At 50.9% G+C, this 53,250-nt stretch overlaps 2 protein-coding genes across 5 annotated transcripts; one reads left to right on the top strand and one right to left on the bottom strand.

The window, feature by feature from the left end:
• The first annotated feature begins 15,633 nt into the window (after nucleotides 1-15,633).
• On the top strand, nucleotides 15,634-38,131 carry Foxn1 (forkhead box N1). 3 transcript variants are annotated; one of them, XM_090351664.1, is made up of 9 exons: nucleotides 15,634-15,678; nucleotides 23,350-23,481; nucleotides 24,069-24,530; nucleotides 26,712-26,825; nucleotides 28,541-28,671; nucleotides 30,556-30,652; nucleotides 35,575-35,782; nucleotides 35,900-36,391; nucleotides 37,809-38,131. In XM_090351664.1, exons 1-9 carry the CDS (start codon nucleotides 15,634-15,636, stop codon nucleotides 38,129-38,131), a joined length of 2,004 nt encoding a protein of 667 aa, XP_090207790.1. The 3 variants fall into 3 exon arrangements, with proteins under 3 accessions (XP_090207790.1, XP_090207792.1, XP_090207791.1); XM_090351666.1 differs by lacking the exon at nucleotides 15,634-15,678 and having other exon boundaries at nucleotides 23,359-23,481; nucleotides 24,072-24,530; XM_090351665.1 differs by lacking the exon at nucleotides 15,634-15,678 and having other exon boundaries at nucleotides 23,359-23,481; nucleotides 26,715-26,825.
• A 7,879-nt stretch (nucleotides 38,132-46,010) lies between these two features.
• Unc119 (unc-119 lipid binding chaperone) lies at nucleotides 46,011-51,812 on the bottom strand. 2 transcript variants are annotated; one of them, XM_090351662.1, is made up of 5 exons: nucleotides 51,546-51,812; nucleotides 48,285-48,398; nucleotides 47,737-47,839; nucleotides 47,406-47,578; nucleotides 46,011-46,679 (listed from the first exon to the last, which is right to left on the bottom strand). In XM_090351662.1, the coding sequence occupies exons 1-5, from the start codon at nucleotides 51,763-51,765 to the stop codon at nucleotides 46,567-46,569; spliced, it is 723 nt and encodes a 240-aa protein (XP_090207788.1). In that variant the 5' UTR covers nucleotides 51,766-51,812; the 3' UTR covers nucleotides 46,011-46,566. The 2 variants fall into 2 exon arrangements, with proteins under 2 accessions (XP_090207788.1, XP_090207789.1); XM_090351663.1 differs by lacking the exon at nucleotides 51,546-51,812 and adding an exon at nucleotides 49,149-49,243.
• Between the last annotated feature and the right edge of the window lie 1,438 nt (nucleotides 51,813-53,250).

Below are 53,250 nucleotides of genomic sequence, written 5' to 3'. Positions count from 1 at the left end.
CCTCAATGATTCTGTCTCCTTACCCCACCTTTGTCTCTCCTCTGCCACTGCACCCTCGCAAGCATCAGAATTTGTATTTATTGGGCAGAGTTGAGGATGGGGTGAGGACGAATGCTCCTATATCCAGTCTTCCATTCTGGATTCAATGTCCTTTCCTAGCTGGAAGTTCACCTTTGTGTCTATCCTAAGTCTTAGTGCAGATGGTAACGTGTAAACCTTGAGTTCATCGAAATGGAGCTTTCCTAGGGTCTCATCCAGCTCCTCTCAGCTTCAGAGAGAGGAAAAGCAAGAAATACATACCACTGGCCTTGTGCTCCAAGGATGATGGGGGTAGTGGGGGGGTGGTGAGCTAGGAAGAGAGAAAATCAGAAGGGGTTTTATACTGAATCCCCTATACTGGGTTATTGTTTAGAACATGGCTGTCCTCAGGGGACAGGGGATCCTGATGGGACATGCCAGGCATCTAGGGGACTGAGGAGTGGCCCTGCCTCCTCTCCATCCACCCCCCACCCCAGGCAGGCTGGCATTCCTCACACATGATAAATCACACAGTTTATATCTCAGTCCCACCCACACCCATACTAGGACCCCCAGGCTCCAGGGGAAAGCCCTCCAATGGGGAGGAGACCCACCCCAAGGGGCCATTCTCCCCTCACCCCCAGTGGCACAATGGGTCAGACGCTAGAGGCAGCTCCAGTCCCACGTGTGAGGACCCTCTCTGACTGCAGCGCCTGCAGCCCACCCTGGCTGGGGAAAAGGCTACTCAGGATTCACACGCCTCACCCACTCTTCTCAGTGCAACAGCCCCTCACTTAGGCCTGCTCTGACCCCTCAGGTGCAGACTGAAGTCCCAGCACATAAGGACGGGGCTGGCCCCGCCTGCTTTGGCACCAGCCCACCTGAGGGTCCGGAGGCTTGGCTGGGCTGGTGCCCTCGTGGATTTTGGAGGCTGACCTCCACCAGGTGCTCCAAAAACACCATCCTCAGTAGGCAGGAGTGCGGCCAGGCAGCAGGCAGCACCTGCCAGCCTAATCACCGTCATTAGCTGGGCAATAAAGTGGCACGGAGTGGGCCAGCCTTTGAAGGAAGGGCCATCTGCCTGGTCAGGCCTGTACAGGCAGCCAAGCAGCTCGGCCCCTGCGCTCACTTCAGGCGGGGCAGGTGGATGAGACGAGCGCTGTGAAGGTAGGGTACTCACTCCCCCACCGTGGCTGGTCGGCAGTCTAGGAGGGTAGTAAGGGCCTTTGAGAATCTCGGGCCTGCCAAGCTCACCATGGCTGGAGAAAATCAGCGAGGTTAGAAAACAACTTGAGAGTTTCTGATGAAGTGGCATTCCCAGTTTCTACATGAGGCCTGGAGCAGTGCCTGACGTATGAATGAGTGAGTGAATGCATGAATGAAACCAATTAATCAATCAATGAAAATTATCAGAAGCACAAGACACGCATATCCAGCTGCCCTCAAAGACCCAGGTGGGCACCAATGGTTCATACCTGTAAGCCTAGCTACTCAGGAGGCAGATTTCTCTTTTTCTTTCTTTTTTTTTAATTGTCGGGGTAATATATAGGGGGGTTACAGTTACATTGGCCAGATAGGTACATTACTTCTCTTTTTCTTTTCTTGTAACCCCTCTTTTATAGATGGGCTACAATTATATCAGGAGGCTGAGTTCTGAGGACTGAGGTTTGAGGCCAGCCCAGGTAGGAAAACCCATGAGATTATCATCTCCAATTAACCACCAAGAAAAGCCAGAATTGAAGCTGTAGTTCAAATGGTAGAGCTCTAGCCTTGCATGGAAATGCTAAAGAACAGTGCCTAGATCCCTGAGTTCAAGCCCCAGTACCAACACACATACACACAACTGTGCAAAGTGCCTTGGGGGAGTGCTATGTGACCTTGACCAAGTGTCTTGGCCTCTCTGGGCCAAGATCACTTTGGCTCATCAAATAGGCCCAGATTTCTGTGTGTTTTCCTCTGCCCCTAAGTCCCCAGGAGTTTCCCTTTTCTAATCATCCCTTCCTTCCAGCCAGACCAGAGAAACCACTCTCCAGCCTAGCAGAAGACCAGCTGCAGTAGCAGAGCTGTCAATCAAGTCTCTGGTTTACCTGGACCTGGAGCAGGTTACAGACTTTGCCCCAGGACAAGGCCCCTTTGCGGGGCGGGGGGGGGGGGGGCTCAGCCCCACATTCTGTCTTCCCAGCATCTCAGAAGGAGGCAAGGCTGGGCAGGGCTAGGACAGGTGGAGCCTCAGCCGATCCATTAGTCATGGTTGGTCAAAGCCATGAAGTTTTACAAGGGGCAGGGTGAGCCCCTGACCTCAGGGGCTGAAGTGGGGCAGAGTAGGAAAGAAGGGAGGGAGGGAGGGAGGGAGGGAGGGAAGGGGATGAGCAGTCCTATTGGAAAGTATATGATAAGCACAGGAAAGATTTCCTAAGGAGAGGGAGACCCCTGGATATGTGTCCAGAGGCACAAATTCCTGGATCCCCACAGACCCTCCCTCTCACATATGTATATAAAAGCAAGGACACTGAAGGACTTGCCTCTCCCCTCTCGGCCCAGTCTTTTATGTAGCTCAAGATGGAACATGAAGGATTGACCCATGCTATTTTCCCAGGTGCATACAGACATCAGGCAAACCACCAGATAGGTGCAGACTGCCTGATGCAAGCAGGGTAATCCACCTAAGCCTGGCTTGTAAACATTCCATTGTGGGCCCAACCAAAAAGCTCCCTATCCCCCTAGACCTAATAGCTTCTTCTCCTTGCTCAGACCCTATATAATCTTGACCACAAACCTACCCCCTCACATAGCCTCCATATCTGTGGAAAGACTGTGCCCCTCCCCCACTGGCAACAGTCCTAGCCTGTTGAGTTAATCCAGTCTATTCCTTTTCTGTTCCCCTCCATTTTTCCTAACCAACACCAATATGCACACATAGCTAGACATATTCACATAAAAAAGGTTATTAGTTAACCCAAGGATCACACTGGATGGCCCCCCCACACACACACTCACAGACATTTGTACATCCGGGGTTCCTGGATGCCCCAACATGCAATGGCACACCCAATGTTCTCACAAGCACACAGAAGTGTACACACTTACATACAGCTTCTGGCCTGGACACAGTAGCAGCACACTACAGTTTCATGCACACACTATGTTTTGTGTACGTGGAAATGCAATTAACAGTCAGGCACTGGTGGCTCGTGTCTGTAATCCTAGCTACTCAGGAGGCTGAGATCTAAGGGTCCCATCAGGGCAGACAAATCTGAGACTCTTATCTCCAAATAAACAGCAAAAAGCTGAAATTGGAGGTGTGACTAAAGTGGTAGAGCACCCAGCCTTCGGAAAAAAAAAAAAAACACCTAAAAACAGCACCCAAGACCTCAGTCCTGATGAGAAGGAGGAGGAGGAGAAGGGAGAGAGAGAAGGAAGGAAGGAAGGAAGGAAGGAAGGAAGGAAGGAAGGAAGGAAGGAAGCCAGGTGCCTATAATCCTGCTACTCAGGAGGCTGAGAGACTAATGTTTTGAAGCCAGCCCAGGCAGAAAAGTTCATGAGACTTATCTCCAAGTAATCACAGAAAAGGCCAGAAATGAAGCTACAGTTCCAAGTGGTAGAGCCCTAGCCTTGAACAAAAGAAGCTCGGGGACAGTGCCCAGGTCCCAGGACCTGTGAAAGAAGAAAAAAAAAAAAGATAGGGGGGAGAAGCACACACTTGCATACTCAAACACAGGTACAAGTGGACTGTACACACCCATCCCACTGGTCTCCCTGCAGCTCTCCAACCCCAGAAGGAGGGGTTGAGCCCAGGAGGGCAGCCCTTTCCACCCAGCAGGCCTCTACCTATGTTCCTCCCGGCCCAGTCCCTCCCCACCAAGCCTGGAAACTCCCTGGACTTCCCAGGGGGTCAGCCAACCAGAACATGCCTGCAGACCTCTCAGACCAACAAACCTGCTGCAGATCTGGCCAGGAACTTCTCTGTTATCCAGAGGCAAGGAGCTGCCTATCCTCCTCCAGGAAGCCTGCCCTGCTAACCCCAGACTGCTCCAACTGCCTTTGGCATTCACAAACTACAAAGGAAAGGAAGGAAGGGAGGGAGGGAAGGAAGTTTTCAACATCACTAAAAATCAAGGAAATACTCTGAGTATGAAGGCACATGCCTTCATCCCACTAACAGGAGTTCTAGGTGGGCCCTGCCCCTCCCCCTGCATATGTCTTTGGGGAAGAGATGCTAGGCTGGAGCCCAGCTCAGCCCTCCCCCTGCCCCCAATCTATGGACCTGAAAGGAAGGTGCTGAAGCATAGGGGACCAAACTGCTACCTAGAAGGCCTTTCCAGGGGAGCACAGACAACACTGCACAGGCGAAGTACCAGGAGGGAACAGAAGGGCTGCTAGGACAAGAGGAGCTAATGGTTCTATTGGAGATGGAGAAGCAAGAATAAAACCCCCTACAGTCCCAGCTCTGTTGAAATTTCCAGGGCTCCTACTGGGACTGCTAGTAAAGAGGAAACCAAGTTCTCAACGGAATCAGGGAGCCTGAGCTCACACGCATCCCCTGGGTGAGGAGAGGGTTCTTCCCCAAAGAGGAAGATTCGTTTCTCACTGGTCAGATGCACAGTCTCTCAGTAGAAAGGGGACAAACAACAGCTCCTATGCAGCCCTTCAGGGCATCTCTGGTTTCTTAACTCATCAATTTATCCTGGAGGTCAAAGTTCTCCGGCTAGGGGGATTTCAGGCATGCACCTCTATACTCAGCAAGTATTTCCTTGATCCTTAATGAAATTGAAAACTATTCCTTTTTTTCCTTTCTTCCTTGGTATGTAGTCTGCCTGTTAACTGCTTATTCATTTCCTTTGTTGATTTTTTCTGAGGGACTGTTTTTTTTTTATTTATTTTTACTTTTATTTATTTAGGTCGGTTGTGGGACTTGAACTTGGCCTGGACGCTATCTCTGAGCTCTTCAGCTCAAGGCTACCGCACTACCCCTTGAGCCACAGTGCCACTTCTGGTGATTAATTGGAGATGACTCTCACAGTTTTTAGTTCCCGGGCTGGCTTTGAACCTCGATCCTCAGATCTCAGCCTCCTGAGCAGCTAGGATGACAGGGGTGAGCCACCGAGCCAGGCTGTCTTTTATTTTTATTTTTTGAGGTTGTCTATTCAGAAGAGTGTGTATCTGTTATGGATACTGTTCCTTTGTTGGATGTTGCAACAGATTCTCCAAGGTGGTGTTTTGTCTTCTGTTTCTGTTCTATATTGCAGGAAATACATTCTGAATATTTGTTCCTTTTTTTTTTTTTGGTCATGGGCTTGAACTTGGAGACTAGGCATTGTCCATGAGGTTCTTGGCTCCAGGCTATTACCCTATAACTTTGAGTTCCATTCCTGGTTTTCAAGTGGTTAGCTGGAGATAAGAGTATCAGAACTTTTGCCAAGCGGTTCAAAGCCAGTCCCTACACTAAAGATCCAGAGATTCTTATTTCCAATTCATCACTAGAAAAGGGGAAGTGGGGGTGTTGCTCAAGGCATAGGGCAGTAGCCTTGAGCTGAAGAGCTCATGGACAGAGCCCAGGCCCAGAGTTCAATTCCCATGACCACCCCCCACACACACACAAAGAGTATCAGGACTTTTCTGTCTGGGCTGGCTTTGAACTGCAGTCTTCAGATCTCAGCCTCCTGAGTAGCTAGGATTACAGGCCTGAGCCACAGGCATCCAGCACTTTTGTAGCGTTTTTGTAATGGATCATTTTTCTTTCTTTTTTTTTTTTATTTTTCTTTTGTTAGTTGTAGGGCTTGAACTCTGGGCCTGGATGCTTTGAGCTCTTTAGCTCAAAGCTACCACCCTACCCCTTGAGCCATAGCCCAAGTTATGGTCTTCTGGTGGTTAATTGGAGAGGATAATCTCACAGATTTTTAGTGCTCAGGCTGGCTTTGAACCTTGATCCTCTAATCTTAGCCTCCTGAGTAGCTAGGATAACAGGAGTGAGCCACCACCTGGCTGTGACTTGGATCTTTAGTCTATCTGTGTGTGTGTGTGTGTGTGTGTGTGTGTGCACGCGTGTGTGTGTGTGTATTGGTACTAGGGCCTGACCTACAAGATTTTGAACACTTGTTCTACTTTCTTTATCATGGCTATAGAGCTTTCTCACTTGAGTCATACCTCTAGTCTGGTATTTTGTTGGTCAACTGGAGGAGTCTCATAACCTTTCTTGCCCACCTGCCCAGGCTGGCTTTGAACCTGGATCTTCATGGTCTCATCCTCCTGAGGATTTACAGATATGACCCTTTTTTTTTGCCTTTTTTTTTTTTGCCAGTCCTGGGCTTGAGCTCAGGGCCTGAGCACTGTCCTTGGACTTTCTCAAGGCTAGAGCTCTACCACTTGAGCCTCAGCACCACTTCCAGCTTTTTTTTTTCTATGTATGTGGTACCAAGGAATCGAACCCAGGTCTTTGTGCATGCTAGCCAAGCACTCTACCGATGGGCCAAACTCCTGGTCCCTCACTGATTCCTTTTTTGATCGATGGTTCTCATCCAACCTGGCTGACTTCAAACTCAAAATCCTCCTGCCTCATTGTCTTCGGTGGTGACATTTCAGGCATGAACCACCATGCCTAGCCGCTGTTTTCAAACTGGCTGCTGGTTTCAGTTATTTAGAAATGATGTTGGTTGGCTGGTAATGTGGCTTAGTGCTTGCCTACCATGTATGCATGAAGCCCTGCATTCAATTCCTCAGTACCACATAAACAGAAAAAGTCAAAAGTCATGCTGTGGTTCAAGTGGTAGAGTGCTCGATAGCCTTGAGCAAAAGAAGCTCAGCGATAGTGCCTAGGCCCTGAGTCCAAGCCCTAGGACTGGCAAGGGGCGGGGTGGGGGGGGGGAGAGAATGAAGGAAGGAAGGAAGGAAGGAAGGAAGGAAAATAAAGAAGTGGTATTGATTTTATACCCTAATCTTCATTCTGCTACTCACTTAATTCTCATGTTAATTCTAAGTCTTTCACTCAGTTCTCTTAGAATTCTTTTCCTTCTTCTTCTTTTAATTCTATTTTTATAATACTGAGTATTCAACTGAAGTCTTCATATTTGAGAGCTAGGAGCTCTACCACTTGAGCCATGCCTCCAGGCCCCACCCCTCACTTTTATCTTATTGCACTGGTTAGAACCTTCAGAATAATATTATGATGGATTTTCAATAACAACTTTCTTGGTTTGAGTGGGTACTGAGTCAGGCACGGGTGGATCATGCCTGAAATCCTAGCTTCTCAGGAGGCCAAGGTCTGAAGAGGCTAAGTAGAAGAGTCTTTGACATTTATCTCCAAGTTACCATCAAAAAGCCAGAAGTGGAGGTATGGCTCAAATAGTAGAGTGTCACTCACAGAGTGAGGCCCTGAGTTTAAGTTCTAGTATACACACACACACATACACACACACACACACACACACACACACACACACACACACACACACACTGGATGGAGCTAGAAGATAGGGGTACCGGCAAGGGAGAGGAAGGAGGTAGGGACAGAGATGGGAGTAGAACCTGGAGATGTGCAGTTGGGATGGCCTACTCCAGGCGAGATCAGCAGGCAATTCCCACTGTGGAGTTGGTGGCGACGGGATTGGGAAGGCAGCAAGAACCAGGCTACAGACACTTGCAGTTCTATTTCCATTCTTTCCGCCATAAAGAGAAGCTATGGATCATAACACTGAACTGGGGAGCCCTCATCTCTACCCTCAGACACACGGACAGGATTCCTGACCCAGGGTGAGCACATGTGTACAAACACATGCTTATAAACCCAGGTGACACAGACACAAGCCTGGGACAGGGAGTAGATCCTCAGACACTGGAGAAGAGAAGTCACCCGTGTTGGTGGGGCTCTCAGAGGGACTGTGAATCGATGGGCAGTTCCCAGCAAGGCTGTACCAGTGGGGAGTCCTCGAGGGGTTCCTGTCACCATCTGTCCACTCCAGGCCACAAAGAACTCTGTCCACTGCTCTCTAGAACCCCCTTGTTGATTTCCATGTACATACATGTGGCCACCCCGCTCTCCTGACACACATGTGCATGTCCCAACAGGCCTGTGCCCCACCCATGAAGGCTGACATTCTGGGGTGCAGGTGGGGGCCACAAGATAACCCCCTCCTCGGCATGCCACAGACCGTGCCCGCTGGCAGGGATGGGGGGGCCTGAACTAGTGCAGGAGGTGGGAGGGGTTGGGGGGAGCCGGGGCGTGGCCAGGGCGGGCACAGGAGCGGGTACCTGTCAAACAAGAGCAAAGAAGCAAACTGGCTTCTTAGTCACCTTTCTCTTCTCCCCATTTCAGCAGCAGAGCCCCTCGGGGCAAGGGGAAGCTGATATCATAATTATTGGCTCACCCAGCCGCTGCCTCCCCTCACCTGATGTCAGCACAGACCCAGGACAGCCAGGCTGACGGACTGACAGACGGACAAAGCTCCTGCCCCCACCCCCTCCCCAAAGGCAGGCCCCCACGCCGACCTGCTTCACTGAGCAGGTAAGAGGAGACCCAACCTAAGTCAGCCGTGGAGGCCAGCAGGGCTGGGCCAGGACCTGGGGAGGGGGCTCCCCTTTTTAATGGGCCTCAGGAAAGGACGGGGAGCCTCTGGAGTCATCCCTCACTTCTCACTGCAACTCAAAGGAAGCTCAGGATTGGGGTGAGTGCCTAGAGCCTAAGGGCCCTCCGTCCCCCATGCCCCTTCCTCTCATATGCATCTGTTCTTGCAGTGGGGTGGGTCTTTATCATGGGGGGCTGGCTTTTGTGTGTTGATGTGGGTGTTTTACTCTGGGCTAGGAGGGAATGAAGTCCTGGAGAATTAGAGCTGAAAGACAGGCAGACAGACTCTGGGCAGAATGGCTGTTTCAAGAGGAAAGAGGAGAGCCCAGTTCTGGGGGCCAGAGGAGCCCCAAGGCCACACACGGGAATCACTTCATTTCTCTGGGCAGCCAGGGCAGGGGTGTGGATGGCTGCTGCCTGTGGGGAAGCCTGGCTTGCAAGAGGGAGCCATGCACCTGGTGGAGAGCAGAAGACAGGTGGCAAACAGGTGCTATGGCCAGGGGCGGATGCTGAGCTGGGGAGACCATGGCCCCAAGGGATGGGGAGCAGTTCTCTTCCTCAAGACCCCTGAAGCCAACAGGCCTAGTAGAACACCTGGGTCAGGCAGGGAGCCCATGGAGCCCTAGACCCTAGAATTGGAGAGAGAGGTGTCTGTGGACACTCTCTCCAGGTCCCGCCGCTCTACCTGAGCGAGTGGGGGTGGCTAGCATTCCCCTGGGAGAACTCCTGGCTCTCCCTTCATATTTGCCTTTCCTAAGGCACCTAGAGGTGTGCGGAGTTTGTTTGAATATGTCTGGTGTCAGGGCAGCACTGGCCAGCCAGAAAGGACCAGATAGGGGGGATCTGTCCCCTGGGGAAGTCAATTCATCCCGCCCATCCCTGGCCTCTGCATCAGTCACCTCCCCCTCCCCCTCAAAATCAGGGCTGCTCACTCCTCATTTTCCTAATTCCCTGCTAGGAGGAAATGTGTTCGGTCCTTCCCAGAGTCTCTCTGAAGTCCCTACTGCTGCAGGGTCCCATGCTAACTACCCCATATCCTTCTCATTTCCCCATTGGTGAACCTCAGCTGCTCTGGGCTGCTGTGATATTAGTATGGAGAAGACAGCATGGCACTGTAGTCTGGCTCCCACTGATCTCTACCAGGACCTCCCTTCCATCTTGGTCACTTCCTGATCTAACAGGATATAGGATCCAGTAGGACATCCCCAGTGGAGGGGAATGGGGTAACACTCTGCCCTGACCCCTTTCTCTAGGGGTCCTGTGCGAAGCTTAGGGTGTGCAAGGCAGGAACAGAACTGGGGTGGTCTTTGAGGGGGTGGGGAGGACAGGGACTGCCAGGGTTGGGGATTCTCCAGAGCTAAGGTGTCACAGGGAGAGGCACATGTCCTCCCCGCCCCACCCTGCCCTACCTGCCCCGTGCAGCCTCTGCCGAGCTCAGCTCTCAGCTCCGGGGCCTGCCGAGGCACGCTGTACCCCCAGGCCCCGGCGCCTTCGCTCGCCTCCCAGAGCCAGGAACCTGTTCGCCCAGGAATGCCAGGGAGTTCTTGGAGGACTTTATTTCCCAGGGGCTCAGGGAGCCCCAGGATCCTCTAGATCAGAGAGTTCTGAAAAAGAAGAGAGAGAGAGAGAGAGAGGTCTTGGGACTCTTCCTAGATCCCTACCTTTGTCTCATCCACACACTGACCCCATATTTCCAAACAGCCTTTGCCTCTCATCTGGAGAAGGAAGAAGGCTGGATGGGGGGAGGGGGAGACACACCCCTCCCCCCTCACCAAGCATAAGTTTTTTTGTCTTGTGCCATCCTCTGTCTCAAGGAAACTCCTTTACCCCCACCCTGGAAAGTCCCATCTGCCCTCTAAGAAAGTAACAATGCTCTAGCCCTTGGACTCTCCATCTTTACCAGCCAGTTTATCAGTCCATCCTGATATCTTACCTCCCTCCTACTGGCTTGAGTTGAGCCTGGTCTTCATGGACCACTAGAAGCCATGGCCTATGCCTGAATCAGGTTGTTGTAAGTCACACTGAAACCTTCGGGGAACTTGTGAACCAGCACCTACTGCCTTCTGTCATCTATAACAGCATTATATTCTACTAAGATTGGGGGACACTTTTGCTTTCCCCTGGCCATCCCCCCTCCCATAACAAAGGGATGGAGGAGACAGGCCTATAGGTCTGTGGCCATCTCTGCTGTGGCCTGGTTGGCTTTCTCAGTGGGAGAGACAGGTGAGTGTCAGGGAGATGGCTCTGCATCTTGAGTGGATCTTAGCCTTTGCAACTACAAGAGGTGATTTCCTGAACAGAAAGACAGCCACTGACCTGGGACGGATGGGGTGGGGTTGGGCTGGCAACATGCCTGGGGACAAAGAAGGACAAGGTGACCTCTGAGAGTGCATCTCAGGAGCACCAATCAGATGGGGCCTGAATAAACTGGTTCTTTCCAGTGTGCTCATCTCCATCCTCCTTCCTCATCTCAGTGTCTACCTCTGATTGACGCTTCTACCTCAGCCTCTCTTGTCTCCTTCCCAGCCCATTCTAGCCCTCTTCTCCAGCCCATTCTTCCTTCCTTTTTTCTTGCTTTCCCTCCTTGCTTCCTCCCTTCTTCTTTTCCTTCCCTCTTTCCTCCCTCCCTCCCTCCCTCCCTCCCTCTTTCTTTCTACATAATCTCATTATGTCACTCTGGCTGATCTCGAACTTGCAGTTCTCCCTTACTCAGCTTCCTAGTGCTGTAATTACAGACATGTACCAACACACGTGGCTCCATCTTAGGCAGCCCAGGCTGGCTTCAAACTCTTGGCCTCACGTGATCCTCCTCCTTCAGCCATCTGAGTGGCTGTGATTATAGGTATAGACCTCATCCCCCTCCCTCACTGGTTTCTTTTTTTTAGTACTGGAGATTACATTCAGGGCCTCTTGCTTATAGGTAGGTGCTCTACCACTTAAGCCACTCCCCCAACCCCTCATTCCCATTTTTAATCTCAACTCAGCTCCCTTCCTTTCCACCTCCTCATCTCTATCCCCACTTTACTTCCATCTATGCACCTTCCTCTCCCTCCCACCTCAGCTCCTTCTTCCTTCCAACCCCATTTCCCATCTAGACACTCCCGCCTTCTCAAAATAGACCTCCACGGACACCACAGAGCTCCTAGAAGTCGAGTAGCCCTCACTGTCGTCCCTGCCAGGTTCTCATCTCTTCTCCACGGTCTCTGAATATTGATGAAAAGCCTAGAACTTCCCCTGGGAGGAATGGATTGGATATGGATCCTCCTTGGAGAAACCCTCAGCTTCCCATCTCATTTGAGTCCTTACAAGCTAGATTTTGGCCAAAGAGTAAAAATGAGCTAAGTCTGATGTCCAGACAAACTGAAGGAGTGTGGCAAGGGGAATCAGGGAGAAGAAGAGAGACTGAGAGAGCCAGAGAAGCTGCAGTCCCAGCCTGTCTTGGATGAGAGGAGGGGTCAAGGAGCACAACTGGTCTGATCAGGCCTAGCCATGCCAGGGCAGAAGGATGGACTGGGAGCTAAGCAAGGAGGCCTGCTGGGTTGTTTAGGAATGACTGCCACTGTCATAAGCATCCCCCAGTCTCTACCCCGCCTGTGGCTTTTGCTTAGTCAGCTCAGATTAATGGGGCCTGGGAGAGAATTAGCTGAATCGTGATCTCTCAGAGAACTAGACTGGAGAGCCTGCTGTGAGTCACAGAGTAAAGGAAACTTGTGCTCTCAACAGGCCACTCTGGAAGTTCTAGGAGTGGGCACCCTGGAAGTGTTCCCCCACTTCTCCCCTTCCTGCCACCTAGAACCCACTGGAAGGCTGTGTCTTCACCACTTACCCCAACCTTACAGGAAGATGCAATCGGCAGCTCCCAACTCTGTCCATCCACCTTCAAGGCTCCTCCAGCCTAAATACAGCCAGCCTGGGCACCAACACACACACACACACACACACACACACACACACACACGGAATGGGGTGTGTCCTTGGAACCGGATCACCCAGAGACAATTGGAAGTCACACCTACACTTGTGAATTCCATAGCCATGGCCCAGACTGCACGAGTCCATCAGGCACAGAGGACATAGGATGCATACAGGGATCTCTCTCTCTCTCTCTCTCTCTCTCTCTCTCTCTCTCTCTCTCTCTCTCTCTCTCTCTCTCTCTCTCCTTCCCTCCCTGCCTCCCTCCTCACCCCTTCTCTCTCTCACACACACACAAGCTGAAGACTCAATCCTCAGGCTCTGCAGACTCTTCCCAGCGCAGGGCTGCGGTGACCAGGGTTCATAGTCAGTGCTGACTGGTGTCCCCAGGTTCTTTTGGAGGGGGATTCCGAAGCCCACATTGGCCCCCCCAAAGCAGGTGGCTTAGAGATGCCTATTTCACTGGACCTTCTCATGAAGGTCCCCTTGGTGGGCAGGGTTTGAGAGAGGAGACTCTTGGGGATGGCACTGCCAGGCCTAGAAGGATCTGGAGGTATTAATGGAGAACTATGGGGGGAGCCAAGGAAGTAGATGAGCTCTGAAAGGTTACTTCAAGATGGGTGCCGGTGGTTCATGCCTGTAATCCTAGATACTTAGGAGGCCGAGATCTGAGGATCACTGTTCAAAGCCAGCCTGGGTAGGCAGCCATGAGACTCATTTCCAATTATTCATCAAAAAAGTTGAAAGTGGGGTTGTGGTTCAAGTGGTAGAGAGCTAGGGGGGAAAAGCTAAGGGACAGTGTCTAGGCCCTACATAAGTTCCATTATAGTCAGAAAGACAAAATGAAAGGAAGGAAGGAAAGAAAGAAGGAAAGGAGGGAGGGAGAGAAAAGAAGGGAAAAAGAAAGCCTCAGAGCCTTGTTACTTCTTCAAGAACATGGCTGGGGGCTTAAAGTCAGCCTCAGGGAGTCCAGGCCCCCAGAGCAAGAAGCAGGCAGTTGCCTAGCAGGAAAAATCTCTTTCCCTGGTAGGGCCTCAGTTTCCCTCTCTGTCAAGTGGAGGAGGTGTTGAAGGAGAGAGAGTTTCTCAATGTACTTGCGCTTCCAAGATTTGGTAAGGACAAGAGCTAACTACTTATCCACCTCCTGTGTTGGACAGCGTGGGGGTTGGGAGAGACACACCGGTATATATTTTGTCTTGTACTAAATCTGTGTTATTAGTAGTGGTGGCAGAATTAATATCCCTAATAATAGATTGGTGATAATGAGCAGTCCTGGTAATAATATGTACAGAGCATGAGAGGAGGCTCTGAGCTAAGGGACGGTGGAATCTTGGATGCCCCTGTTGAGATGGGGAGGCAAAAAAATAGCTCAGTAGCTGGATAGGGGTCACCTTGACCCCCACCTAACAAACACTGTTGGGAAAGGCAAATGACTGGAGAGAAAAAGATCTCACTGAGTTCTCTTGCACTATAGAACCCCACAGGCCTGGAACTTCAGAGGAGGAGGCAGGGCACTCGATAAGATGTGTGGCTCACCTTCCTCCTAGCACTTTGGCATTCCTGTTCAATCTCAGGTGAGGTATGTAGGGCAAGGATGAGGATTCTATTTTATAGAGGAGGAAATAAGCTGGGCTCCAGTGGCTCAATGCCTATAATCTTAGCTACTCCGAAGGCTGAGATCTGAAGATCTCAGTTCAAAGCCAGTCCAGACAGGAACGTTCATAAGACTCTATCTCCAATTAACTACCAAACAAAAGCTGGAAGTGGCGGTGTGGCTCAAGTGGTAGACCACTAGCCTTGAGCACAAAAGATCAAGGATAATGCCCAGGAATTCAAACTCCAGAATCGGTACCAAAAAAGAAAAAGAGGAAATAGGTTGGTGCCTATAACTAGCCTGTGCTGATGGTAGAGCTAAGAAGAGATCCAAGAAGATGCCCTATGAGAGGAGTTGGGGGAGTTCAGGCCCTTAAAGGCTTCTGGAGATGATGCTAGGTTAGCAGAGGAGGTGGGGGTAAGGCTCCTTATTGGTCGCACTGATCATATCATTAGCTGCCAATCATGGCCATAGCCAATCAGCTCTGTACCCAGTTGAGCGTGTAGGAGAGGAGGCATCAGGCTCAAATCTGAATGGCATTATTATGGGGTGGGACTTTGGGTCCTCAGGGACCCAGAGCTCTACTGGGTGCTCAGAGGACAGCCACAGCAGCTCCACCCCCTCAGCCCATTCTCACCCCCTGCCACCAGAGTGACTGGAGGAAGTTTGTTGTGGGAAAGATGAAAGTAATATTTCCTAATGTTGAAAAAGCCTTCAGTCAGTCCCCACCTCATTATCCAGTCTTTGACCCCTGTCACCGCTGGGCAAACTGAGGATTTGAGAGAAATTTTCTTCTCTGACCCCTGCTCTTGCACAATGTCCTAGGAAGATTAAGGAGACATGAAGTCCCCAGCCCCGAGCCTTCCATTCAGACCCTAATAGTCCCATCATTCGTCCTCCACATTCGTGGCTTCAAGCCGGAACCCTGTGGATTTGTCCTAAGCTGTCCATCCAGGAAAGCAAAAATCCATGAGGGCTAGAGTTAAGGGGATTAGGCCCAGGTTGTCTGGAAAGGAGTGTCTAAGGAACTGCGAGATCCCAGCAGAGCTAATTTCTCAGACTGAGTGACCATAGCAAGAGGAAGAAGGCCAGATGCAGTTTTGAGATGGGAAGTTTCTTGTTTTCTTGAAATTCCTTCATTACAACTACAAAATAAACATCCACAGGTAGGTTCATAGACATCTCTCCATCTGTCCTACTAAAGGCTCTTCCATTTGTTCATCTAGCCATCATCTATCTAGCTTTCCATCTACTCATTGGCCAGCTATCCATTTAGCCATCCATTCATATATGCACCCATCTATCTTTCTTTCCTTCCATCCACCCATCCACCTTTCCTTCCTTGCATTCATCCATCCATCCATCCATCCATCCATCGAGTCCAGGGATGCTGAGGAGGGCCTGTGGTCCTGTGGATTTTATGGGACATGTGTGACCTACCTACTACCTGGCCTGGGGAGGCAGCCCCGCCCCAGCCCTGGGGCAGGGGGCCGGTCTAGGCATGAGGGAGTATTTATACCTCCTTGGAGGCTCCTACAGAATTGCTGGCTGAATGACTCCCCGGAGCTGTGATGGTGGCCATGGCCCAGAGCCCAATGTGAGTGCTTAGATTCAAGCTCTTTTGAGGACAGGACTGGGTGGCAGGGTTGGAGAGAAGATGGAGAGCTGGGAAGCTACCCAGGTGTGGCTGGGGATGGTGGAATGGAAAAAGTGTTGGTCACAGGAGGAGTGAGGAGGACAGGAAAACTGTCAGAGTCAGGCACCTGCAGCAAAGCTGGGACCCTCCCTGGAGGAGAGAGGAAGCTTAATATCCTTAACTATCATCTGGGAAGAGGGGTCACCTTGGTGACTGACAGGAAAGACAGAGCAACTGAACTGAGATCATAAGAATGAAGGCTAGATATCTTGGACAAACTCAGCTAGGACAAAGAAGGCAGTCCTTGAAGTGCTTTTTCAGGAGAGAGCTCTTGAAGGATGCTCTGTGCCTAACCTACATCCAGAGGCAAAAGGGGTGACAGGTGGCTTTGGGAAAGACATGACTTGGGGTACGGAAGTGACTCAGGCATGAATGAAGAAAGCATCTTATGGGGGAATGTGGCTGTTTTCCATCCTTTGCTCTCCTGGCCAACTCTATCCCCTGCCCTTCCGCCCATACCAGCTCCTCAGAGAGCTTTAGTCAGATGGCAAGGCCTGGCAGCTGACCCATTTCCTGAAACCCCAAGCAGGGTCCAGAGCCGGAGGAGTCAGGATGCTGCTGTTCCATCCCTGGCCTTGATGGGAGGGAAAAAGCTGGAAAGCCCTCCTTCTTGGCACTTGCAGGCTCCCTATATCCTGGGGTGCCCAAGCCGTAGGCACAGCCCCTGGGCCCTTCCTTGTACCCCCCCTCTCCACAGGAGGTAATTATGGAGCTGCTCCAGGGGACCCCTCCCAGCAGCCTGGCAGGTGGAGCCCCGGGTGGGGCTGCAGGCAGCACTGGGCCCAGCCCCACCTCTCGTAAAACATGCTGCCACAGCCAGCAACAGAAACCATTAAGGTGGAACTGAGCCGGCTCCACCTCACTCATAAAAGGCGGGCAGGAGGCCGGCAGGTGGGCGGGGGCATGGTGAACGGAGAGCCCCCAGGGGGGAAGGTGCCCACCCCTGTGCCTCCCTGGCCTCTGTGACTCAGCTGCCAACAGGCCAACAGGGGCTACAGGACCAGACCCTCCGGAGGAAGGGTGGGGTGTGTGCTGAAGTGGTTAAAGGGACTGACACCTGATCTGATTCCTGGGGAGTACAATTCAATAGCTGGTGACTTGAGCAAGTCGGCTAAACCTCTCTGAGCAGCAGTCTCCTGATCTATAGAAAGGGGTGGCAGTCCTCAGGGAGGACTCCTGAAGAGGAAACAGAGGCACAGGTCCAGTTGATGGCTCCCTGGGCCTCACACACCTCCACAGGACCAGCCATAGCATTGTTTCTTTCTCTCTTTCTTTCTCTCTTTCTTTCTTTCTTTCTTTCTTTCTTTCTTTCTTTCTTTCTTTCTTTCTTTCTTTCTTTCTCTTTTCCTGGGTTTGAACTCTGGGCCTGGGTTCTGTCCCTGAACTTGTTTTTGCTTAAGGCTGGGAGGTCCTCTACCACTTGAGCCACAGTTCTCCTTCAGGCTTTTTGGTAGTTAATTGTAGATAAGAGTCTCACAGACTTTCCTACCTGGGCTGGCTTCAAACTGCAATCCTCAGAGCTCAGTCTCCTGCGTAGCTAGGATCACAGGCAGGAGCCACCACCACCCAGCTCACAGCATCTTTCCTCTCTCCCTCTCCCTCCCCCTCCCCCTCTCCCTCTCCCTCCCCCTCCCCCTCTCCCTCTCCCCCTCTCTCTCTCTCTCTCTCTCTCTCTCTCTCTCTCTCTCTCTCTCTCTCTCTCTCTCTCTCTCTCTCTCCTTCCTTTCTTTATTCTTTTCTTTTTTTCTTGGTGTGTGGGGGCCTCAACTTTTTCACTCAAGGCTTAATGCTCTATCACTTGAGCCACATTTCTGCTTCCCACTTTTTATAACTGGAGATACGAGTTTATGGACTTTTCTACCTGGGCTGGCTTCAAACCCAGATCCCAAGACCTCAGACTCCTGTGTAGTTAGAGTGACAGGTGTGAGCCACCAGCACCCAGCTTGCCTACAGAATCTTAATATGCCAATAGTCCCTGAACCTCGTTTTGCTGAGAGGGGAACTGAAGTCAGAAGTGACCTGTCCAAGGTCACACAATCAATAAATGGAGTAACCCCTGACTCCCCCTCTCTCCAGCGGCCTGAATCCTAAGGAGCAGAGAAGAGGTCTCTGAAAGACGAAAGTGGCAGGCGATTTGTGTGAAGAGCACAGGGTGGGGATGTAGTAATGTTTGTTGTCCATCTGGTGTCAGCTTTCCGGGAAGCTTCCTCATCCCCATTCCTCCTGCTCAGGTTGGAGTCATTCCTCTCTTCCCTCCCCAGTTTGTCCTTCCTTCTTCCCAGGAGCATGGAGCACACTTAAAGCGTGGCTAGGAAGGTGGCTCAGTGGTAGAGTGCTTACCTAGCATGCATGAAGCGCTGGGTTGGATTCTTCAGTACCACAAACACTGAAAAAAGCCCAAAGTGGGGCTATGGCTCAAGTGGTAGAGTGCTGGCCTTGAGCAAAAAAAGCTCAGGGACAGTGCCCAGGCCCTGAGTTCCAGCCCCAGGACTGGCACCCCCGCCCTCAGAAAAAAAAAGGTGTCGAGAAAAGGGCAAAGAGGTTGCTTAGACACCAAACAGAATCTCTTCGGGGTTTTGCCAACTTTGATTTTTCCTTAGTGAGTGTATCTGGGTTTTCTGTCAGGACTCTTGAAGCGTGAGAGGAGATGTGAGATTACATTTTAGCTGTCTGTCCCTGGACATGCCATTTCCTCTCTCTGGCCCTCAGTTTTCACCCCTGAAAAAATGGGGTTCAGGACTTTAGCTGTCTTCGTGTGATGTGCTGGTAAATGTCTGCCAATCAGCAGGCAAAAGAAAGGAACTCTGATTTGTGTTCTCTGCAAATTCCTATGGGCAGATTCTCTCACCAGAGCTAATTCATCCCATCCTCAGTGGGCATGGACTTGGAAAGGGGTGGGTGTCATTGGTTTCTAAAAACCTTTGCCAGTGAGGTCATCGTACCCTGTTGGGGGGAATGGAAGTAAGAGGAAGACATGGGATAATAATACAAAAGCACAGAGTGAACTGCGGAGTATTCATAGCTCCATCACGATCAAGAGCCTGGGATCATAGGGCCTCAGGGCCCCGTCCACCACTGACAGCCCAGGCTCTAGCCCAGGAATGGGGCCAATGGTGGGTCATCACCTACATGGAGCATGAGAGTGTTCGGGGAGAGCTTCCGGGGATCTGAGAGTGGAAGGCAGCACTGATTCCCTGAAATTTGTGCTCACATCTCATTATGCTCCCTGAAATGGAAATAGGCAGGGTCAAGGTTAGACATAGTGAAAGATTGCTTCAGGATTCAGATGCCAGCCCAGGACACCACAGTCATGCCTATACCCGTGCTTGTACCCTTTTCCACTCTAGTCTCTACACAATTCTCTAGACACTGGCTCTATTATAGGGGAAGCCGAGAGGACCTCTGAGGCCAGAGTCAAGAGGATTAGGTCAGCCTCTCCCGGTGGAGGATGACAACGTCAGGCAGCAGGTGATGAGAGGTAGAAAGGGCATGGAAGAGGAATTTCCTTGGCGTTCCCTTCCCCAACCCCCATGCCTTAAATTAACTTTGCCCCACTGCTAATTATTAATAATAGCTATCATTTATTGAGCACATACTATGCGTTAAGCTATTTACAAGCAATATTTCATCTAATCCTCCTGAGAGGTATGTATTATTAGCCCTATTTTACAGAGGAGGAAACTGAGGCCCAGGGAAGGAAGTTAAGCAACTTGTTCAACCAATTTCCCACCATGATCAGGATTCAGACCCACATCTGACTCCAAGTCATTCAGCTGCAAAAGCTCTGCTGGCTACAACAGAGAGGGGCTGGAACCAGGAACACCCTCTCCCTCTCCCCACAGTGAACTCTTCCCCGTGCTGGATAGGGCCCCACATACATATACCAATGTGTGTTGGGGGGGTCTTTTGCGTAGTCCTGAGGCAGGGTGAAGGAATGTAGTTATGTAGTTACTTGAGGGGGTCCCTTTCTTCTGGGCTGTCTTGGCCTTAGATAAATTAGTTACCCTCTTCTCAGCAACTTGAAGCCAAGAGCTTCAGCTCTTACAGAACCTGCACAGAGGAATCGGTACTGAAGGGACATTTGCTTCCTCAATGCTAATTTGAGGATTAGGCCTCTGAGCTTTGCATAGCCAGCCTCTAATCTCAACTCTAGTGCCTTGGAGGAGAAGGGCAATAGTCTAGCCAAGTCAAAGTATGAAAGTCATTGCTTTCTTTTTCTTTTTCTTTTTCTTTTTTCTTTTCCAGTCTTAAAGGTCAAAATGGGGGGCTAGGCACTGTCCCTGAGCTTTTTTCTCTTCTTTTGCTCAAGGCTATCACTCTACCACTCGAGTCACAGTGCCACTTCTGGCTTTTTCTGTGTTTATGGTAGTGAGGAATCAAACCCAGGGCTTCATGTATGCTAGACAAGCATTCTACCACTAAGCCACACTCCCAGCCTGGCGCTCCACCCCACCCCCCCAATGCTGGTACAGGGGCTTGAACTCTAGGTCTTACACTCTCCCTTAGCTTGTCTGCTCAAATCTGTAACTATAACATTTAAGTCACATCTTTACTTCTGGCATTTTGCTAGTTAATTGGAAATATGAGTCTCTCAGAGTTGTCTGCCCAGGCTGGCTTTGAACCTGATCCTTAGATCTCAGCCTCCTAAGTAGCTAGGATTACAGGCGTGAGCTCCTGGCCCCTGGCTTCTTCAGGCCCCTTAATATGTAAGAACTCAGCAAGGCCTTATGGATAAGGTAGGCCTAGGAAAGAAGGGCTGGATCAAGGATGAGGTGCAGCAGGTGCTGTTGGGGTGCTTTCCTCAGGTGGGTGGAGAACTCAGAGCGCGCGTTCTGGTTACATCTGTATCTGTAACAAGGTTAGGATGAGCTCTGGGCCTCCAGAGCCCAGGCAGAGTGACAAGCAGATGGGCAGCTGCCAGCTGGGATGAGCTCATGGGCCCAAATCCCAAAGGTTATCAGGCTAGAAATAGAAAAGACCATTAGGGAAACCAGAGAGCCCGAAGTTAAATAGCCTTGGGTCCAGCCATTTGAGTGAGTGGGCCACGTATGTGACATGTGTCCATGGCCACGTTCTAGCACCTTCTGTGTACCTCATCTTCCTAAATCCTCCCAAGGACCCTTGGAAATGGACCATGGGCTCCATGTATCACATGAAGAATGTGAAATACAGTCAGTCTGTTCGGAGTCCACCGCTAGAAAGTGACATGGTTGGATCCCAAAGTGAGATTAGCCCAAATCTAAGTCCCTGATCTTAACTACCAGCCACCCCTCACCACGTAACAGAGCTGGAGATGGGGAGGGGAAGGGAAGTCCCCCCTCTCCCCCACCCCTGCCTGCCACTCCACCCCACTTGCACCACCTTGTACTTGGAGAAGCTGGGAAGCACCAAGCTCCCCCTCCTCCCTCCCAGTCCCCCCCACCTCACAGGCAAGCCTGAAACCATCCAGGAGGAGCTGTCCAGGGAGTAAGGGCCAGGCTGAGGTGGTCATGCGAAGCCAGAATGGGCCACCCCTTACTTCAGGCCCCAGGCCTGCCTCCTTGCGGTGTCCAGTTACGGCCAGCTCTGCGCTTCCCTGGTCACGCCACATTTAGCATCACAGAGTGAGCAGGCGCCGGACCTGAAGAAGGGGCGTGGGGACTCTTGAAGGAGTTAGAGAGCCTCCACGAGGCTCCCAAAGGCACTCCAGCTACCGGGTTCCTTCCTCTCAGGCTGATTCCCCCCCCCCCCCGCAGGCTTTCAGCAGATTGTCTCCCCATCCTTGTTCCCATTACCCTCTCCAGAGATGGTTAATCCAGCAAAGATGTGTCAACTCCTGGGTGGTCATTTCAGGACCAATGAGGTCCTCCTTGGCTCCTCCCAAGAAGAGCATGATGGGAACAAGCAGGCTGCTCCATTCTGGCTTTAGAGACTCTTGGGTAGAATGATTAAAGATAAAGAGCCCAGGTTTTTCTTGCTGCCTGACCCACCCAGCTCTGATCCCTAATCCCCTCAATGAAAGGCATCTTAAGTGTAGATTCCAGAGCCAGCCAAAGATGAGTTCAAGTCCTCCTCCTCCTCCTCCTCCTCCTCCTCCTCCTCCTCCGTCCAAGATTTGGACTCATTATCTGATGCTTTTGCTCATTGGCTGGCCCATCTGAGCCATGCCCCCAACCCCACTGAGTTCAAGTTCTGACTTAGAATTAGCTGTCTGACTTGGGAAGTCACATAACCCCTACAAACCTGCTTCTTCATCAAAAAGTTGGAGTTAATAGTTTACCATTCTCACAAGCTAATTTGAAGAGAATTGTCCAAAACTTTTCGCAATGACCAGCCCAAAGCAGACCCTCAGCTAACAGTGGCTGCTATCAGAGATTGCTGGGGCCAGGAGGAAAGAATTCCAGAGGCAGCGCCCTTTGAACACAGCCAAGGAAGACAGAGATCGCGGAATGATAGAAGAATCACACTGTAAATGACATTAATCATGGGAGGTGACACATATTGAGCACTTATCCTGAGTTCAGCACTGTGTCCATGCTTTCCATGCCTGATTTCATTTCATGCTCATGACAGCCCTGTGTGCTAGGTCCTATCCTTGCCCTGTTTTGCAGGTGCTGCTAAAGTGCAGAGAGCTTTGCTGACACAGCTAGGAAGACAAGTCCGAGTCTGGCATGGAGCCCCAAATCCTCCTTAACCACTCCTTTGTGCTGGGGTCAGGGTTCTTCTATTCCAGAAGATCTAAACACTAGGATTTAGTCCAAGTCCCCAGCTTTTCAGGGGGGAACGGAAAAGTTCAGAAATAAATAGTAGCCTGGGCTAGGATATAGCTCCAAAGTAGAGGATATGCTTAGTATGTATGAGCATAGTTTCAAGCCAGCCCAGGCAGCTCCAGAAGTGGAGCTGAGGCTTAAATGGTAGAGTGCCATTGAGTGAAAAAGCTGGGCAACAGTGCCCAAGCCCTGAGTTCAAGACCCACCAACCCTCCCCCAAATCACAGGGGCAGTATTCCATACAAAGCCACAGGTAGAAAAATTTGGAGGCTGTAGTGACAATGACACTTGACAGATGTTGCAGGTCAAGCTAAGAAGCCACCAAGAAAGAGCCTAAAGTTCAACTATGGGTCCAACCTCTGCATCTTCAGAGTTGCTCCCACCTCAAGTCTTGGCCTGAATCATTCTCTTGCTCTCCCTCCCTTCTGGGCCTGACAGGCCTTTGATCAAGATCAGCAACCCTGGCCCTTTTTTGTAGACACTGAAGGCAACGCACAAAGAGCCAGGGACAAGTCTGGAGAGGAACCAAGGGGTCTTTGGCTCAGTGCTCTAGAGCTGTAGAGCAGAGAACAGCCAAGCCAAGGGTACTTCCTGGCTCACTGGGTGCACTCTCTCTGTCTCTGTGTCTCTGTGTATCTGTCTGTCTGTCTGTCTGTCTGTCTCTCTCTCTCTCTCTCCCCCCCCCTTCTGCCCCCATCTGATGATTGGCTACAGGAAGGGTCCTGGCCCAGGGATAGGGTGGAAGTGAAGGTTGTAGACCTGATGTTAGTCACCCCAGATGTTGGTCCTCACTCTCATCACAGCCGGCTTTCTTCGAGGCCAGGACTGGGTGATGGTGTCATTACTTCCGCCACAGTCTGACGTCACACTGCCAGGACACACCCGATTGGAGGGCGACCCCCAAGGGGACCTCATGCAGGCTCCAGGCCTCCCAGGCTCCCCTGCCCCACAGAGCGTAAGTACCCGACACCGAGACCTGGGCTAAGGATAAAACCTGAGCAGCAACTTCCCAGGATCCATCTTGTCCCTTCCATCAGCAAACAAGTACTTGATGACACTGAGATCCAGAAGGGCTCAGATATGGTTTCAATTCCTTGGGTCTGGGGCTTTTCCAAGGCAGGGCTATAGACCCCCCAGTAGGCTTGGAGTAGTTTTTTTTTTTTTTTTTTTTTTTTTTTGCCAGTCCTGGGCTTGAGCTCAGGGCCTGAGCACTGTCCTTGGACTTCCTCAAGGCTAGAGCTCTACCACTTGAGCCTCAGCACCACTTCTGGCTTTTTTCTATATATATGGTACCAAGGAATTGAACCCGGGTCTTCATGCATGCTAGGCAAGCACTTTAACCACTAGGCCAAACTCCCGGCCCAGGAGTAGTAATTTTTTTGATCAAGTCGGGGCTCCCAAGGGCGGGCTGTGTCTTCTTCATCCTGTGGAGCCTTCCCAGAGTTGAGCCCAGACCATTTCCCCAGCACAGAGCAGATCCTCTGCAGGTCCCAGGCCTGGACTGACCCTCACACCTAAGTGCTCTGCCCTCTGTCTACCCAGAAGCATGCAGGTTTCAACTGCTCCTCATTTGTGCCAGATGGTCCTCCAGAGAGAGCCCCTTCGCTGCCTCCACACAGCCCGAGCATTGCATCACCAGGCCCTGAGCAAGTCCAAGGACACTGCCCAGCTGGACCGGGCTCAGGCCCCTTCCGGCTCTCACCCTCTGACAAGTTTCCTGGCTTCGGCTTTGAGGAGGGTCCAGGAAACAGCCCTGGACGCTTCCTCAAGGGCAGCCACGTGCCTTTCCACCCCTACAAGCAGCATTTCCATGAGGACATCTTCCCCGATGCCCAGACAGCTCTGGCTCTGGAGGGACACTCCTTTAAGGCAACTGGGGCACTGGAGCCCTTTGAAGACATCCCTGTGGACATGGCTGAGGCAGAGACCTTCCTGCCTGGCTTCCCGGCAGAGGCCTGGTGCAATGGTCTCTCTTACCCCGGCCAGGAGCATAGCCAGGTCCTGGTGAGTATCAGTGCCCACAGGACTTCTGCCTCTCCCCTGTCAGGTTTCTCAGGGAATTAGAAGGAGCTCAAAATTGCCACCTTGCCTTTTAGATCTTGCCTCTCATGATCGGGTCATCCATGGATGACATACAGAGGGGTCCCCCTGGTGAGCTAGGGAAGGGATGCTGAGACATCTGGCATGGAGGTCAGGCTAAGGAAGCTAACGGCTTTCTAGAGGCCCAGAGTCAGGATCTCAGAGTGTGACTTGTGTTTTTCTAAGTGTCAAGAATCCCCAGCCAGGCCAACATGCCCAAATGCAAATGTGAGAAGATAAACACATTCCAGAGGCTAAGAGAAAGGGCTCCGCCAGGAGCGCAACTCTGCTCTCCAGCACCACTGTCTAGAGTGTCTAGTCATGCTAAGGACTTCTTCCTAGTCTTTATTTTATTGATGATTGATTGATTGATTGATTTGCTGATGCTAGAGCTTGAACTCAAGGCCTAGGTGCTGCCCCTGAGGATTTTTGTTGTTGTTGTTGTTCAAGTCTAGCGCTCTACCACGTAAGCCATAGCAGCTCCACTTCTGCCTTTTTGACAATTTACTGGAGACAAGAATCTCACACACTTTCCTGCCTCAGCTAGCTTTGAGCCACAGTCCTTACACCTCAGCCTCCTGAGTAGCTACGATTACAGATGCATGCCACTGGCAACTGGCTATTTTATTTATTTAATCTTTGTTTTATTTTACTCAAACAGGAGTTAATGATATAGCCCAAGGCTGGCCTTGAACTGAGAGACTGGTGCCTTAACATCCCTAGTGCAGACATTACAGGCTTGTTTGGGCCCTATTCTCTTTGCCTGAGCCTGTACATAGAAAGATGTTTAAAACATTTTTGGAAAGTTATCATGTCTTTCCAGCTTTCCCTGCAAGCAGAGTAACTATAGGCAAGTCAGTTAGCCTCCCTGAGACTCACTGGAAAATCAGGCTAAGGACATTGACCTCATAAGAGTTGTTGCGTTGGGACATCAAAGGGAGCTTGCTTCCCACTCCCCGCTGTCTAAAGGTCTTAGAGCCAGCTGATTGAGTGAGCACCCCAGCTAGGCTGTGCCTCCTCTAAATTCCCACCAGTCCTCCTCTTCCCACCAGGCCCCCATTCTAGCTACAATCAACCAGAAAGGAAGAAAGGAAATGGAGAGGGATACTTGACAGGTGTCGCCAAGACAGGGATTTTATCCAGCAAGCCCCACTGAAGCACCAGCACACCAGCAGCTGCCCCCAAATGTCCGCTAGCATCAGCTCCTGGTTGTTCTGCCAGGTGCCCTATATGATCTTCACGATAGCCCTCTAGAGAGCTCCATTATCTTTACCTTCAGAAGGACCTGAGGCTTCTAGAGATTAAGGCAGCCCACAGGCTGAGATTTGAATCCACACTTATATCCCCAGAGAGAGAAGAGTTCAACCTGGAGCTCCACAGCTCCCAGGCTGAGCTGCCAGGAGACCTGGTACGCACGGCTCCCTTGTTTGGGTGCAGCTCCACTATCTACCAGATGAAGGGGTTGGACACCAAAGCTTATGGCCCTTCCAGGCCTAAGATTCTGTAATTGTGGCAACCTCTGCATCAGCAACCCCAGGGCACACACAGAAGGAGGTCATAGCCAACTTGTCCCTTTGAGCCCAAGTGGTCCCTTTGGCCCAAGACCCCTGAGAATCCTAAGGACAACAGTGTGGTGTGTCCACCATCCAGAACCTTCTGTGCTACTCAGCTCCTGGTCATTCTTTTCCCCCATTTAATCCGCACTTCAACCCTCTAGAAAGTTCTATTATCTTTACCTGGCAAAGGAGGACCAGAGGCTTATAGAGAGTAAGGCAGCTAGGCCCCAAGGACTCCTCTGGCCCTCTCTCAGCATGACCATTTATCAGTCTCTCCTCCTCTCTGTCCTCTCTCAGGACAGCCTAACCCCTGTCTCTTACTTGAGCAAGAACAAGGGGTAGGTACCAGCCCTGGTTCATACTATTGACTTGCTGAGCTCCCTTGGGAAAATCCCTGCCCTCCTCTGTTTCTCTTTGCTTCTCCAGGAATCAGCTTCGAAGAGGCAGGATAGGGTAAAGGCTTGCTTTGGTGTAAGGTTCAGGATAAGGGAATAGGAAAAAGAGAATAAAAAAATAAAAAGAAATAAAAACCATTGGCTTTCTTTTCTAGCAGGGATCAGAGGTCAAGGTCAAGCCCCCAGCTCTGGAGAATGGTCCTGGGATGTACTGCTACCAGCCTCCCTTGCAGCACATGTACTGCCCCTCCCAGCCTCCCTTCCACCAAGTGAGTCTGGGGCAAGTGGGCACATTCGCCATACCTCCTCTGAGTCTCAGGATTATCCTCTCATGGGAATGTATATTCTGTGTGGTGCACAGGTGCGTGTGTGTGTGTGTGTGTGTGTGTGTGTGTGTGTGTGTGCATACCTGAATGAGGTGTGAGCAGCATGATACTGAATCTCACACTGGGCCACTCTGGATGTGGGGTAGTGGTTAGTGAGGAAAGAGTGGTTAGTGAGTGGCAGGGGGGGGGGGCTGAGACTGGGCCATGATATGAACCAAAGAGGGAGAGGGGAGGGGAGCCATCTCAGACAGAAAGGGGTGTGCAGTATGATACACACAGGCTGCATGGGACAGGAAAGAATGGACTCCCTTCCAGGTCACAGCCTGCTGTGTGACCTTTAGCTTCAAATTTCCTTTTGGCTTAGAATGGGTAGACCCTGAGTATGAGGTGAGGGCCTCCCTTCCTGGAGGGCTGTAAGTCATCATTATCTTTGGGCCTTTCCCCCATGGCACTACCCAACTACCCCATTGCCTTGCCCAAATGTCCAGGCTGGCAAATAATCATTGCTTCACGTTGACCCGGGATGGAGGGATTTTTGTTTGTTCTGTTTTGGTTTTTGTTTTGTTTTAAGAGAAAGAACAGAGCCCCAGAGCAGCAAGGCAGTTCCCTAGTCATCGGGCAAGACACAGCAAGTGGCTGCCGAGCACCGGCTCCATCCACCTGCAGCCTGGCACTGAGACAGGCCCTGCCTGTGGAGCAGGTTCTACTCCTGCCTTTTTGGCATTGGCCAAGTGCAGGGGGTGGGGGGGAGAGATGAGGTTGTCAGACAGCCTGCTCTGTAAGGAAAGAGATGGGAGGAAGCAAGGGACCACGTGGCACCGGGAGACGTCTTCTCTTCAGGAAAGGGCCTGACTTTGATGGTCAAAGCTGCCCTGTGACTTCTGGTGTGACCCAGGGTGGAAGATGCCCCTGAGGCAGCCTGTCACATTGAAGACTGAGCCACTGCAGGATCAAGGAGCCACTAGAACCTTAAATGGTCTCACCAAGTCTGGCCCTACTTTGATGCCCTCTGTAGTCTGCATCCTTCTGGAACAAGATGGCCGCACCCAGAGCTTTATGGAGCCTAGAGACAGGGTGACTCAGGCACTAAGTGTCTCTCGGTGACCTGGAAAGAGCACTTCAGCCCGGAGCAGCTGGGGGAGTCAGAGTCTCCTATTCCCCTACCCCCATAAAACACCATCTCTGGCACCGCAGCCCCGCCCTTTGCTGTAAAACCACCTCCTCCCCCCACCTGCCCACCACCATGAGCGGCTCTTTCAAAGAGCCACTGAAACTCATAAAAGGTGGAAGTGCCCAGCAAACACCCAGGCTGGACATTCCACTTCCGGCCCAGTGCTCCAAGAGAGGCACAGGGAAGCCTGGCCTGCCTGCTGGGAAGGCTGCAGGAGCTGAGGGCTGGTCATCCCATCACCGTGACAACCAGAGAATCAAAAGGGCTTACAGGAAGCAGCTGGAGGAAGGGAGCTTTGAAGCCATTGAGACTCTGCATCATGAGGAAGTTCACATGCTGGTTACCCCTCAGATAGCTCTGCCCTAGGAGGGGAGAGAGGACAATCAGTGATTACTTTGGATACACAGGAATGGGGGGTGGGGGAAGGAATCCCTCCTGGGGAGGGCAGGGTGTCATGGTAATCCTTCTGCCCCTTTGACCTCTACAGTACTCGCCAGGCGGTGGCAGCTACCCCGTACCCTACCTGGGTTCTGCTCACTACCCATACCAGAGGATTTCACCCCAGGCCAGCACCGATGGCCACCAGCCACTCTTCCCCAAACCCATCTACTCCTACAGGTACCTCTGCCAGCATCCCTGGCTTAAAAGGAGAGGGAAGGAGGAGGGAAACTGAGGCATAGAATCCTCAGGATGTAAGGGTAATAGCAAGAGGTGGTAATCATGCCCAATGGGTCTCTGAAAAATACTGAGAAGCTTCCCAAATAGGGGCAAGGCAGGGACCAGCTGGCCCCTAGCCTTTCATCTAAGTCTGGAGAGTCACGTCTCTGGTTTGACCTGTAAAGTGCTGCTTCCTTCGGTAGGACTCATGAGATCAAACCTTCTGGTACCCAGGGCCTGAGCCTGGAGTGTAGGGGTAGGGAGGGGAGAGCATTCTCCATCTTTCCCTCTCCCTAGATACAGAAAGAAACCACGTTCAAAAGCTCTGTTGGGGCTGGGACTTTCACCTAGTGGTAGAGTGCTTGCCTAGTATGCACAAAGACCGGGGCTTAATTCCTCGGTACCACATATATAGAAAAGCCAGAAGTGGTGCTGTGGCTCAAGTGGTAGAGTTCTAGCCTTAAGGAAAGCCCAAGGACAGTGCTCAGGCCCTGAGTACAAGCCCCCAGGACTGGGAAAAAGAAAGAAAAAAAAAGCTCAGCTGGAAATAAATGAGAGAGGAGGAGGGTTGTAGAGGTGACTCAGTTACAGGTGAGCTGCCAGGTCTTGAGGGTTCTCCCCCAAGGCTGCGATGTGAAGCACCAGCAGGGCCCAGTTCATCTGTCCTGCCAGGCATCCTATCCACTAGGATATATCACCTAATGGCCCCAGGGATAGGGACGGGGAGAAGAAGCCAGGTCCTCAGCGAGAGGGAGCTCAGGGGATGGAAGAGGAGGGAAAACATCAGCCAGAAGCACCAAGAGAGGGCTGGCTGTGTGGGAAGGAAACAAACAGCCTTTGCAGTCCAGCAGAACTGAGTTCTAGACCAGGGTTCCGGTTTTACCAGCCCTGAAACTCGGGCTAGCTAATTAATCTCAGAGATCCTCTATTTATTTGTCTGGGGAAGAAAGGAGGAGGAGAAAGAGGAAGGGAAAGGAAGGGAAGGTCCAGTACTATTGGCTGCCATTTGTAATCTCCACTATTCAAGAGACTGAGATTAGAGGATCACAGTTTGAAGCCAGCCTGAACAGATAAATCTGAGAGGTTCTTATCTCCAATTAACCAACAAAAAGCCGAAAGTGGAGGTATGGCTCAAGTGATTGAGCCGTAAGCAAAAAAGCTAAGCAAGAATGCTAGGCTCTGAGTTCAAACCCCAGTATCAGTACCAAAAAAGAAAAGAAAGAAAGAAAAAAGTAGGATACAGAAATTCAGGCTATTAGAAGGTTTTAAGTAAGAAGATGTAGGAAGCCAGGGATATTTTTGATTTAAGAGATCTTAGTTCCTTCCTTGTTAGCCAACATTCATGCAACTGGCTAAGGACTGACAGGTAATGACAGTTTTCATGTCATGAGTGTAATAGGTTATAAGGTATCTTCCTTCATCTGGTAATTCTCAGTTAGCTATTATTTGCTTTTCATTCAAAGCTGAGGAAACTGAGATTCAGAATAGCTAAGGTAGGCTGGGAATGTGGGTTTAGTGGTAGAGTGCTTGCCTGGCAGACATGAAGCCCTGGGTTCTATTCTTCAGTACCACATAAACAGAAAAAGCCAGAAATGGTACTATGGCTCAAGTGGTAAAGTGGCAGTCTTGAGAAAAAGAAAAGAAAAAAAAAAAAGCAGAATGGCTAAGGTACTCACCCAGGGTCACACAGCCGGTACCTAGCTAAGTCAGAGGGTAGCCATCATTTCTCAGATTCCACAGATCCTGATAAATCTGTGCTTCAGTGTCCAGTGTTCAGGGTTTGACTGGGAGACCCCTAGGGTCTGGTCAGAGGTTCAGGCTCTCAGGGACTCTCTGTCTCCTCAGCATCCTCATCTTCATGGCCCTTAAGAACAGTAAAACTGGAAGCCTTCCCGTGAGTGAGATCTACAACTTCATGACGGAACACTTCCCTTACTTCAAGGTAAGACCAAGATGCATCTGCTCACCACCCCAAGTCTTGGGCAAGCCAGGCCTGTCCAGAACCCAAGGGTTCAGCCTGGAGGTTGGAAGAGGGAAACTAGAATGGGAATCAGAAGGAGGTTTTCCCCCTAAAAGAGGGCTCTACACACCTCCAGCTTGCATGAGGCCTGTGATGCCATCCTCAGTTCTTTTGTTCTATTTTTATTTTTGTTATTTTTTGCCAGTCGTAGGGCTTGAACTCAGGACCTAGACTGTTCCTGAGCCTCTTTGTGCTCAAGGCTAGTGCTCTACTACTTGAGCCACTGGTGCCATGACTGGCTTTTTCTGAGTAGCTTATTGGGCATGAGGCTTATGGACTTTCCTACCGAGGCTGGTTTCTAACTGCGATCCTCAGATCTCAGCCTCCTGAGTAGCCAAGATTAGAGGCATGAGCCGCCAGCACCCAGATCCACCCTGTGTTCTTAAAAAGGAAAACGGAAGGTGTGGATTGGGAAATGTGTGTGAAGAGAGCCGACACTGCTGACTCCAGATTATACAGCGGGTTAGAGTCACATCTTCTGCTAGGGGGAGGTGAACTGGATTTCAAGAAGCAGATACCTTATCCCAAGTATGAGAGAAAGTCGGAGAAGAAATGAGAGGCTGTCTCTAGCCTTTCTCCCAGGATGCTGTGAACCTGGAGGAATTCCAGTAAGAGCTGGTCAGCCAAGGTGACAAGAGGTGAGGGGATTGAAGAGCCCATCACCTTGCACCGTGAGATTAAGATCTGCCTCTGTGGGCGGCAGGCTGAGCTGCAGTTCTGCCAGAAAGTGGAGTGTGGGTTTCATAGTCTTTGGCTGTCCCATGAAACTGGCTGGCTCACTTGATTCCTCCCCTCACCACATCTTGGGAGCAGAATCTAGCTCTTAACCTCCACAGGAGGGATTTTGGGGGAGCTCAACGCAACTCCCTCTCAGAACCCCTAGAGCAATAGAAGGAGTGAAAGGGCCTTTGGGGAAACGGAGACACTAAATTCTCAGGGGCAAAGGGTAATGGCAGCAGGTAAGAGGTCCAACCCAATAGGTTTCCAGGGGAAGCTGAAGAGAAGATTCCTGCATGGGGGATGGGCTAGACTAGATCACCTCTGACCTTCCGTCTAACTCTGAGAGATCTTTCTGGTTTGACTTGGATGGGCCACCTGAGGTCCAGCCTCCTGAGACAGGACAGGTAGCCTTTTTCCCAGATGGGCAAATGTGTCAGGACAGTTTAGTCAGTCCAGGTCACATAGCAGATGGTATCAATCCCAGATTGAGTTATTTGGCTTCACACACTGTCCTCTCTCCCGTGATGCATGCCCACCCCTGCCCCCGGCCCTCCGGCAGAGACCCTTTCTGGGTGGATGTGAGCTTGTGTCTGAGGCATGCCTTCCCCAAGAACTACATCCTGGTGGACAGGTTTTCATCTGCATCCCAGGCAGAGGGCAGGAGCGGAGGCCCAGGCAATCCAGAACTCTCACCTCCATCTGCTAGTGGTGGAGTCCTGCCCCCACCCCACCTCACAGCCTCAACTACCCAAATGTCCTGCCCGGGGATAATTAGCAACTGATGATCGGACAAGACCATACTTGTTGAGTTTGCTGTCAGATGGGGAGTGGGCAAGAGGGTCGGTGTGATGTGGCCAGGAATAGAAAAACATGTTGAGCCACTAGAGGAGAGGGAGGAAAGTAGCTACTCAGATTCCAGAAGCTTCAAAGCCTTGTACCTAGGATTGCACCTGTGCCCCAACAGGTCAGGGAGCTGAGCTCTTTCTAACACCTAAAGCCCTGAGGGTCCTCCCGGCCTCCAAGGGCTGGGCTAGAGAAAGGGAAATGAGCGCCCTGCCCCACTCCTCTGGGCCAACGTCCGTCTGTCCCTGCCAACTCCCAGCCTGGCCCCCAGCCCCTCCCTGCATCTCATCTTCCTGGCTTAATTATTTTTCCTGGGAGCCGTGTAATCCCTGTTTTATGAGGCTGAAGAGTGAAGAGGTCTAACAGCTTTTTTTGGTTCTGGTTGTTGTTCTTAGTTGCATCACTGGTTCACTTCTGAGTTTACATTTGACTTCAGAGAGAGAGCGAGCATCTGAGTAGATGGGATAGGCCCCAGATGGTGAAGCAGGCCTTAGAATGGGTGACCTGGGCAGGGCCCTTGATTAAGGGAGAGAGCTGGAGGCTGGGGCCATCACTACCTTAATCTTTGATAGATCACCAGGGCTTCTCTCTTGTGGATTTCCATTTTCCCCTCTTTAAAATGGTTGAGTTGGCTCACATCTGGAATAGTGGCTACTCAGGAGGCTGAGATCTAAGGATCTAGGTTCAAAACCAGCCCAGGTAGGAAAGTTTGTGATAATCTTATCTCCAATTAACCATTTAAAAAAACAACCCAGAAGTGGAGATGTGGCTCAGGTGGTAAAGGCCCATTCTTGAGCAAGGGACATTGTCCAGACCCAACTTCAAGGCCCAATGCTGGCACGCAAATGGCAAATGGTCTGTCAAGATCAGTTGGCACATAGATCCCTCTAACTCAACCATTTTCCCCTGACTCCTCTAAGGAACTATTCAAAGATTCCCTACTCTCTCCATCTCTCACTGCCCATTTGTAGGCATTTTCTTTTCTGGGTAAGGAGAGATTGGACTCTGAGTGGACCACACTCAGGCCCAGGACAGGCAATGTGGGCGTCCTGTAGCCCCATGAGTCAGGAATGTGGGACTTGAGAAGTGTCCAGCCACTGGACATAATTGTTAGTGCTGACCATACTTCTTCCAAACAGGAAGTGGCTGGGGTGGGGGCTGCCCTGGTATCCCAAAGTCACAGATTTATGGGGCCATAAAAAATCCCAGTGCCTATTAATTCCATCCATGGAGTGACACAGCCTTGACTATTGTGGGAATCAATGGCTGGTCTGATGGCTCAAAAAAATCTTCCTAGGCAATGATCCTTGGGGGATTCTATCAAACAGCGCCCATCTCCAGGACAGCTGTCCCCAAGATAGACTCCAACAGCCATAGCCAGCAACTCATAGTGACGCTGGCATCAGGGCCTGGTTCTACTGGGCGTGATTCAGCTTGACTATTCCCTGGGGCAAGTGAGCTGGGGAGGAGGGAGTGGCTGCCCCTCATTAACCAACAAAGATAGGCGAAAAGGGAGAAGGGCCAGAGGATGAGAGCAAAGGAGCCCCAATGACCAGAGAAGTTCTAGCCACAGTCCACCCCACACTGGGCTCCAGGCAGTCCCAGAACCTGAACCAGAGTGAGAAGGGTACAGGAGGCCATGGACACCCCCACCACCCGCCTCTCATCCAACTGACTCAGCCTAATGGTTTTTACAACACTCCCTGGGCACAATTACTGCACTGGTGGCATGACCGGGCCTCCTAATGGGTGTTTATTCTGTTGGCACAGCACCCCCCCTTGCCTGAGGGCTGGCCTCCCCACCAGGGCACACCCCCCCTGGGCACATTCATGTGAACACACACCCACACACTCAATCATGGATACACACACACAAGCACACACACCGCACGCATACAAACCCAGAGAGACACTCATACAGCTATCCTTGGAAACATGGATTTCCTCACAGAACACATCATTCAGGCCAGGAAGGCACATTTAGGGATGCATCTCTTCCCCCCCACACACACACATGCAACAACCCCAGATAATACAGTCGAATACATGTGCAACATGCGCGCACACACCCAACCTCTCACCAGCTCACTGATTCTTTTCTCACAAGTTAGCCCCAGAGGGGCTAAGCCTGGACCAGGAGAGGAATGGTCCCCAGCTTTCCCTCCAAAGCTGACCCAGGAGCCTGTGGTGAGCTTCTCTCCTCAACGAGGGGGTACACAGGCCAGAAGGCCCAGTGGGGGTAGTATGACTTCAGTGCAGACATAGCCCAGAAGCCTCTGGTGCTCACCAGCCTTCCCCACCCCCCACCTGTTTCTCTCTGTCTCTTTCTCTGTCTCTGTGTGTGTGTCTTTCTCTGTGTTGTTCTATCTCTGTTTCTCTATGGGGAGGGTTATAGGGCTTGAACTAGGTAAGGCCTGGGCATTATCCCTCAACTTTCTCACCTAAAGTTAGCACTCTATCATTTGAACCACAGCTCCATTTCTAGCTTGCATTTATTTATCTATTTATTTATTTTTATTTTTTGCCAGTCTTGAGCTTGAGCTCAGGGCCTGAGCACTGTCCTTAGATTTTTCTCAAGGCTAGAGCCCTACCACACTTCAGGCTTTTTCTATGTATGTGGTACCAAGAAATCAAACCCAGGTCTTTGTGCATGCTAGGCAGGCACTCTACTACCAGGCCAAACTTCCAGCCCCTGCTTTTCCTTTTTCTTTGCTTTCTTTCTTTCTTTCTTTCTTTCTTTCTTTCTTTCTTTTTTTCTTTCTTTCTTTCTTTCTTTTTTTCTTTTTTCTTTTTTTGTTCTTGTTGATGCTGTTGTGGGGCTTGAATTCTGGGCCTGGGCACTGTCCCTGCGCTCTTCAGCTCAAGGCTACTGTCCTACCCCTTGAGCACAGCGCTACTTCTGGTTTTCTAGTGGTTAATTAGAGATAAGAGTCTCACAGCTTCAGTGCCAAGACTGGCTTTGAACCTCAATCCTCAGATCTCAGCCTCCTGAGTAGCTAGGATTATAGGCGTGAGCCATCTCATCTGGCTTCCTGCTTTTATTTTTTGATGGTTAATTGGAGATAAGAATCTCATGCATTTTCCTGCCTATGCTGGCTTCCAACAGCCTCCTGAGTAGATATGATGATAGGCATACTGAACTTATACTACATGCTGCCCAAAGTAGATAGCAGGTCTGTACACTGAGTTGGCAAATTCCGTGTTTTAGAGAGCTGAGATCTAGAGCTAGCTCTTGCTGTCTGAACCCAGCCTGAAGTATTGGTTTTGCTTCACTCCTGCAGACAGCGCCTGATGGCTGGAAGAATTCTGTTCGCCACAATCTATCCCTCAACAAGTGCTTCGAGAAGGTAGAGAACAAGTCAGGCAGTTCCTCACGCAAGGGCTGCCTGTGGGCCCTCAACCCTGCCAAGATCGACAAGATGCAGGAAGAGCTGCAGAAATGGAAGAGGAAGGACCCCATTGCTGTACGAAAAAGCATGGCCAAGCCAGGTAAAGCTTAGCCCGGCCATGGGAGGGAAAACGAGACACAAGAGGGTTCTAAAGCTATGGGGGAGGCTGGGAACAATGGAGGTCTCGTAGTGATCCTTCTCTCTTGGGCCTTTTCAGAAGAGCTGGACAGCCTCATTGGAGACAAGAGGGAAAAGCTGGGCTCCCCACTGCTGGGCTGTCCCCCACCTGGGCTGCCAGGTCCGGGGCCCATCCGGCCTCTGGCACCACCAGCTGGGCTCTCCCAACCACTGCATTCAATCCACTCAGCTCAAGGCCCTATTTCTGGCAAGAACCCTCTCCAGGACTTCCTAGGGGGGCATGCACCCTCCTGCTATGGGCAGACATACCCACACCTCTCACCAGGCCTGGCTCCCGCTGGACCTACACCGCCATTGTTCTCGCAGCCGGATGGGCACCTCGAGCTGCGAGTCCAGCCAGGCACCCCCCAGGACTCACCTCTGCCTGCCCACACCCCTCCTAGCCATAGCACCAAGCTGCTGGCTGAACCTTCGCCAGCCAGGACCGTACATGACACTCTACTGCCAGATGGAGATCTTGGTACTGACCTGGATGCCATCAACCCCTCTCTCACCGACTTTGACTTCCAGGGTGAGCAGGAGGATGGGAAAGGGGATGTGGATGAGACCAGAGGTGGTTCATAGCTGTGTGGTCTGTCCTTTCCTGGTCTCCAGATTGCTGCCTGCTGGTTACTGGGTTTCTAGTCACTTGAAGCTGAAGAGCCAGACTTGGGTGTGGCACTAGCCATGCTGCCCAGAGCATGACGTGAGGAGGGTCCCAGCCTCTTGGTGCCCTTACTGCATTTTTCCTAGCCCATTTCAAACCACTTTCAGGGCATTCCCACACAGAAGGAAATGGCTTACCTTCAGAGAGCCCCAGTCTGATGGAGAGACAGCCCAGGCTTTAGGAAACTATTCTTAGAAATACCTTCATGTGGGGCTGGGAGCATAGCCTAGTGATTAGAGTGCTCGCCTAGCATGCACGAAGCCCTGAGTTCGATTCCTCGGTACCACATACACAGAAAAAGCCAGTAAGTGTCTCACGGGTAGAGCGTCAACCTTGGGAAAAGCCCAAGTACAGTACACAGACCCTGAGTTCAAGTCCCAGAACCGGCCAAAAAAAAGAACAAAAAAAAGAAATACCTTCAATAAAAATCCTCATCCCATCTAGTCACCGGTGGCTCACAGCTATAATCCAAGCTACTCGAAAGGCTGAGGTCTGAGGATCACAGTTCAAAACCAGCCCAGACAATAAAGTATATAACCAACTGAAGCCCCTGCTCACAATGGTAGAGTGCTAGCCTTGAGCAAAAAAGCTCAAGGACAGCAGGTAGGCCCTGAGTTCAAGCCCCACAACTGACAAAAAAATGAAATAAAATAAAATACATAAATAAATAAACAAATCTTCATCCCACTCTAAATCAGGGCTCAGATAGCCAAAGGCAGGAGGACACTATAAACAGGTAAACACATGCTGGGTCTCTGGTTCAGTGCCCAGCACTTAAAAAAAAAAGCTACTAAGTATTTACACGTGTCCCCATAGGATCCTGTAAAATAGCAAGGAAACATTAAACTCGTTTCACAGATGCACACAGAAGTGACATGACCTTCTCAGGGCTAGGTAACTAAATAGTTGTTGGATAGTTTATTATTATTATTATATGAGAAGGAGGAATACAGATTTCATTGTTCCATCTCCACATAGATTCACACTGTATTCCAGTCAAGAACACTCCCTAGAGAGAGGAAGGTTGATTGGCAGCCAAAGCCAATCCTGGCTCTTCAGTCAGCTCTTCATCCTCTAGCCCCTGCAGTGCTGATGTCCAGTCAGAAGCCTCAGGGGACCTTTGCAGGTCACACCACAGAGAGTGGGGGGAGACATCAGTGGCATCACTATTTGCTCCCAAGTCTGATGTGCTCGCCACAGCATGTAAGAGCTCTGTGGAACACATATCGATCCCCTCTGCTGCTCCCCAGTAATATTTGTTCTCTTCTCCTTCCCCAACTAGGAAATCTGTGGGAACAGCTGAAAGATGACAGCCTGGCCCTTGATCCCCTGGTACTGGTGACCTCATCCCCAACTTCCTCCTCTCTGCCGCCATCCCTGCCACCCTCCCATTGCTTTCCCCCAGGGCCCTGTCTGCCAGAGACAAGCAATGGGGCAAGTGAATTGGCACCATCAGGCAATGGAGGCTCTGGGGCTCTGGGAGACCTGCACCTCAGCACCCTCTACTCAGCCTATGTGGAGCTGGAGCCTACGCCGCCCCCCACGGCTCCTGCGGGCCCTGCTGTGTACCTCAGCCCCAGCTCCAAGCCCATGGCCCTGGCATGAGCTGGGCCCAGCGGCAGCTCATCATTGCCTGATCTGGATTTCCCAGCTTATTGCCTATATCGGCTTCACTTGTAAAGGTCAAGGAAGGAAAATGCTACCTGTCCCCTATGCCACTCAACCAACCTGGGTATGAGCTGGCAGCTGCAGGGGTAGAGGACAGCAGCCAGGATGCTGCCCTACACATGTCTGCCATCTAGTGGTCCAGCTCCTCACTCAGGGCTTCTGGAAGGAAGACAAAAACGCACTCTCCTACTTCTGTCCCATTAGCATTCCAGCACACACCGACATGTGTGTGTCCCTCAGACACACATCCACTCGTGCACCTCACACACAGAGGAATCCGTGCGACATCACAGAGTGCCTGTCTTCGTGTTTGGGATAGCTGAGAGTTAAAAGCTTTGGTTGTCAAAGCAAGCTCAAAGCCCTCCAAACCAGGTCAAAGTTCCCATCAACCAGCATCTGACGGCGTGCTCTGCAGGTCTGGCCTCCTCCTGTCATACACTTTCCCAGAAGCCCTTGTATTTATTCTCCCATTTCATCCCCGTGTTCCAGGCAGGGCTCCTCCCATGTGAACTATGGGTACCCCGAGGTGAGAGGGGGCGCTGTTTAGCAGCACCTGCTTGCCAGGCTCCACCTACCTTCACATAGACTCTGGCCACTAACAGGTGACACACAGGAAGGACAACATCCAACCGGGACCAAACTGAGCCCAATTCCTACACAAAGTGTTTAGGAAAGAAAAAAATATGTGTGCCCTAGGAAACTCAAATGCCTTCTCTTGTCCTAGTCTCAGGAGGCAGAAAGGGCCCTCTCCAAGTCACCACAGTCTTACTCTGTCTAGAAAGGAAGTTCCTGCTGTTCATGTCGGAGAACTTACTGCCAATTATCTCAGGCAGCCTGGGTATCTGGGGAAGGGAAGTCTCGAACAGGCTGGTGGGGGAACAACCATGTCCCCCACCCCCCCCACCCCCACACTCTCGTTGCTTGGCAGACCCAGAATACCAAGAAGCACAAGAGATGTCCCTAGAGCTAAGTCTGTGACCCCAGGGGCCTACTGTGTCCCAGCAGGTGGAATGAACAACCTTCTCAGGTCCTGGGGTGACAGGCACCTCCAAAGGTTGACTCTAGGCTTATGAGGCACAGATGGATCTGTCAGTGGCCTGCCATTATACCCTGTCTTGGAACAATAAAGCAAGTATCTTGTGATCTCAGCTACAGAGCCTTCATTTATAAGCCTCAGCACCACATAAAACAGAAAAAAGCTGGAAGTGGTGCTGTGGTCCAAGTGGTAAAGCATTGAGAAAGCTCAAGGACAGTGCCAAGACCCTGAGTTCAAGCCCCAGGACTGACAAAAAAAATAAATAAAAATAGAAAAAGGAAAAGAAAAGAAAAAAGGAAAAAAAGGATTAAGGATGTTATTCAAATAATCTATGAAAGCCAAAAGCCAACATTTGAACCTCAGGTATCATAGCAGGTGTGGCCTCGCCTTAGAAAGTGGGGAACCTGCCAACATCTACCTGGTTCGGCCAAACATACCTTTCATCAGCAGCTCCCCTCACACACTAAGGCTGACTTAGGACTGATGTAGCTGGGAGAAAGACCTAGATGGGCTCGGCAGGCACACACCTGTAATCCTAGCTACTTAGAAGGCTCAGATCTTAGGATGAAGATTCAAAGCCAGCCTGGGCAAGAAAATGCCCTGAGATTCTTTTTTTTTTTTTTTTTTTTTTTTTTGCCAGTCCTGGGCTTGAGCTCAGGGCCTGAGCACTGTCCTTGGACTTTCTCAAGGCTAGAGCTCTACCACTTGAGCCTCAGCACCACTTCCGGCTTTTTTCTATGTATGTGGTACCGAGGAATCGAACCCGGGTCTTCATGCATGCTAGGCAAGCACGTTAACCACTAGGCCAAACTCCCGGCCCCTGCCCTGAGATTCTTATCTCCAGTTAACCACAAAAAAATCTGGAAGTGGAGATGTAGCTCAAGTGGTAGGGCATCTTGAGCAAAAACAAAACAAACAAGAAAAAAAAGGACAGGGCTCAGGCCCTGAGTTCCAGCCCAGTACTAGCACACATACACACATACATACCACCTGCCTAGCATAAGCCCCACTTGTCTTAGCAAAGGCTGTATGCCAAGTCCGCAAGTGATGTGGCCCTCCCTGGCCATTCTAGCTTGAGTTTTGCTCCTCAGTCCCCCAAACACTGGGCAAGTGTATCCTGGGAGAATTTTTATGGTATCCATTTTTGTGCCTTGGACCCTCAGCCATCAAGAAATTGAACAAACCAGGGCTGAGAATTTAGCCTAGTGGTAGAGTGCTTGCCAAGCATGCACAAAGACCTGGGTTTGATTCCTTGGTACCACATACATAGAAAAAGTTAGAAGTGGTGCTGTGGCTTAAGTGGTAGTGCTCTAGCCTTGAGAAAAGTCCACAGACAGTGCTCAGGCCCTGAGTTCAAGCCCCACAACTGGCAAAAAAGAAAGAAAGAAAGAAAGAAAGAAAGAAAGAAAGAAAGAAAGAAAGAAAGAAAGAAAGAAAGAAAGAAAGAGAAAGAAAGAAAGAAAGAAATTGGACAAACCTACCTATCCAGTACACCGGCCTCAGGGTGTGAATAGAGGACTTCTCCTGCTCAGGGCCCTCAATCAGATCTCTATTCTTCTGCCCCATTCACACCTGTTTGAGCAGGCCCCAGCCTGAGGAAAACAGGTAGCAAGCAGATAGGACTATGGATCTAGTTCTGAGTTTGTAACCACACTGGCCTTGACTAAAATTGGCCTCCCAGCTCCACCCTGAAACTTGAGTCCATATTCCTGCTCATGTGCTGCCCCCTGCTGATATCGGCCTATCCCCACGTAGGTCAGCAACAATCTGGGAATGAAGTCAGTGCGTACAAAAAAAAATTATTTTTTGGTCAGTCATGTGGCTTGAATTCAGGGCCTGGACACTGTCCTTGAGTTCTTTTGCTCAAGGCTAGCTCTCTACCACTTTGAGCCACAGAGCCACTGCTGGGTTTCTGATGGTTAATTGGAGCTAAGAGTCTCACAGACTTCTGCCCAGGCTGGCTTTGGACCATGATCCTCAGATCTTCAGACTCCTGAGTAGTTAGGATTACAGGCGTGAGCCACCACCTTCAGACTCCAAACCCCTTATTTTGTGAGGATTCTAGGACAGTTCTAAAACTGGTTGGAACTCATAAATCCACAGGGGTGGCACATACCACCCCTGAGAGTGGAAATGGTGCCTCATGGCAGACTACTTACCTAGTATGCACAAGATCCATGGATAAATCTTCAAGTAAACAAAATAATTCCCTGGAGTGCTGGGGCTTCCTGCTCTACCCAGTGGCAGGATCCTAGAGTCGAAGCAGGGGCTAGGAACGTGACCTAGTGGTAGAGTGCTTGCCTAGCATGCATGAAGCTCTGGGTTTGATTCCTTGGTACCACATACACAGAAAAGGCTGGAAGTGGTGCTGTAGCTCAAGTGGTAAAGTGCTAGCTTGAGAATGCTCAAGAACAATGCTCAGGCCTTGAGTTTAAGCCCAGGATTGACAAAAAAAAAAAGAGTCAAAGCAAAAAGGACTACCCTGCTTTAGAGAGAGTCTGAGATCTGACTCCATCAAGTAAGTAATGTCTTCAAGGCCAACAGCACATTAACATCAGTGCTAGCAAAGCCCCAGGATCTAAATTCTGTAGGTAGCACCATTGGCAGTGTGGTGATGATAGAGGCAAGAAGTCCAGACTTTTTTCCTATCAAGTCTCTTCCAGGCACAAGAGACACAAGCCTTTCTGCCCAGCGAGTATGAACCAGGTGTCTACCCCAAGGATGAAGAGTACAGGATAAGGAGCCCCCTCTGGTCAGAGGGTGGAGGTGCAGTGTATTGCATCAGGAACCTCTCTACTTTTTTATTTATTTATTTTTTCCTCTCTACTTTTTTAATTAATTTATTTTTTTGCCAGTCCTGGGCTTAAGCTCAGGGCCTGAGCACTGTCCTTGGACTTTCTCAAGGCTAGAGCTCTACCACTTGAGCCTCAGCACCACTTCTGGCTTTTTCTAAGTATGTGGTACCAAGGAATCGAAGCCGGGTCTTCGTGCATGCTAGGCAAGCACTCTACCACTAGGCCAAACTCCCAGCCCCCTATTTTTTAATTATATATATATATATATGTATTTTTTTTGTTTTTTTTTTTTGTTTTTTTTTTTTACCAAAAGGAGTGTGATTTGAGGGTGGAGAGAAGGAGGAAGATTCCTCAAGCCTTTGTTTCCAGTTCACTTCTTGAAGCTACCTAAGGACTGTCTGTTATGGGGAAAGCTGTTATCCTCCTGGTACCACTGAAAGGCCCTCTTACTCTCTATGGCTTTGGGGCAGACCCCTAACCCCCTAAACCCCTCTATACTTGAGCACCTATGCAGCCTCATCTACAAAGTCTGCAAATGAATCCCTGATGTCTCACACACACATTCTTTTTTTTTTTTTTTTTTTTTTTTTTTTTTTTTTTTTGTGAGTCATGGGGCTTAAACTCTGGGCCTGGGTGCTGTCCCTGAGCTCGTCAACTCAAGATTACCACCCTGCCCCTTGAGCCACAGCTCTACTTCCTCTTTTCTAGACATTAATTGGTCTTTAGTGCCCAGGCTGGCTTTGAACCTCGGTCCTCAGATCTCAGCCTCCTGAGTAGCTAGGATTATAGGCATGGGCCACCGCACCCAGCTGTCACACATACACATTCTTATTTACACTTTGGTCAAATTCTTCCCTTAGTATAACCAACCTGTTCCAAAAATAGGCTCCCCCCCTTTCTATCCCAGTGCTCTCTCATGCTGTCGTTCAGGGACCTTTGGTTGATGAATGGGAGACAATGGCTTCATTGGTGTGGCGCTCAGCCTGTGCCCTGCTCCAAGCCACTCTACATTGTATAGAACAGGAGCTTTCAGGCCACATTTGGCCCTGAGTGACTCTGTTTTATAAAACATAGGTCACTGCTCCATTCTGAGTGCAAATCACCACTGCCAGGTGCTGATGGCTGATGCTTTGAATCCTACTTACCCCGGAGGCTGAGATCTGGAGATCACATTTCAAAGTCAACCCAGATAGGAAAGTCCACGAGACTCTTTTCTCCAATTAACCACCAAAGAAAGCCAGAGATAGAGCTGTGGCTCAAGTGGTAGAGCACTAGCCTTGAGCAAAGGAAAAAAAATCTTAGGGAACAGCACACAGGAACTCATGGACAGGTAGATATATCAAACCCATACTAGAGGAGCCATGGGCTTATCTAACGCACCGAACCAAGGAATGATGCAGCCATCTTGCCTGGATCATGTCAAAGGAAAGACACCTAACACTGGGTTACAGCAACATCCACCCACCTATCAACAGACCATGGGAGCGTGTGTCATAAATTTATAGGTAAAAATCAGACCCCAACTTCAGAGCTTCAGCTCAGCACAATGCCCCTGCTATGACCTTCTTTTGAGCAGAGGTTATGAGATTCTCTGCTGGCAATAACAACACCAGAGAAGGTGGAGACGCTAAATATCCTGCATGACTGAGTCTCCCCCAAGCTGCCATGGGTGAGAAACATTCCCACTCTGAGCTCAAGCACCAGAACTGGCGGGGGGGGGGGGGGGGGGGGGGAAACGTTTTGATAAAAATACTGTATCTTGTGGTAGGAAAGAAGCAATCAAACTGTTTTTCTATGGAAGAATGATTCAACACACTTGTTAAGAACTATTCATTATAGGGCTGAGAGCATGGCCCAGTGATAGAGTGTTTGCCTCACATGCGCGAAGCCCTGAGTTTGATTCCTCAGTACCACATACATAGAAAAAGCCAGAAGTGGTGCTGTGGCTCAAGTGGTAGAGTGGCTCAAGTGGTAGTTCTAGCCTTGAGAAAGTCCAAGGACAGTGCTCAGGCCCTGAGTTCAAGCTCCAGGACTGGCAAAAGAAAAAAAAAAAAAGACCCATTCATTGTAAATAACCAAATTTCAGGCCTTTGTTACCATTTGAATTTAAAACCACTTTGACAGAAAAGATTCTAACTCTTACAACTATGAAGAATTCTTAGGACATGTCCAGAACAGAATTCCTCCGTTCTCAGTGTTCTTCCTAGCACACTGCTTTGTATGGACAGGAAAGGCTCACTGAGTGACCATGTGAATGAGCAGGCTCCTACACTAAATGTCCCAAGAAGAGACTGGATGGTGACACGCAGTAAGCATCAGTCCTGGAGAAATAGTAGAAGCCCTGAGGCACCCTGTAAACCAACCAGAAGAATGTCACACCTCTACAGGGAGAAAAAAAAAAAAAAAACTACAGTCAGATACCGATGGTGCATTGCCTGTAATCCTAGCTATCAGGAGGCTGAGATCTGAGGATGTGGTTCAAAGCCAGCCCAGGGAAAGTCTGTGTGACTCATCTCTAGTAAACATCCAAAAAGCTGCAAGTAGAACTGTTGCTCAATTGGTAGAGCGCTAGCCTTGAGCAAAACAGCTCGGAGATAGTGCCCAGTCCCTGAGTTCAAGCCCTGATATCAGGCAGGCAGGCTGGCAGGCAGGCAGGCAGGCAGGCAGGCAGGCTGGCAGGCAGGCAGTCAGACAGACAGACAGATGAATGAACAGGGAGAGATAGGAAGGGAAGAAGGGAGGAAGGGAGAAAGGGAGGGAAGAACGAAGGAAGGGAAGGGTTCAGTGGTCAGAGTAGTCAGATACTGGGTGAGATTTTTAATCCCTTGAGTCTTGGTGTGGTTTGGGTATGAAGTATCTCTTAAAAAGACTCAGTCCCTGGGACCGGGCGTTTGGCCTAGTGGTAGAGTGCTTGTGTAGCATGCATGAAGACCCAGGTTCAATTCCTCAGGACTACATACATAGAAAAAGCCGGAAATGGTGCTGTGGCTCAAGTGATAGAGCTGTAGTCTTGAGAAAGCCCAAGGGCAGTGCTCGGGCCCTGAGTTCAAGCTCCAGGACTGGCAAAAAAAAAAAAAAAAAAACAAACAAAACCTAAGTCCTCAGCCGGTGGCACTTCCACTGAATTCATAGCTGAATTGGCTATTGGGGGATGAACCTGCTTTGAAGGGTATATCTTGTCCTTAACCCTTTCCTCTTGCTTTCTCTGCTTCCTGGCTGCCATGAGGTGAGCAGCTCTGTTCTACCACTCCCTCCCCACCTCCTCACCAGACTCACAGCCATGGGCAGAACCTCTGAAACCATGAGCCTAATAAAACCTTCTAGCCAGGCATCAGTGGTTCACACCTATCTTCTAACTTCTCAAGAGAATGAAACCAGCCAGGCACCAGTGGCTCACATCTGTAATCCTTGCTACTCAGGAAGCTGAAATCTGAGAATCATGATTCAGGACAGAAAAACTGAAACCTGGAGGAATCAGAGATCTTGAAGCCAGCCTGGACCAAAAAAAAAAAAAAAGTCCATGAGATTCCATCTCCAATTAGCCAGGCAGAAGGTATGGCTCAAGTGTGCCAGCAAGAACACCAGGCACTGAATTCAAGCCCTGGTACTGGCACAAAAATAAAATAAGGTTGAGCACCAGTGGCTCACGCCTGTCATCCTAGTTACTCAGGAGGCTGAGATCTGAGGATCACAGTTTGAAGCCAGCCTGGACAGGAAAATCCATGAGACTTATCTCCTCCAGTTAATCACAGAAAAAGCTGGAAGTGGTGCTGTGGCTCAAGTGGTAGAGTGCTAGTCTTGACCAAAAGGAGCTAAGGCCCTGAGTTCAAGCCCAGGATGGGGTAAATAAATAAATCCATCCTCCTTTCATTCTTACCTGTATTTTGTCACAGTGACTAACATAAGTACATGATTACCTGCCATCAAGTACCTGTCCCTACCCTACTCCTACCTTTGCCCACACACACAAGCCAGCACACCTGAGAACAGAAAAGGAAAAAGTTTATTGAAAACTATATACAGTTGGTCCAAGTCTATCCCAGGCTATAGTCTGGACCAATATGTCCCCAGCTCAGGGCAGTGCCTTAGTCCCTGACAGGGAAAGCCAGGGTTGGGGACAGAGTCCAGAGCCTCTGTGGATTTTTATGAATTTACCACTCTACACGGTCTGGAAATGGAAGGCTTGAGTAGAGATTCCTGAAGACAGGAGACAGGTTTCCTGATCTAACCCAGCTGCAGCCTAGAGAGGGGAACACTATTCTGAAACTTAGGCCCAAGAGGGCTGAGCTGGGCTTTCCATTAGTCCTGGCTGTACTCTCACAGGAGTCCTTCCTGAACATGAAGAACTCCCCTATTACCTCTCTCCATGGGCTTCATGACTGGGGATGCCAGGCTCCCCCTCCTACCAACACTGACTCAGGGTCCAGGGCTTCTGGAGCATCCCAGAGCAGAAGACCTGGAATTAAGAGGCAAGCTGGAAAGGTCACAGTGCAGGGCCTAGGCTAGAGCCTCCTGGGTAGGGATAATGGAGGAGGGGGGTGTCAAGGTGTCCCACTGTAGGAATAGTCTGCTTTATTGTGCATCACCAGCCGGTCATCCACGAAGTAGAAGCTGTCAGACTGAGTCTCATAGGGGTGACGGATCATCTCGTTGACTAGAAAAGAGACCCATCCAGGACAAAGGTCAGAAACATGAGCCAGGACACAACAGGGACTTCACGACTAAGGGACAAGAACAGCTGAACTATCTAAGGGTTCCTCAGCATCCCTGATGACATGGGAATGCTGGGAAACAGATGTGATCCAGAAAGCCAAGCGCCAACGACTCACACCTGCAATCCTAACTATTCAGGAAGCTGAGATGCGAAGATCATGATTCTCAGTCACAGGTAGGAAATTAACTGCAAGTAGGAATTAACCACCAGAAAACCAGGAGTTCTGTGGCTCAAAGTAGTAGAGCACTAGCCCTGAGTGAAAAAAATTTAGGGACAGTGCCTAGGCTGTGAGTTCTAAGCCCCAAGACTGACTTAAAAGAAAAAAAAAAAAAAAAAAAGTGGGCTAGGAGCAGGGCCTAGTGGTAGCGTGTTTGCCTAGCATGCACAAAGACCTGGGTTCAATTCCTCGGTACCATATATAGAAAAGGCCAGAAGTGGTGTTGTGGCTCATATGGTAGAGCACGAGCCTTGAGAAAGCCCAAGGACAGTGTCCAGGCCCTGAGTTCAAGTCCCAAGACTAGCAAAACGAAACAAAAAAAATTTTTTTAAGTGACCCAGAGTGGAAAGAAAGGGTCTGACTCACAAGCACACCTCCCTCCCCAACCTGCGTTTCTGCATGCCCCTCCTCCCACTAGGCCCTGCTCCCTCAGGGCCCCCTGCACGCACTCAGCTCCTCTGAGAGAGGGGGAAAGTCGTAGATGTGTTCGCAGGTGTTCTTGCTACTAGGAATGCAGAAGCCAAAGTGGAAGTCGAAGCTCTTCAACAGCTGGTTGCGGAAGTAGTGCCTCTCAATCATGCGGAAGTTGTTGACAGGCTTGTCACCCACTGTGAACTCCACCCTGAGCCAGAGAAGGGGGTGGTGAGCTTGGCCTTGAATGGAGGCAGCTGGCTGGCCAGCCAGGCTTTTGAGCAGAGCACCCCTGAGAGGTTTCAGGAAGGGATGCTCCCACCCTCACACTCACCCCCCGCCCCGCCCTCACCCCAGCCCATGACTCACGTGGCTCCCACCTGCCTCAGGCGGAGGAAGGCAGGTGTGAACTGGTATCGGACAAAGCGCCCAGCATTGGGGTCCAGGTCCCGCCGGCTGATGGGCAACCGCTCTGCAATGCACCCCAGCTGGACTCAGTGGGCTCCAGGCTGGGGCCCTTGCCCACCCTGAATTCCACCCCAGGGTCTCTGATGCCCAAGAGATTCTGATGTGCACAGGGATTTCAGAACTTTGGCTGAATAGTGGCATCTAGTGCAAGCCACCAATTTCTGCTGAGGTTCCGGGGACCACAAGGTAACACACAGGCATGGGGCCTCTGGGACTGCAGTGCCCGGGGAGACCTGCAGAGGCCAGGCTGGCAAGGACGAAAGGGACAGGACTGCCCTCCCAAGATGTCCACCCTCAGAAACAGATGGAAGGAGAAAAGGCCTTGATACCTGCAGAGCCTGCATCCCAGCTCAGCTCTGACTTCTTTGTGGCCTGACCAGCCCCAGGGTAGCCCCACTTCCCAGCACTTTCAGGTCTCATTCTGTCATGCGCTTACCCAGCCTGCTCACCTGAGGCAGGGGGCTTCTTGATTTCAAAGAGGACAGTGCCTGAGTCCATGTCCCGGATTTTGAACCTGACGAAGTCAATCTTGTAGACATTCTCCTCGGGGGAGCACAGGTAATCTAGAGGAGACAGGCAGCTGAGCAAGGAGGACTCCAAAGCTTCTGGGGTTAGTTCCGTCTTGGTGGGACCCTGGACCAGCCACCGCTTTGTCTGATACCTACAGTCACTGCATTTCAGGGGACTGAGGTCCCGTCCTAGGGAAGCCACCCCACAGTGGAGAGGACATATCTCACCGTGGGAGTGTTCTGTGTGTGTTGGGGGAGGGGGATGAGCAGCCCCATTCTAGTGGCCCAGGAGGGTCACCAGTGTGGAGAGGGTCTCCAGAATGAAAATATGCATCAATGCAAAAGGGGATGGTGACAATTCTTCCCTGGAGAATGCCCCTACCCACACCCGAGCCACCTCTGACACCACATCCAGAAGGTGTTGGGTAAGGCTAATCTTGAGAGGACTCTCCTAGACATGGGTAGTGCTGAGGCAGGTAGACATGCTCTTCCCTGCTCCCCCTACCCCCAGCCTCTCCTTTCCCTGTAAGCAGCTTATGCAAGCCCAGCACCCTTAAGCAGCTTAGCGGAAGCTCTGCTGATTGGAGTGCCCAGCTGATATCAAGAGGAAGGGACCCGACTTTACTCAAAAGATCCTCTGTTGATCTCCATGTGGGAGGAAGTCTTAGCACACAGAGGGAACTCCTCAGAGGTCATCTAGCCAACCTTGGCCTTAAGCCATCCTCAGAGAGAAAGCACCTCTTCAACCCAGAGAGAATCAATCAAACCAAATCAGGAAGAGAGGCTGACAAGTGCAGCAGGTACCTCAGGCGTGTGGATGGGGTACGGGGAGTCCTTAAGCCCAGAACCAGAAACAATGGAGGCCCTAAGGAAGCATAGGAATACAAGGTCCTCATCTGTCCTCCACTGCTCTTCAGAAGCAACTGCAACTTAAAAGCAAGTTGCAGTGCTCAAGGAGGCTGGGGTGTGAAGTAAGAAGAGAGGGGCCCTGGGAAGCTGCAGTGCCGTCCCCTACATGATATCACATCCTCTCCCGGTGACCTATAGAGCCCCGGAAGTCACCCAGTATAGGAGCCACCTCCTAGTCCTCTGTGGTAGGAAGAGGAAGTAAATGTAGTTAATCTCTTTTGGGGGGCCAATCTCATCCTCAAGCTCGGGGCAGCTCCCTCCAGAAGCTTGGAAAGGGTCCTCCTGAATCCTGGCCTGTCCGCCATGGCTCCTACAGGGGAAAGGAGGAAAACTGGAAGTGGGCAGCTCCAAACTCACCCTGTACATAACTTCTTTTCCCTGAAAGTAAACACTGGTTCAAACCTATAGAAAGGACTGTGGGGCCTGGAAGAGGAAGGGGCTGGGTTGGGAGCAGGATCCCTGCTCTGTACGACACTCCCCTCTCTCATTCCCAACTTTGGGGGCCTATCCTCTTACTGGAAACAACTTCTTGCAAATCTGACAGCAGCTGCCTCTACCACAAACCTAACCAGTCAGCCCTCTGTTCTTAGAGGGGCTGCCTGGGCCTCCCGACACCACAGTCAATCCCATCCCTTCTGGCAGAGAAGCATGAGGCCTAGGCCCCAAGGTCAGGCCAGAGTAGGGCAGACTGGCTGAGGGCTCAGAACACAGCCACAAATAGCTTCCTAAGCTGGATTTAGGACCTGGTAATCCAGGAACAGCAAACCTCAGGCCCAAGTGATTAGGGGTGCTGGAGTGGGGAGCCTTTTCTCAAATCCTGCACAGAAAGGGCTCCTGTAAAACCCTTTCTCTTACCCATCCCCTACAGACGCCTCAATCTAAAAACTGTGGGTTTCCTCCAAATTAAAAGGCACATGCAACTTCACCTGGAAGCCTCCTTCCTGACAAAATAAACCTAAACCTAAAGTTAGCCACCCAGGACACACACAGGTCACTCTGACCTCCTGTCCCAGAGCTAAACTGAATCCTAAATAGCTACTGTTGCAAACTGGCCCTCTTCCTCCACAGACATCTCTGCTTGGGCAAGGAAGCAAAGTACTCTGAAGGCCCAGCCAGGAATGGCTGCTGCTGCCTAGCTCAGAGAGGTGGAAGAAGGCCTCCAGGGAACCATATATATATATATACACAAGTTCAGGCCTGTCATGCTAGTCCCCTCCACAGCACTGTGTGGATACCCTGGGCTCAGCTGCTCCTATAGCTCCAGGGCTCTGGGCCATCCAGTACAGATCCCTATCCCTGAGCAGGGGCCCTTTGCTCTCACAAAGAGAGAAAGGATAGGTTGCGGATGAACCACACCTAAGTGGAAGATTACTGTCTTTCCAAATACCTCTCGTTCTGCCAGGCTCAGTTAACATGTGCCATGAGGCATCTCAGGCCTTGTTCCTTATCTGTGGTGGGAGAGCCCCACCTCTGCCCTGAATGCCCAGTTGTCTGCCTCTGAGCAGCAACCCTCCTTCTACTTATACAAGAGTTCTCTTCACAGAGCATGTACAGCATGCCAGGCACTGTAAAATCAGAGATTTACTTTATTTTCACAGTAACCTTATGATAGAGGTGGCACCATCTCCATTTTTGCAGATGAAGACACAGGCTCAGGGGCAGTTACATGCCCAAGGTCACACAGTCAAAGCTGGACCATCAGCTCCACGCAGTGCAGCTCAGAAACCCAAGCACAGTGGAAATCAGATTTTCCTCCATAAGAGAACCTCCAAAGAGGATAGATCCAGGCCCAGGCTCGGGGGACATTAACTCATTCCCAGAGTCCAGACCCAACATACTGAAGCTTCCTGGGCAAGAGGATGGCCCCAGTTTTCCTGGGGAGCCAGGGCACCAATCTGGACACCTGAGGGTCTTAACGCTTCAGGGTAGTCGCTGAAGGTACACTGCACTCAACTCCTTCCTCCTTAATGTGTGGGCCTCCAAAAGGCTCGGGAAAAGGGTTACTGCTGCTGCCCCACCTCCACCATGGGAAAAGGGGTGGGCCCCTCGAAAGGAAGGAGTGGGATGGAAGTAAACCTCTTCAGGGATGAGAGGTGGGGGGGGGGGCGATCAAGAGAAGGGTCGGCTTATAGATCCCGCGCTTGGAGGCAGAAGAGAGAACAGAGTAGGGGACTCGGGCGGGAGGCCGGGTGGGGGAGGGGAGGGCGGGAAAGGAGGCGGGGGCACGGGCGAAGGCCCCCTCCCGCAGTCTCCCCTCCTGCCCGCGGGCGGCGCTCCCTGGCTGGTGCTCACCGCCCGTGATCCGCTGCAGCCCCAGCACATCTTCAGGCCCAATGGGCTGCTTTCCCTGCAACGGGCCCGGTCTGGGCCCCGGACCAGCCTCCGGTTCCGACTCGGACCCAGATTCCGATTGCACTCGCGGTTCCGGCGTGAGCTGCACGCTCGGGCCTGAGGCCTCTGGAACGGGCTCCGCCCCTGTCCCGGCCCCGCCGCCGCCCTTCTTCACCTTCATAGCCTCGCGGGGCCACCGCTCGCCAGCTGCCGCGACCGCAGCTTGCGCCGGCTAGAACGCGGAGTCGCTGAGCGTCCGCAGCCCCGCCCCCCGCCGGGGTCCAGGTGCTGCCCCGCCCCTGGGCGGGGCCAGGAGCGGCCACACCCACCGACCGGCCACACCCATCGGCCGGCCCATGCCTGCGGAAAGCCCTGAATGGGCTCAAGTCCACCTCCTCGTTTCTTTTTGGTAATAAGGATCTATCTACCACTCCTCTAATCTCACTGGGCTTTAGCTGGAGAAGAAAACTACAAGATTCGATCTCCAGTAATCAACCAAGACCAGACCGGAGACATGGCTCCAGCATTAGCCATGATCAAGAAAGCTGAGTGAGAGCCAGGAGTTTGGCCTAGTGGTTAAAGTGCTTGCCTAGCATGCATGAAGACCCGGGTTCAGTCCCTCGGTACCCCATACATAGAAAAAAGCCAGAAGTGGTGCTGAGGCTCAAGTGGTAGAGCTCTAGTGTTGGGAGCCAGAGTGGAATCAAACTGTACCTTGACTTGCATTAGACGATGGCTTTATTGTCTTATTGTTTTCTGGCCCTATTCTATGTAAATGACCTGAGAATTACCATATGAATGTAACACCTGGAGGTTCGCTGGGTCTGGAGGAGGGAAGCGGGAGTGAAAAAAAAACGCGGCAGTCTTTACCTGGACTGCGGACATCCCCGACCCGGTGTGTCTGTCTCTCTTCTATTTCTTCCTAGTCCTTGCCCCCGATTTCAGGAACCCCAATCTGCGAACCCTGGTTTGCTGCCGGTTGGCCCTGGCACTCTAGCCTTGAGAAAGTCCAAGGACAGTGCTCAGGCCCTGAGCTCAAGCCCAGGACTGGCAAAAAAAAAAAAAAAAAAAAGCTGAGTGAAATGGGTGAGTGGAAAAGTTCATTAGACTCTTATCTTCAATTAATTATCAAAAAGCTGAAAGTGTAGCTGTGGCTCAAGTAGTAGAGTATTAGTCTTGAGCAGAAAAATCTCAGAGACAGTGGTCAGGCTAAGTTCAAGTGCCAGGATTAGCCCACTAGCACACATGCCCACCCACCCCCACACACCAAGCTGAGAGCACGAGGCCATGAGTTCAGTCTCCAGTACCAGCACAAAAATAGATATATAAAATAAGCAATGCTGCTGGGCGCTGTGGCTCACGCCTGTAATCCTACCTACTCAGGAGGCTGAGATCTACTCAGGCCTAGACCTGAGACTCTTTATCTTCAATTAACCTCTAGAAAATGGGAAGTGGGGCTTGGCTCAAGGGTACGGCCAAAGAGCTCAGGGACAGCGCCCAGGCCGAGTTCAAGCCCCATGACCCACAAAAAAAAAAAGAAAAAGAAAATGCTAACAGCCTCAAACAATCCAAGACAAGCAGAGACTGCAGTCCAGGAATGTAGTCATCTTGGGCCCTGCTGGACACTAAGACAGGAAGGACACCTGGTCATATGGAACATGGTACT

This window comes from Megascapheus bottae, chromosome 17, assembly GCF_031878675.1.
Source record: "Megascapheus bottae isolate mThoBot1 chromosome 17, mThoBot2.hap1, whole genome shotgun sequence".
NCBI classification, from domain to species: domain Eukaryota; kingdom Metazoa; phylum Chordata; class Mammalia; order Rodentia; family Geomyidae; genus Megascapheus; species Megascapheus bottae.
The sequence above is the reverse complement of the archived record's forward strand: the minus strand, read 5'-3'. Positions and strand labels throughout refer to the sequence as shown.

Excerpts from the sequence above, each read along its gene's own strand:
- Foxn1 (XM_090351664.1), top strand. The coding sequence starts at position 15,634 with ATGACTCCCCGGAGCTGTGATGGTGGCCATGGCCCAGAGCCCAAT. Across the intron at positions 23,482-24,068 it reads GCTCCCCTGCCCCACAGAGC|AAGCATGCAGGTTTCAACTG; the intron begins GTAAGTACCCGA and ends CTGTCTACCCAG. Across the intron at positions 26,826-28,540 it reads CCCAGCCTCCCTTCCACCAA|TACTCGCCAGGCGGTGGCAG; the intron begins GTGAGTCTGGGG and ends TGACCTCTACAG.
- Unc119 (XM_090351662.1), bottom strand. The coding sequence starts at position 51,765 with ATGAAGGTGAAGAAGGGCGGCGGCGGGGCCGGGACAGGGGCGGAGCCC. Across the intron at positions 47,579-47,736 it reads CTGAGGCAGGTGGGAGCCAC|GGTGGAGTTCACAGTGGGTG; the intron begins GTGAGTCATGGG and ends TCTCTGGCTCAG. Across the intron at positions 46,680-47,405 it reads CCCTCTCTCAGAGGAGCTGA|TCAACGAGATGATCCGTCAC; the intron begins GTGCGTGCAGGG and ends TCTCTTTTCTAG.